The following is a 72,089-nucleotide window of genomic DNA, read 5'->3' as shown; positions in this document are numbered from 1 at the left end:
CACCGGCCTCTGATAGGCAGTACAGGCACTACGCCTGCAGCTTATCAGAGGAACGGGCAAGGAAGACGCCTCTCCCCTGCCCCGCACCGTTCATCTGCATCGCCGTCTTCTGGACGGCGATACAGATGAATATAGGCATGAGCGCTTCCACAATGGAAGCGCTTATCTCTCCCTGCCGCTGCCACCGCCGCCAGGCCCCTGGTCCATTACCGAGTGCCCGAATGGTCAGTCCGCCCCTGTGCACGTAGTCTCAGCAAAGTCCATACAATACAGTATGACGATCGAGAACTCAGTTTTTGATCTAATCAAATCGGGTTTGTCCAAAGCAGGACAAACCCAAATCGCTCACCATTAATATGAATGCTTTCTTCCACACCTGTCCATGATCGTGTGGGGTATTGCAATTCTATGGAAGTGGATACTACTGAGCGTCAATTCCCCACAGCAGGGGTCAGCAACCTCTGGCAATCCAGTTGTTCTGAAATTACAACTCCCAGAATGCACCTTTCACTTTTATGTCAGTTACAAGAACAGCCGTAACTGACATGATGTCCAGTGAGGGGTCTGTGGAGAGGAGACACTCATGCTCCTGGTGCTTTTCCATCCTGACAAAGACTGCCTCTGTGGCAGCCATTTTGAATCATTTAGTCTCTTATCCAATAGAAATGTGCCTAATTTGCATAATTTCCAATAGTTCATTGTTAAATCTCCCAGAGTTAAATGAGCCTTGAAATGAAAATATTAAATTGAGACAACAGCACTTAGAGCATGGCTTTTCATGACCAAGGAGTGAGTGGGTGGAACCTTGCTGGGTACAGGTACCATGAGGGCATGCCTAAGCTTCAGACAGGCTACTGGACAGAAATTTTGAGAGAAAAAAATAAATTAAATGGTGTTGTAGAGTCATTATTTTTTTTCTACTATTTCTCTTTTTCCATATTTGATTGATGGTGCATAGCAAAACTTTGCTTCTACCTTAAAGAAGTAACTGAGACATCTCACATGGCTGAAATTGGCTGTCTATCTTCCTCGGTCTGGGGCTCCATGCAAAATGCCGCCTCGTGGGGTAAGGATGATTCTAAAAAAGGTCAGAAATTGGTCCAGAACTACACAGGAGGACCTGGTCAATGACCTGAAGAGAGCTGGGACCACAGTCTCAAAGATTGCCGTTAATAACACACTATTCCGTCAGGGCTCATGCCAGCACATGTCCAGGCCCATTTGCAGTATAGAACAGTGGCCCGAACTGGCCCAGTATGCTCTATGTCTTCTTTCTTGCCCAGCCTCCAGTGTCATCTCTGAGAGGGTTTTCAGTAATGCAGGTGGCGTGTTGACATCCAAATAGACCAAGTTGTCCTCCATTGGTGTCCAAACATCATTTTGTTCAAAATGAACCAAGCCTGGATTTGGAAGGATTTTCACACTCCTCTGGCTGAGGGCGATAAATGGATCTCATCTTGCTGATGGTGCCCAATCTTGCCACTGTTGCTGTCTGCCTACCATCATGCCACCCAGGGGCGTTACTATGGTTTCAAAAGATCAGGTGCCCAAGCCCCAATGTATATGATCCAAATCTCTAAGTTGCATCCTCCGCTCTAATACTAAAGACATATTTTGCTTGCTGCATGGACACTACCAATCATACAGGAGTATACTGCAGCACATACCTACTACATCCAGTGCCTCACAGGTGAAGTCTTCTCTGATGGAGACATTCTTTTACATCATCTTCTCCATTCGGCCCAGACAACGTCTTTCAGCCACGTCTCGTCTCTCACCACAACAATGTTATCCTGATGTTAGCGCTAGTACTCTGCCCCCCAATACTATACTGCCATAAATTATACTGCCATCGAGATAGTCCCCTATTGTAATATAAACGTCCTACCAATCACAATAATTCTCTCCCAGAGTACCCCCAATAATGATAATACACCCCAAGTGTGACCAGTAGTAGTGCTTCTATATTGTGCCAAATAATAATGCTCACCATAGTGCTCCCAGTAGTAATAAAGAAATTTTATAGCACCATTTGTATTAATGAGGCACCCCTATAGAGCTCCCAGTAGTATTAAGTCCCCTTGATAGTGTCCCATCAGTAGATCTAATGTCCTCTATAGTGCCCCAGTAATTTAAATGCCTCCTATATTGCCCCCGGGAGTTAAAATGTCCCCTTTAGTACTTACAGTCTCCCCCTGTAGTGTCCCAGACCTTACAGTGCCCCCAGACTTCAAAGTGCCCCCTGTAGTGCCCATGTGATTAAACTGACCCTCATACTGCCCCAAGACTTATAGTACCCCCTCCGGTGCTCACAATCCTCATGGTGCTCCATTGTAGTACCGGATCCTTAAACTGTCCTCCTGTAGTTCCCACAGTCCATGTAGTGCCGGATCCTTAAACTGTCCTCCTGTAGTTCCCACAGTCCATGTAGTACCCCCCCCCCCTCAGTCCTTACACTGTCCCCCTGCAGTGCCAACAGTCCTTTTAGTGACCCCTTTAGTGTCAGCAGTCCTTAAACTGCCCCCTATAGTGCTAACTGTCCTTAACTGTCCCCTGTAGTGCCAACAGTCCTTATAGTGCCCCCTGTAGTGCCTCAGTAGTTCTACAGTCTCCCATTCTGCCCCAAGAATTTAAATGCGTCCTATATCGCCCCCAACAGTTAAAATGCCTCCCTTTAGTGCCTCCAGTCCTTACAGTCCCCCCTGTAGTGCCTCAGACCTTACAGTGCCCCGTATTATGCCCCCAGACTTTATTGTGCCCCCTGTAGTGCCTCCAGACCTTATAGTTCCCCAAAACTTATAGTACCTACTGTGGTTCCCTCAGTCTTTGGGGACACTACAGGAGGGTACTATAGTCATTAAACTGCCCCCCGTAGTGCCCCAAGACCTTATAGTAACCCCTCTGGTCCCCACAATCCTTATGGTGCCCCATCCTTAAACTGTCCTCCTGTAGTTCCCACAGTCCTTATAGTGCTCCCCTGTAGTGCCCTTAGTCCTTACACTGTCTCCCTGCAGTACCAACAGTCCTTATAGTGCCCCTCTTTAGTGCTCACAGACCTTTTAGTGCCCCCTGTAGTGACAGTAGGCCTTAAACTGCCCCCTGTAGTGCCCAGAGTCCTTATAGAACCCCCTGTAGATGTCACGGATGAGGATGGGAAAAACCCTCAGCCGTGCGATGACTGAAGATGTTTGGTCGCTGCCAGGCCAGGACAGGAATCAGGGAGCAGGTCACCTCCTATTACGTCCCTAATTCTGACCCTGACTCCTAGCTGTATGAGCCGACCCTGATGGTAGGAGGGCTCATACGCCGGAACCTTGGGTTCCCTACTAGCCCTCAGGGTGGCCCTCTGAACTAGGAGCAGGGTAAGACGACCTGTTCCTCCTAGATACGGAGGAACAGGAGTCTCACTGGCCAAGCTGCAAAAAAAAGGGGAACATCAACAGCTTATGGCAATGGCTGGTAAATGCAACTAGTACAACACCTACCTGCCACAGACACACAGCCTGGAACCCATGTACAAGTGCTGCTGTCCACAACAATACTAACGGACACAGCACACACCACACAGGAACCCAGGAAACCATAGCTGCAAAGAAACAAAGAGACCAAAGAAACATCTTCATCACATCATACATAAACTTATGACCACAAGGGTGGCCCTCACTGGCAGATGGTATATAACCAGGAGGATGACTCCAGCTAACCATGGCTGAAGTACCCCTCAGAGTCTGGCATCCAGCAGGAGCTAAATAGCCCCAAGTGGCCACACCCACACACAGACACACCCAGTGCTCACACACACAATGAAGGCAGTTAACCCTTCCCATACCAGGCAGGGTAGTGAAGCCACTTAAAGGGAAAAGCACATAAACACACTCACCTGTTACCGCTGGCAACGGCATGCGTGGCAACCATGTCCTGGGGAACAGCCAGCAGGCCGAGACACTGCCACCACATGCACAGAACACCACACGTTGCCGCGGACAACCGCAAGTGAAGGGAGGTGTAACTGTGCATATAAACATAACCTCGTGCACAACAAACAGGGAAAGTGCACACATACAAAAAGAGGTTGCCAGGTGAAACCTCATGCACTTGACAGCAGGCTGCCTAGCAACAGCTCAGGCTGCTATGCTGCCAAATACAAACATGTTGCCAGCGGCAACCACACGTGATGCAACATACAAGCAGCCCTCACCATGTGGTTGACAACAAAACCAAAACTGCAGGCAACTGCATGCGGATAAGGAGTCACGACCATAACCGTGGTCGTGACAGTAGTGCCAACAGCCCTTATAGTGCCAATAGTCCTTAAACTGCCCCCTGTAGTGTCAAAAGTCCTTATAGTGCTCCCTGTAGTGCCCCCAAACCTGATAATGCCCTTTTTGTTGCCCAGCACAAGGGAGGGGGGAATCATCATCTGGTAGCTGCAGTGAGAGGCACCTCAGGTTTTATCCCCTTTTCCAGATTCTTTGTGTAGGACACCACAATAATTCAGAAACCGCTAATTAATAGGAGAATATTTAAAGACCCCCCTACCACACACACACACACACTCCGTAAAGTACAGGAATATTTATAGTCATCACCGTATGAGGCTTAGAAGAAGTTGCTGGATGAACAATATGCGGTTCTTCATCCAACTCCTTCTTCTGAGGCCTCAAACTTTTATATGGTGATGACTATAAATATTCCTGTAATTTACAGTATATTCTACAGACATTCTATGTTGGCAGGAAGGCAATTAGTAGCATAAATATGACCTGGGCAGGTGGAAAGGGCAGAATGATTATTGCCTTTTATTGTGGCTGTTGGGCATTTGCCTTCTGCCCTCAGTGATCAAGCCTAGGTTGCCAGCCTCTGCTTCATGTACCCTGGGCTCCATGACATGCCTTTAGAAGGTACAATACTTACATTGTGCTCATGTTGTGCTTCTTATAGGCAACACAGTGCATGATCATAGCCTTGGGGAACTTGGGTAATGTATTTGACTAGGGGCTTAGGAACATCGAGAAACACTGGAATAAACTACATAGACATCTCATCACCTAAAGGGTCTCCTATCATTGTTGCTTCATGTGATCACTCACCACATAGGGGGTGTTTATAATCAGCTGAATGGTGGCTCGGTAGTTAGCACTAGTGCCTTGCAGTACTGTGGTCCTGTGTTTGAATCCAAAGCTAGGTTGTGAAACCTCACTGGGAACAGTGAGGGAAGGTAGGTACTCTTTGTGCTGTGGAAGTAGAACTAATGGATGTCTCCTTAAGGGGTGATCAGCAAATGCTATACGTACAGTACAGACCAAAAGTTTGGACACACCTTCTTATTCAAACAGTTTCAATTTTTTTCATCACTATGAAGGCATCAAAACTATGAATTAACACATGTGGAATTATAGACATAACAAACAAGTGTGAAACAACTGAAAATATGTCATATTCTAGGTTCTTCAAAGTAGCCACCTTTTGCTTTGATTACTGCTTTGCACACTCTTGGCATTCTCTTGATGAGCTTCAAGAGGTAGTCCCCTGAAATGGTCTTCCAACAGTCTTGAAGGAGTTCCCAGAGATGCTTAGCACTTGTTGGCCCTTTTGCCTTCACTCTGCGGTCCAGCTCACCCCAAACCATCTCGATTGGGTCCAGGTCGGGTGACTGTGGAGGCCAGGTCATCTGGCGCAGCACCCCATCACTCTCCTTCATGGTCAAATAGCCCTTACTTTCAAAGTTTTCCCAATTTTTCGGCTGACTGACTGACCTTCATTTCTTAAAGTAATGATGGCCACTCGTTTTTCTTTACTTAGCTGCTTTTTTCTTGCCCTAATACAAATTCTAACAGTCTATTCAGTAGGACTATCAGCTGTGTATCCACCTGACTTCTCCTCAACGCCACTGATGGTCCCAACCCCATTTATAAGGCAAGAAATCCCACTTATTAAACCTGACAGGGCACACCTGTGAAGTGAAAACCATTTCAGGGCACTACCTCTTGAAGCTCATCAAGAGAATGCCAAGAGTGTGCAAAGCAGTAATCAAAGCAAAAGGTGACAACTTTGAAGAACCTAGAATATGACATATCAGTTGTTTCACACTTGTTTGTTATGTATATAATTCCACATGTGTTAATTCATAGTTTTGTTGCCTTCAGTGTGAATCTACAATTTTGATAGTCATGAAAATAAAGAAAACTCTTTGAATGAGAAGGTGTGTCCAAACTTTTGGTCTGTACTGTAACATAAAAAAAAAATACTTTACAACTACCTTTTTGCCATACACCAACATATGATGTACACACAGTAATTAACCCAAGACCACAAAACAATCTCAACGCATACATCACCCTTACCAAGGCTTGAACCAAGGATCCTTTCTCTGCCTGCTGCAGCACTTTCTATCAGCCTGTGAGAAAGTCAGGGCAAGCCCTTCCATCCACTTCCTCTCAGGGTTATGTGAGCACCCTTCTTCCTTTTCCCACCTACATGTGCAGTAAAATGGTGCCACATGCCGTTTCACTGAATTTGTACGAAACAAACCTGAAAAAGGTTCAGATTCGTCTGCTGTCCAAAATGTTGTAAAGTTCGTAATGAATCCAGTTTGTTACAAACTGGTTCACTCATCCTTGTGGAATCATTTTCTTGTCCTCAGGTTTTACCTTTATATTTCCTTATACAAGCATTAGAATAGAGTCTCTGAGTTTCACTAATCCAAAGTTTACTCTGATAGCTAGCAATTCCAGGAGACCTACTTCAGCAGTAACATGTCTGGATGTACCTTGGACACCTCTGGGCAGCAATCCAAACTGACCATTTAATGGGATTTCACCCACCAGTAACTGGCAGGTCTTCTGACCAGAGAAGAATCAAGTGCACACTTTTCCACTTGACGGCACCTCCAACAGCAATTTCTCTGTTGTGTGACAGCTCCATGCTATAGTGGTTGGTTGCTCCTAGCAATAACATTATGGCACCATAGCATGTCCTCTCTAGGACCCTCTAAACAGGACATCCTGAGAAACAGACATCTCTCCATCTCGCATGTCTCTGGTTGGTTGCCCTTGGCAATGGCACATATGCCTTTTCCTCTGGAAGTCCAGACATGACAGTACCTTGGACCTTTGCATAGCATCTAGTTGGCACAGGTGGCTCCAGGGCCACCTGCAGTTCCAACCATACACAGCTTTGCATTAAACTGTGCCCGATTGCTTTGACCCTTCCATTTGGCAGTGTCTTCCTGCAATGTTGTCAGTGTCTTCCTGTTTACCATAGTCCTCTGCAGGACCCATAACACAGTCAAATGAGCCACAACACAATCTATTTTTATCAATAGCGATCTCAACCTTTTTAACCCCTTAAGGACAGGACTAATTAAATTCTGCATTTTTTAGATTTTGTTTCGTGTTTACAATGTTCCCTATGCGATAAAAATTAGATACAAACCTTATTATGTGGGTCAGTATGATAGTATGATTACAGTGATGCCAAATGTATGTAGTTTTATTTTCCTATTTTAAAAAAAAACTTAAAATAATTTTCTTTGTATTAACACATTCTGACAGTCAAAACTTTATTCTTCTATCTACAGAGCTGTATGATGGCTCATCTTTTGTGGGGCAAGCTGTAGTTTTATTGACTTTTTTGTGGGGGAACATCCCCAATTTGTATTTGTTTTCTGTTACAGCATTCACAGCAAATACTTTTATTTTTGTATTGCACTTTTTAGTCATGAGATCTTTTGATTTCTTCTACCATAGACTGCAATAGAATAGTTTATGAATAGAATATTAATGCAGTCTATTGGATTTTCACTGGCTGCCTGTAAAGCTGTGCCTCGGACATGGCTTTGCAGACAGCTCACTATGACAAGTGTAGGAGCCTTCACAAGGCCATAACAAACAAACACACACCTGCAATTGTGGTGCAGGAGCTCCACTCGGCAGGCAGAGGGAGTCAGGGTGTCCCCTCTATTTAAACCCCACAGATCAGACCCCCGTCGCTATTGACAGTGGCATCCGAGGAGTTAAGTAACTGGGCTCGGAGTTATCTCTGACTCCGGTCACTGCATTATACAGCTTGCACCCACTGCATATGGCGTAAGCTCAGTTCAGAAGCCCGCACAACACTTCCTCTTAACTTTCATGACATACCGTTATGTCATGGAGGGTTAGGGGGTTAATTGGGCTTCTGACCCTTTAAATCTTGCAACAGTAAAATTCATGTGCCATTTTATGCCAGCATTCTCCACCATATGTAACAACTTGAGGGTCACTTAGCTCTCTGGGTTTGCCATATTCTGGATAAGATAGCTGGCACGCTTCAAAAAGTGGAAGCATAAATAAAGAGGGGTACACCACCCAGGCGGCGCCAACCTCGTGTGGTCCCAAAGACAGGACTGAAGGTGTATCAATAAAAAGAATTCTGTGACAATTAGATATAATAAAAATGTTGATTAATTGTTAAAATAATAAAAATGTCACAGTATTCTTACAGAGTAAATAAAATTCATCTTGGTCAAATAAGAAAAAGGTGACTTACTTCACTGAGGAGGTCAATGGGATGAAGCTCAAGACACACAATGACCAAAACCTCCCCCACTAGGAGTGTTTGTAGTATTGTAGGCAATAAACGCCGTGTCCAACACTTCTGGTGTTTTTCTTCTTTTTATTTTTTACAAGCAGTATTAAAAGTATAACTTACCATTGGGCTTTATATACCTGTCTTAATAATGCCATGTGCTAGGCGGAAGGTGGGAGTGATGTCACTTCCTGTTGGAGGCAGGAAGTGTGCGTTTGACGCTGGAACACACTTTTACATCATAAAAATATACTTAAAAATATAATATAAAGATGTCCAAAAACTACAAGCTGATCTGGATACTCTGGGGGTTTGGACATTGTAACGGAACTCCTGGCACCCCGACTGGGTACCTCCGTTGATGAATGCTCCTAGTACTTCCTGAGGACTCCAAGCAATCCGCTCGACACCGTAACCACCACAGGAAGAAGGAACAGGAACAGCTCTTACAAGAGCTAGGGGTTATAGCCAGGGGAGTATACAGCGTATTGCAATCCCCACACACGAGACAAAGCTCTATATTGAAGGCAAAACATCAACTCTCTTTATTGACCACACAAGCATTGCCTTTTATACAGATTTTCCAACAAGGTTACCACCTCCGTGGACCTGGTTGGGAACTGAGGACATAACATAGAAGCCAATCATTTACAGTTTTACAGTTTAAACACAAAAACTATACATTCAACAATGACGCAATCAATAACAGAATAGGCATTGTCTGTTACGCAATTAACAACACAATGGACTCTGCCTGTGATATATTTAACAAACACAATGGACTTAATTACTCACAGGCATAAAATACACATTTTTCCCAACCACAGAAAACACCCCAAAACACCACATATATCCATAAAAGTCACATCCCCTGATAGCCTCGATCTGGGTGAACAACCTATCCAAAAATCACCAAGATTGGTTCAGGGGTTCAGGAATTTCCTAGAAGTCTTATTTTTGCCCCACATGCCCCAAATAGTTCCAGTAAAAAGTCCAAGAGGCAGAAACAGAGCCTTTGAAATCCAATATGCCCAAGTTGGAGAGGCAAGCAGGCCTCTCCAACTCCCAGTGATGAAAGAGCTTTCGTCACAGACATCAATTTGGCAAATGAGGTTTAAAGTGGATAAATGTAAAGTTATGCATCTGGGTTGTAATAATCTATGTGCATCATATGTCCTAAGGGATGTAACATTGGGAGAGTCACTTGAAGAGAATGATCTGAGTGTACTTGTAGATCATAAGATAAATAACAGCATACAATGTCAATCAGCTGCTTCTAAGGCCACCAGGATATTCTCATGCATTAAACGAGGCATAAACTCGCGGGGCAGGGATGTAATACTAACACTTTACAAAGCTTTGGCATGGCCTTATCTGTAAAATGTGTTGTGGATACCAGTCCATAGATAGGATATCCTAGAGCTGGAAAAAGTACAAAGGAAAGTGACTAAATTAATTAAATTTATTTAGTCTTGAAAAAAGACGTCTAAAGGGGGACATGATTAACCTATATGAATATATAAATGGACTATACAAAAAATATTGTGAAAAACTGTTCCATGTAAAATCCCCTCAAAAGACAAGGGGTCACTGCCTCCGACTGGAGAAGAAAAATTTCAAGCGTCATAGACTTCCTCAGGACGTGGTCACAGCAGGAACAGTGGACAGTTTAATAAAGGGTTTAGATTAATTCTTAAAAGAAAATGACATTAAGGGTCCATTCACACGTCCGAAAGTGTTTTGCGGATCCGCAAAACACGGACATCGGCAATGTGCATTCCGCAATTTGCGGACCGAACATCGCCGGCACTATAATAGAAAATGCCTAATCTTGTCCGCAATTGCGGACAAGAATAGGACATGTTCTATTTTTTTGCGGAAACGGAAGCACGGATGCAGAAGTGCGGATCCACAAATGCGGATGCGCACAGCACATTCCAGCCCCTTTGAAAATGAATGGGTCTGCACCCGTTCCGCAAAATTGCAGAACGGATGCGGACCCATTTTGTGGACGTGTGAATTGACCCTAATACTTATGAAAACGTGTAAAAGTCTGGGTTTCACATCCCTTTTCTAAAATTCACCCCCCCCCCCCCATCTCTTGGTTGAACTTGATGGACTTGTGTCTTTTTTCAACCATATTAACTATGTAGCTAAGTAACATTAAGTTTAACCTTCATTTTGTTCTCTCCAACAAGGGAACTTTTACTTCTAAGTTCTAAACTTTACATTTTTTATTATTATGCTTTGGAATAACTATGTATAATTACATAGCGATGTACCTCTATTATACCCTATCAGGGATTATCTCAGGTAAGCCCCGGGATCCCTCAGAACAGTTAGCCCTGGTAATTACTATTGCCGGGGCTGATGGGTAGGGGCAGTGGCGTAACTAGAAATGACTGGGCCCCATGTTCTCTCAGACGTGGCCTGGCAGCTTCTCCATCCATTTCCTACAGTGTCTCTTAATACAATCTCATTTTATAATACTGTTGAGGGAGCCCTGACAACAAAATCTTTTAGTCCTCCTCCTGGGTGGGCCCCTTCTGAGTTCAGGCCCCAAAGCAGCCGCTTCCCCTGCTTCTCCTATAGCTACGCCCTTAGGTAGGGGTCAGAGGGAGCTAAATATCTGAGAGCAGCTATTTCTCTTATTTGCAGGTGGTTGTGCAGGGAACGCTTAAACTAGTCTAACATTACCTGAAAACATTTATTGATTGAACTCATTTATTGATTCATGACTTGTTTTTGGATGAAAGTCGCATTTTGCTGTTTTGTGGCTTGTTACAGTTACCGTATTTTTCGCCCTATAAGACGCACCGGCCCATAAGACGCACCTAAGTTTTTGGGGAGGAAAATAAAAAATAAAAAATATTTTTAACCAAAAGGTGTGCTTTTGGTGGGTTTGGAACTAATGGTGGTCTGTGGATGGCACTATTACTGGGGATCTGTGGATGACGGACACTGTTATGGGGGGATCTGTGGATGACGGACACTGTTATGGGGGGATCTGTGGATGACAGACACTGTTATGGGGGGATCCGTGGATGACGGACACTGTTATGGGGGATCTGTGGATGACGGACACTGTTATGGGGGGATCTGTGGATGACGGACACTGTTATGGGGGGATCTGTGGATGACGGACACTGTTATGGGGGGATCTGTGGATGACGGACACTGTTATGGGGGGATCTGTGGATGACGGACACTGTTATGGGGGGATCTGTGGATGACGGACACTGTTATGGGGGGATCTGTGGATGACGGACACTGTTATGGGGGGGATCTGTGGATGACGGACACTGTTATGGGAGGATCTGTGGATGACGGACACTGTTATGGGGGGGATCTGTGGATGACGGACACTGTTATAGGGGGGATCTGTGGCTGGCACTGTTACAGGGGGGATCTGTGGATGACGGACACTGTTATAGGGGGGATCTGTGGATGGCACTGTTATATATGTGCCATCCACAGACCCCCCACCCCATAACAGTGCCATCCATAGACCCCCCAGCCCATAACAGGGCCATCCACAGACCCCCACCCCTTAACTGTGCCATCCACGGATGTTATCCACAGATCCCCCCTCCCCCGCCACCGCCCCAGTATACAAATATAAAATGTCTTATTCAATTAAAAATGATTACACATGCCCCCTCACTCCGAATAGTACCGTACATCCTAATAGTTTCTGTACAATGCCGGCAGGCCGGGCGGCCGGCGTGTCACTCACTGACGTCACTTGCCTGCGCCGCCTGCTTCATTCATAAAGTAGGCGGCGCAGGCACGTGACATCAGGGAGTTACGCTGCCGCCCGCCCGGCCTGCCTGCCAGCATTGTACAGAAACTATTAGGATGTATGGTACTATTAGGAGTTGGGGGGCATGTTTAATAACTTTTAATTGAATAACACATTTTATATTTGTGCAGCACAGGAGCGGCGAGACTATATTACAGTGACAGCATCGCCCTGCCGCAATTGCTGGCCCCCAGCTCCTCCTCCCAGTCCCTCCCCCGCTCGCTCGTACATCGCAAACTGCGATGTTAAACTGTCAGCATTCGCCCCATAAAACGCAGGGGCATTTTCCACCCATTTTTTGGGGGGAAAAAGTGCGTCTTATGGGGCGAAAAATACGGTATTTCTTCAGTCTGCCCTTTTATTTGCCCTCACTAACCTCAGTAAAATGCCATTTCCACTATTTACCTGGGGAAAGTATAAGAAGTTATGTCAATGTATAAGACATGGCCTCCTAGGAATCTAAAATAAGCATAATAATTATTTGAAATTACTATTATTAACTTATTGGCTATTTTAAATGTACCATGTATGTCTTCACTAAGCTATTATCTTTATGAGACTTATAAGTATTACTATATTATATTTATGTAATTGAATTCTTGATGACCACACCTTGGTTGGGCTGGATTCCATAGTGTTTAGATCCACCTATTCTTCCAGTATAAATAGAGTGAGATGGACAGTTGTATCTCAGAGTCTACTGCTGCTTGCTCAAGGTAGGTGACTTCTGACTACTACTAGAAAATTCAGCCTGGTGCTGTTTTTCTGAGAGACATTGCTTATGGGTTTTCTCTTTCTTCGTGTTCCTCTGGACCAATATAGTGACATAGAAAATAACAGATTATAGCAAAATTGAACAACCAGTTATTAAAAAGTGTAATGACAGAAGGTGATGCCAACTACCCACTTTATATGTTGTGACAAGCTAAATAATGAGTGTATTCAGTACTGTCAGATGTCCGGGTAAATAATCCTAGGTTTACTGGACTACTTACTACATAATATCTGTAGTTGTAATGAAGAAAGTATTATATCAACTTCTAACCAAGTTGAACAACCAATATATTACTCTAGGTTAATCAATATGAAACCAATTCCACTAGTAGATTACAGTGAGCCCAGCTGTCTGATCCTCCATAGACTACCCCTTCCCTAACAGTAGAATAGTTAATTTTCTTATATATGGACTATAGTCTATCAGTCATATGGGAGGCCCAATTTGTAATCTTTTGAAAATGTTATCATTCACACACAGAGTCCTAGATCACAGTTTCTTGAGGAAATTATCTGTTTTGGGTTGCCCTTATTGTGGTCGAGTCCAGTTATATGGGGATTACAGGATTCCTACTGGCTTGAAGACAATCTGTCAGGTCCAAAAACACCCCCCAAACTAGAGTAAGCAGTGAATAGTGTAAGTGACGCTGAGTCCAGTTATGTAATTTTTATCTTCATACTCATTTGCATTCTGACGCTGTGCTCCAACAAACCAATAATAATTTTCCCTGCAGCAGAAATGAAGCACCATGCCTGTTGAAATCAATGGGATAGCCATGAAATGCATTGAAAGAACACTAATGAGAGAATCCTTGAGGCGTGCACCGCCTGCACTTCCTACACTTGGCGTAATGCAATATATAAGTTTTGCACACAGTGTTCCTTTAATCTACTTTAATGACTATTTATAAATTTCACTACAGCTTTTATCCTACACATCCTCTTCAGGAGCCTAAAAACCCAAACCACAGCCATGGAAGGAGGTAAGGTCCTTAGATTTATAGATGGCCTCAATTCAAAGCAAAATTAATCATTTGTCACAAATAGTGACCTAAATCAGTATATTTACCTTCTTTTTTTTTTCAATTTTCAGCACCAAACCCCTCCAAGAAGGTAAGAGAAGAATTTGTCTTATAGGAAACAAGCCTGATTTATTACATATTCATGAACTGAAATGTTTGGAATGATTGAGATGAGATAACATTGGTGTTTTATGTGCAGGAAATATTGGAATACGGTCAGGGTAATATATCAAAGGTTTTGATCCTGGGGTTCGAGCATTCAGTCCCCTGTCATTTGATCATAGAAACATAGAATGTGTCGGCAGATGGGAACCATTTGGCCCATCTAGTCTGCCCAATATACTGAATACTATGAATAGCCCCCGGCCTTATCTTATATGAAGGATGGCCTTATGCCTATCCCATGCATGCTTAAACTCCTTCACTGTATTTGCAGCTACCACTTCTGCAGGAAGGCTATTCCATGCATCCACTACTCTCTCAGTAAAGTAATACTTCTTGATATTACTTTTAAAACTATGTCCTCTTGTAGCAGTTTTTCTTCTTTTAAATATTCTCTCCTCTTTTACCTTGTTGATTCCCTTTATGTATTTAGCAGTTTCTATCATATCCCCTCTGTCTCGTCTTTCTTCCAAGCTATACATGTTAAGGTCCTTTAATCTTTCCTGGTAAGTTTTATCCTGCAATCCATGTACTAGTTTAGTAGCTCTTCTCTGAACTCTCTCCAAAGTATCAATATCCTTCTGGAGATATGGTCTATAAGATTAGTTTGACATGATTTCCCTGAAGTAAACCCATGCTGTTTTTCATCTTTCAATCCAGTAGGGATTTTAGATGTTCCACAATCCTCTCCTTAAGTATGGTTTCCATTAATTTCCCCACTATTGATGTCAGGCTTATTGGCCTATAGTTCCCCGATTCCCCCTACTACCTTTCTTGTGAATGGGCACAACATTTGCTAATTTCCAATCTTCTGGGATGACTCCTGTTACCAGTGATTGGTTAAATAAATCTGTTAATGGTTTTGCTAGTTCACCGCTGAGCTCTTTTAATAGCTTTGGGTGTATCCCATCAGGCCTGACTTATTTGTATTAATTTTAGACAGCTGACTTAGAACCTCTTCCTCTGTAAAGATACATGCATCAAAAGATTCATTAGTCTTCCTTTCTAATGGAGGTTCTTTTCCTTAATTTTCCTTTGTAAAAACTGAACAGAAGCATTCATTGAGGCAGTCAGCTAGTTCTTTATCTTCTTCCATATACCTTCCTTCTTTTGTTTTTAATTTGGTAATTCCTTGTTATAGTTTCCTTTTTTTATTTATGTATCTGAAGAATGTCTTATCGCCTTTTTTCACTGACTGAGCTAATTTCTCTTCTGCCTGTGCTTTAGAAGCTCTTATAACTTGTTTGGCCTCTCTCTGCCTAATCTGATAAATTTCCCTGTCATCCTCATTTTAGTTTTTTTTATAATTACTAAATGCTATCTTTTTGTTTTTAATGATTTTGGCCACTTCTGCTGAGTACCACAGTGGTCTCTTCCTTTTTTTGCTTTTACTGACAAGCCTAATGCAATTATCTGTTGCCTTCAATAGTGCCACTTTTAAGTAGTCCCATTTCTCCTGGACTCCATTGAAACTGTTCCAATCTGATAGGGACTCGTATACCACTAATCTAATTTTAGAAAATTTAGTTTTTCTAAAATCTAAAACTTTTGTTTTTGTGTGGTGTGACTCAGTCACTGTACTTATAGTAAACCACACTGACTGGTGATCACTAGATCCCAAGCTTTCCCCTACAGTAATATCAGATACCAAATTCCCATTTGTGAATACTAAATCTAAAATGGCCTCCTTCCGGGTTGGCTCCTCAACTACTTGCTGTAGAGATACTCCCAGTAGGGAATTTAGAATATCTATACTCCTGGCAGAACTAGCTATTTTGGTTTTCCAGTTTACATCAGGAAGATTAAAGTCTCCCATAATGATAACTTCCCCTTTCAATGTCATTTTAGCTATTTCCTCAACTAGTAGATCATCTAATTCTTTGACTTGGCTAGGTGGTCTATATATCACACCTACACGAGTTACCTTATGATTATCAAGCTGCAAGGTAACCCAAACTGACTCTAAATTGGTCTCGCTAACTTGTATTAAATTAGATTTTATGCTATCTTTCACATACAGGGCCACCCCTCCCCCTTTCTTGCCTTATCTGTCTTTCCTATATAGAGAGAACCCTGGTATTGTTATATCCCAGTCATTACTCCCATTGAACCATGTCTCAGTAACAGACACTAAATCTTAATTCTCAGATACCATTATAGACTCAAGTTCATTGATCTTATTCCCTAAACTGCGAGAATTTGTAGACAAGACTCTAAGCTTGTCATTTCTTAACCTATGTGCTACTGGCATCTTCTGGCATTGTTCCAGGGGGCAGTCGGACTGCTAGATTATCACTCTTTTGCCCCCCTTTCCTAGTTTAAATGCTCCTTAGCAAATACTTTGAGCTGTTCATTGAGGACATTCGTTCCCTTGAGAGAAAGATGCAAACCATCTTTCTTGTACAGTTCTTTTCCATTCCAACGAGAGCCAACATGAGACACAAAGACAAACCCTTGGTTCAGACACCATTCACCAAGCCATACATTGAATTCCTTAATGCATATCTTCCTGTCATGCTGAATGTTATGCACAGGCAAAACTGCAGAGAATGAAACAGTTGATGCAACCTCCCGTATATCATTAACCAAGTGTTTGAAAAGCTTCCTTCACATTTGAAACCTCATTGCAAGCCAGATCATTTGTCCCAAGATGGACAATAACATCCATCTCCCTTTCCTGCTTTGCTTGCCTAACAATATTAAGGATACGTCGTCTATCCCTGCTAGCGGTAGCACCAGGGAGACATCTCACAAAACCATTTTCCCCAAACTTCACACCTCTTATGATAGAATCACCTACCAACAGTTGCTTACTAACAGTCCTCACCTTATCCTTTTTTTCTTTGGCTGCAGTCTTACATACTTTAGGTAGTCTCCTGAATATCTAGGATGCACTTAGTAATGTTGCACTTGAGAATGCTGCAAGCTATATCAAAGAAGGCATTAGAAGCACTCATTGAATGTTGTCTTTCCTAACAGCTGAAGATGGAAATTAAGATGGTCTCATAGACTTTCTATTAAGCCCATGTTCACGTCCCTCCCCATCTCAGTGATCGGTGAGGGGGTCTCATCAACGGTTTTAATTGGTGAGGGTCCAAGCAATATGTCACTCTGACATATCCAAAGTTTATGTAAAGTGCAGTTACTCTTCCAGATTATTGCCATGACGCTTTGTGTAAAAAACCTGGCCATGGCAGACAGTCTTGTTGGTGCCCCATCTCCGTATCCAACACCTGAGGTACATGCCCCACAAAACGGAGGATGGGTGTGGTAGAGTCTCTGGTAGCAACAGTGGTTCATTCAAATCACAGTGGCAATCCTCACACCGATGCTTCTGTGCATGGCCTGGACCTCTGATCCTCTTTTTATCTGGAAAACTTTAATGTAGCAAAGGCATTCTTGCTTTGAATGGCAGTGATTCTCTAGGACTCAGACCTAATCTGATGAGTGAGACTAGGGGTGGACTTAAGTCCTAAATTGTTAATCCTGACCTATCCGCACAAAACTATCAAGTGCACAATGCAGTAAATCAGAACATTACATTAGACCAATTATCACAATAACAATATATCTTTTTGCAAGTACTCTTTTCTGGGGTAATTCATATACACAACATGAATGTTGGCTAAACCGCTGGTTTTAGCAGAGCTAGCCAACTATCCCTACAGACATCACTATAAATTATTTCTGCCCTTGGACATATCTGTATTGTCAGAATCTGTACACTCATGATTCCTGTTTAATACTTAGATTTTTACATGTAGGCATGCAATTTGTATATAATATGTAACAATATTTGGCACAATCTCTACACATGTCAAATTGCAGAAATCTCAATTAAAAATAAAAATATAACTCATGTATAATGTCTGACTTTAGAATAAATTAATATAAATAAAGTTACAATCCGACTACCATTATCTGCTTTTATATAGAACTATTCCATCCATCATAGAAGTGCATCTAATAAGAAGACAAATATCCTCATGACATTATGAAATCAATATGTCTGAGATTGGAAACAAAGGTCCAAGTTTCAATACCAGAGGCAGCCCATAGACCAAGCTAGCATCTCGTGATAAAAGCAGACCCTTTTTATAATCAATCACTTTTGAATATGTGCAAAATATACAAATATACAGATACTTAAAATACACAGTTTTTATGTATGGTTATTGTGTGAGTCTGGATTTGGCAGAGATCACATAATATTCAGAGTAATGTATCTATGTTTAACCTCTAATTTGATTTTGATATTATCTTCCCAGCCTTCTGGCAGCCAACAGAGCTCGGTAAGTGGAACTTGTTAAACCGGTATTGCATGTTATAAACTATTAGTATAAACTGAAGCCATGTTCTGTTTGACTTGTAGATCTGTACTTTATTATATTCTTCAACATACAAGAGGAAAAATCATCATGAACAGTTGCCTTTGAGTGTAAAATGTATGTCTGTTTTTTTTATAGACCTCAATTGCAGTAAGCCAAGGAAGCAGCCAAACCCCAAACAGTGGTCAACAGAGCCAGGGAAGTGGACAAGACAGTGGATACCAAGGGCAAACTGGCAGCAGCTCCCAGTATGGCAGCGGACAACAACAAGATCAAAGCAGTGGCCAGCAGGGCAGTGGAAATCAACAAGGACAGGATCAGAGCAGTGGTCAGCAGGGTAGTGGATATCAACAAGGACAGGATCAGAGTGGTGGTCAGCAGGGCAGTGGATATCAACAAGGACAGGGTCAGAGCAGTGGCCAGCAGACTGGGGGAAATCAGGGCAGTGGGCAACAAAGTTCTGGAACCCAGCAAGGAGGACAAAGTCAAGGACGTGGACAGGATTCTTCTTACAACTTTAGACAAGGAAAAGATAAGTAATAGACCTGTGGTTTGCCCTCCAATATCTATATATACCTCATGATAATTACTGTCCCTTCATCCTTACTAAATTATTCTATAGCCAAAGCATATGAATAAAATTCTGTTGTGATTACAGCAATTTAATGTCTCCTCTTGTCATTTAAGTCAACCAATATGAAAAGGGCTCATTACCTACTAAATAACTCACAGGTGTACCCAAAAGACACATTTGGTAGGTCTGGTATCTGCGCCACTAACAGATTTGTGCCCAATGTCTTTTGCTCGATAAAATATGCATATTCAGAAAACAAATGTCTCCAGTGTAAAACACAAGTGGAGAAACTACTATGCAATTATTTCCACCCACCACACCAACACAAAGTGCCTGAAGATGAAACAACATGGATTTCAGCCTAGTATGTCATATTATCACGCACAGATGTTATCCTCTGCTACCCTACATATTGTAAGACACATATATGCTTGTTTTCTAAACTTCAACCCCCAAATTATAATTTTTTTAACTGTGTAGAGATAAAATAACACAGATTTGTGCCTAGTAAGTCACATCATCAATCACAAATGTTATCCTCTGCTACCCTACATAATGTTAGACTCAAAAATTTTTAATATTGTGCAAAAGTCCATTTATTCCAGTAATGCAAATTAAAAGGAATTTCATTAATGCAGCTTAAAAGTAGAATTTTGTGAAAAGGTTCAATATTCTAGGCTCAAAGTGTCACACTCTAGTCAGCTAATTAAAGCATACCCCCTGAGCAAAGGGTACCTGAGATTGTGACTTTGGGGTTTCATAAGCTATAATCATCCAAATTATAACAAATAAAGGCTTGGAATATCTCGCTTTGCATGTAATGAGTCTATCTCATATGTTAGTTTCATCTTTTAAGTTGCATTACTGAAATAAATGAACTTTGCACGATATTCTAATTTTTCGAGTTTCACCTGTATATGCTGACTTTGAAAACTTCAACTCCCCAAAAATTACATTTGAACTGTGCGGAGATGAGATAACATGGATTTTTGCCTGCTATGTCATGTTATCACTCACAAATGTTATCCTCCACTACCCTGCACAGGGCTCCAGATGGCGACCAAAATGGTCGCAAATGCGACCTAGAATTGCTAAATGGCGACAAGACTTTGTAGTCTTGTCGCCATTTGAGCCTAGACCCGCCCCTGCTCTGCCGCTTTCACAAACTGACATGGCACGTGCTGCTCTCAGCGAGTGCCATGTTCTCAACAACACAGGGGAGAAGGAGGCAGTCCCTCCCCCCTGTACTGCTGCTGCAACCAATGGGCTGATAGCAGGGAGGAGGAGGGGAGGGGCTATGGCCACTGCGCCACCAATGAATATTGTTTATGCTTAATACAAACGCAGGCTGCGGGTGCCGGACATATCCCATACCCAGCCTCTATGACTACGTGCTGCGATCCGCCGCTATTAACCCCGCAGGTGCCGCATGTGCAATTTGCCATTTTTTTGTCACCTTGTCCCGACAAAAATTAGGATCGGACTGTTTTATTATGGTCCAGACGTTCCATAAAATGTGGAATGCACGCAGCTTTCTTGGTGTTTTTTTTTTCATGTGGTATTGAGTATCGCAATACTGTATGGTATCGAAATCAAGTTAAAATTTTGGTATCGTGACAACCCTAGGTAAGACATGTGTTTTTTTAATTATTATTATACCGTAATTATATGTATTTTAAATTTGGCGACTAAAAATGTAAATTTGGCTGCTAAATTTTTTTAGGTTAGGAGCCAATGGCTCCTTGATATTTTTTTTAGTCTGGAACCCTACTGCATATTGTAACATAATTATTTGCTGGTTTTCAACACTTAAACAAAAAAAAAAATGTATTAACTATGTGGAGACGCCCTGACATGAAGTTCAGACTAATATTTCAAATGCTTTCACTGAGATTTCAAATGCCCCTAATCTAGGTCTTAAGTCGGCACCGTCAATTAAATCTTGTAAGAAGGAGAGACCAACAGTACAAAAATGGCTGAACATCAAGGGCTTTTACCGTTGAGTCCAATGCAACAACTGTAAAACGACAAATTTCCCCCAAAAAATGGAACGAATAACCTCCACACAAAATGGCCACATACATGAGATTGGTGAATTTCTGACGTGCAGTTCCACCAATGTCATATATGTCATAAATGCCCATGTGGCAAACATACCTTGTCGGACCATTTTAGACGATGCGACAATCAGAATCCACAAGGTCTCACCTTCTCAGCTCTAGAACAAGTAGAGAGACACTGGAGGGGGGGAGACCACATAAAAAGAATGTCAAGACTAGAATCAAGGAGAATCTTTGAATTCAACACATTAGTACCAAGTGGACTCAACGCCCAACTAGAAATATTCGGCTTTCTTTGAGGACCTAGGTTGCCTTCCCCTGATGATCGGATGCCTGGCTTTTTTACCAGCGCTCTGATCTCTCCTTGGGGAAAGGCTCCCACTGAACTAGAGTACACATTATAAGTAGGGTTGAGTGAATCCGAACTGTACTGTACCGAACTTTAGGATTTTTGGACCCCGAACATTTCAGTAAAAATTCGGGTTTGGTGATTTATTGGCGCTTTTTGAAAGGCTGCAGAGCAGCCAATCAACAAGCGTTTAACTCTGTGCCCTTAAAATCCATCACAGCCATGTCTACTAATGGCATGGCTGTGATTGGCCAGTGCAGCATGTGACCCAGACTCTATATAAGCTGGAGTCACATAGCGCTGCACGTCACTGTGCTGTTACTAGTGTAGGGAGAGGATGCTGCTGCTGTGAGGGAGAGAATAGGACAGAATCCTTAAATAGAAGTGCTTGTTAACTCAGCGATCTACCAAGATTTTGTTTTGTGGGTTCAGGACACAATCTTTTTACCCTGCCCTGAGCCCAGTTACCCAGAAAAATAAGTTTTATCCGTCTGTTAGTTAGTTAGTTAGGTGGGCGGCGGCCATTTTATGCAAGTTCTGTGCAACAGCACAGCATATGTGCATTTGTGACATTCAAATCCAAGCTTGAACTACTGCAATTATATTCAGGGTTTAAAAAAATCACCCATTTTTGGCAATATCCTACATCTGTGCCGTTTGCAGCATTAGTCAGTGTGCAATTTAAGTTAGAAATACAGCTATAATTTATCTGGGTTTTAAAAAACAAATTTTTGGAATTGAAAAAGTTGGGTTTAGGGACGGGTGATGATGGAGTGGGCACCTTGTCAGAAACTTTTCACTTTGTGCCTGAGTACATCCTGCCCAGATGCCCAGACGCAGAAAGCAGGATCTTTGGTATCCTAAGTGCACGTGAGGCGAGCCGAGCACCCGCTCATAAAATCCTAAATGCATTTAATCGCCATTTGCACTCTACTTAAATGCCGGGTCGCAAGCAGCAGGAAACCATCAGGAGATTTTAAGAGATTCCGTGACTGCCATTTAACGTTGGCATTGCCAGAGCGTCCTGCAAATCTTATCCTGTGGAGCCCCCTACATGCCAGCAGCGGAGAGCTGACCTCGAAGGACAGGAGCACATTGACTTGATGTCACACATGTGGCATATACCCTGGCATTGTCCATGTGTGGCAGTCAGTGACATGTCACTGGCCCTATTTGCCCAGAAAACTGGGTGACATCCACTCTGGCAGAAGCACCACCTGTCTATGGCTGTCTGCAGCTAGACCTGTCTCTGGGAAAGCTGAGTGACAACCAATATGGCCGCCATTAGATCTCCAGTCAGGGGTATCTTTGTCTATCGTTGTTTTTTTTACTTTTCTTAGCCTCCTGCTCAGTAGGTTGCGCAGTTTAAGTGCTAAATTGTCCTTTTATTTTTTATTTTTTTATTTTTTTGTGTAAAATACAAGAAATTGCTCATTTTCTCTATCACTGGAAGAGTCCTGTGACATCAGCGAGCTCCAGCCCCACTCCGCATGCTTATCAACTGTGGCGCGTTTATTTTAGGATGCCTCTGCACATAAAAATAGCCAAATTTACAGAATAAAAGAAGCCGACAGCTGCAGAGCAAAAAAAAATATTTTTCCACAGTCATCAAACGAGGCAAGAATTCATTACAATTCTGTATCTTGTCCGAGCCGAGACGCTGTTCTGAGGCAGCAGCGAGAGGGGCGCCGTTTTTATTTTGGTTCATCGGAGGACACGACTCATGCTTTATGTACAGGAGCGGAACTAACCGGAGGGGCCCAGACACAAAATACCCCCCCCCCCAGAGCTGAGGGGTTACAGGATCACGGGTGTGCGCTTGCATGGCTCTGCTTAATTGGCCTTGGTTACCTCACATAAGGAACAGATATAAAGCAGTTACCGACGCACGGCAGAGTCGGCCATTTTGTCAACTTCCAGGAGATTTGATGTTCCAAAATGGCCGCTTTTGTTATGAACCAGAGGAGTAAGGGTCTTCAATAAAATGGTCTTCATCCGGTCCCTGTTATTAACCCATAACAAACGTGTCCTAATCTTGTGTGTTGCTTTTTTTCCGTGGCAGCTGAAGCTCCTAATCGGTTCCCCCTCCCCCTCAAAGTTCAACCTCTTAACCGTAGCTCAGAAACAGCCGCCATCTTGAGGATAAAATAGCGCCCTGCAATTTAATGGGATTTCCCTTCTACTCATAACGCATGAATTCTTTCCAGTTGCTGTGGGGTGTGATGATGATGATGATGATGACGACGCAGAGTGTGTGCCCACTTATTGTATGATTGCCCATGGCGTGCTAACCCTCTTGTTGGTTGCTATAGGTTACGACACCACTCTCCAGCGTCAGTAATGCTGCCATTTATTGGTTGTCAGAGCTCTAATCTGGTTTTGTATCTTCAGTCTGCAGTTCCTGCACCGAACTTCGCTATGCCCGTTACTGTACCGGTGACCAATCAGAACGCACTGCAGTTCAGCAACCCCGGGGGGTCATTGGTCACACAGTCTATTGCACAAAGATATAAGCAAACACTGAAAAAATAACTGCTTGGTGGCACATACTTACTGCAAATGCAGCTAGAAACTCTTTGCGAATATAATTGATCAAAAATATTTTGGGCCCATCTACTGGTCGTCAAGGTCGCTTCTAATCAGATGGGTCCTACTCTAACATGCCTCTCCTGGGCTTACAGCCTACAATCTGGGCAAAGTAGTACCAAGCTGCATCCTACGCATGCCTCTCCCAGGCTGTGAGCCTGCAGTATGGGCTGGGTCGAATGCAGCCCATTTACCATGTGCTTTTAAATCAGATAGCTTGTACAGCTGCATTCTACCCAGCCCATACTGCAGGCTCACAGCCTGGGAGAGGCATGCGTAGGATGCAGCTTGGTACTACTTTGCCCAGATTGTAGGCTGTAAGCCCAGGAGAGGCATGTTAGAGTAGGACCCATCTGATTAGAAGCGACCTTGACGACCGGTAGATGGGCCCGAAATATTTTTGATCAATTATATTCGCAAAGAGCTTCTAGCTGCATTTGCAGTAAGTATGGCCACTAAGCAGTTATTTTTTCAGTGTTTGCTTATATCTTTGTGCAATTGACTAGCGGAGTGCTGTTACCTGTAGTTCTACTAATCCAAGTGTGTTTTAGCCAAGGTAGCGTGCACCTGCGTTCTCATATTCACTTATTGTGGAGGTGCTGGTTCGTTTATTTTTTCCCCATGGTCACACAGTCTCTGATGACGGCCTCGCTCACGGACCCCCGGCTCCTGTCACCGCAGCCACCGACCCTGCAGAGAAACACAGTGTCTCCGGGGCTACCTCAGAGGCCAGCCAGCGCAGGTAAGTGAGTATCGGGACGTAGTAGGCACGTCTATGGCGTGGACTTCGCGTTACTCACCTGCTCTCTTTGTATCTATAGGAGCGATGCTCAGGGGAGACCTTAACAATTCTAATGGAACCTGTCCAAGCCCTGTAGGTGAGTGTGGCGCCACTGATCCCTCACTGCTCTGCATGGCGGGTAGGATTACTGACCTGTTTGACCCCAGGGTAGCCCAGTGACAGGACGGTGTTGTCTTGGGATCCTTCTTAGGTGGTCCTGACCCTGACTCCGCCCACTACGCGCAGGGTAGACACGTTAAAGGAGAAAATCAAAAAGACCCTTTCATGAATATTAAGAATGCAAAAGCCGTTTTTTAATATCTTATTCCTAGGCCGAGATATGATCACTTGACGTTAGAGGCCCAAAGCCTGAGGGATTTTCAGAACAACACGTCTCTTGATTTCTCTCAGGTGCAGCCCCGGGCCTGTGAATTCAAAGGATCGTATCTCCACCTAGGAATCGGATATTAAAAAACAACAGTTTTTTTACATTTTCCAAGCGCGGCAAAGTATTTGGAAGGATTCCAGCAGCACAGTGTTTTAGTGGATGGTGCTCTCCTTTGAGACCTGTGCCTGTGGTTTTAGGAAGACAGGACTATATGTGGCTGGGGGGCAACTTGATGTAAGGAGAGAAATGGGTCAGAGACGGATGGAGGTGGAACATGCACCCCCCACGGCCCGTTAACGAGGAGGCAGACAACACCACCTCTGTCAGAATTGTGTACATTGGGTATCCTCTAGTCTAGGGGGTCTCCCTGTGACAGTGCAGTCCTATAAGGAGTAATTTAATATGGAGGTCCTTCTCCTTCCCCATCTGTACTGGCATTCGTTGCGTCTTGTCTACCTCTCCCCCTGGGAGCAGTGCTTCGTTATCCGGCCGGTGGGCGTGTATTAGCTGGGGTAATTAGCAGCTCATCTACAGAGCCCTGTAATTAGTGTAGTCGAGTGCAGCAGGCTGCTGGTGCAGGACTGGAGGTGTGTCAGGCCCAGGTATAGACACCGTCTATGTACATTTCACGTTATGTAGTGCAGTATTATTATTACTTTTGCTAGAAAATGGCGCACAAAACAAAATGGCGTCTGTGCAAGAGGAAAGCTGAGGAGATCACTGCTGGAGAGCAAGTGCTTGTTCTTATGACTGTTCAAGAATCCATGGTAAAGTTATCTATCTGGCAGGGAATCTGTATTTATAACTGCCAGATGGGGGAGGAGACTGACTAGATACCTTCCGGAGGACTATATTGAAGAGGACTGACTGGGTACCTTACTGGAGACTATGTTTACAGTTGCCAGAGGGGAAAGAAGGCTGGCTTAGTGATGATTTGGGCACTATATTTACAGAATCCAGAGGGAAAAGGAGACAGACTATTACAGCTGTCAGATGGAGAATGAGACTGACTAGTGAACTTGCGATGATATAATTGATGAGAGGAGTGGAGGAGACTGACTAGGGAACTTACTGGGAACCATGTTTACAGCAGCGAGATGAGGGATGGAGACTGACTTAGGCTACTTTCACACTAGCGTTTCTATTTTCCGGTATTGATATCCGTCATAGGGTCTCAATACCGGGGAAAAGAACGCTTCCGTTTTGCATTCCGTTCCGTTTGGTTGCGTTCCCATATTGGAGAGCAAATCGCAGCAAGCTGGGATGTGGAGCAAGACAGATCTGTCATGAGCCACAATGCAAGTCAATGGGGACAGATCCGTTTTCTCTGACACAATAGAAAACGGATCCGTCCTCCATTGAGGTTTCCCCTTTAAACAAAGCAGTCCTCCTATTCCTGGCCAATCTGAAAAGTCTGTGCCCCCCTGTGGGCTGTGGGATCCCCATCAGCTGTTGCACATTCTGGCGGGGCCGGTTCTATGAATGTCACCATTGACGTCACCCAGCATTCCTTACATTCTTCCTGCCCGCTGCAGGAAACTGGAGTATGGCTGGAGGACCCCGAGGGAACGGCCTCTCGGCAGACACCTCATCCCTGCTTCACGCTTACCAGACTGGTGCAGAGTTAAAGCCTGCTGACCCTCGTGTACATTGTGTCAATAAAGTTAATTGAAAAAGCACCTAGCGACAAGGCATGTTCTTGTATAGACAGAGGCAGCCATTTTGACAGGACAGTGATATCCATCACATTGCAAGAGCACTGTGAGAAATTAAACTCTAATTGGTTGCTATGGACAACAAGTTTATTTTTTATTTTATTTTTTTTATTTTTTTTTACAAAATGGCTGCCGCCACATCACACAGTTTGTTATAAAGGAACTTCTCTTTTCCCCTCTTCCTTCCCAATTCTGTAGGCAATGGCTACATCAGTGCGCGAGCCTCTACGGGCCTCATAACGGTATCGAACAGGAACACCCTGGGTAAAGTCATCCCAGCCAAATCCCCTCCGCCTCCATCCCAGAACAATCAGCTCGGAGCCAACAGCCGCAAACCAGACCTGCGCGTTATCACCTCACAAGGCGGCAAGGGGTTAATGCATCACTTGGTGAGTAGGGGGAGTCCTAACAGAATGGCTATGAATGTGTCGGGGCTGCAGGGATCTGATAATAGGGGGGGGGGGGGTGTATAGCAGCCAATCACAGTACAGCTTGTATTCATTTTAGTTCTTCTTCAAAAGTCAAAGTTGTGCTGTGATTGGTTGGCACTGGCAACAGAGACAGTGACATCAGGCAGTATAGTACAAAGCTGTCCTTAACACTATGCAGAAGAAATCTGGCTTTGCTGCCCATACCCGGCAATCACAGCACAACTTTTGCTTCTTCTAGTGCTCGAAAGTTGTGATTGGTTGCCATGGGTAACAAAGAGAGGTTTTCTAAATCTTCTCGTGTGACCACCATGTCACAGAATGACTAATATTACCAACAGTAGTAGATGGGGTAAAACTTTGATGCCCTCTCCTGCGCCTCAGAATCTCTCTACTACACCCTTTACACCAAATTAGTGTTGGGAAAGCAGGAGAAATGGGAAAAATGGAAAAAAAAATAGACTTTTTAGTGATATAGATCTCCCCTTTAATTTAAAGGACAAGTGCATAAAGACATATGATATCATTGGTATGACTTCTAGAAAAGCGGGAAGACTGGGGATAAAAATATTCAGACTGTGGGAAACTCCTATTTGCGGGAGTTCCACTTTAGGTTTGTGTCTAGTAGTTGTGTAGCTTGTACCGTGTTCATTCTGGCCAGCTTCTTTTGTGTTCAGTTTCTCCGTCTAACAGGCCACATTTCTCTCTCTTTTTCAATACTCTGCTTTTTGCATCCAGGCGGAGGATCTGGAAATGGTGAGTGTCTCTGCTTGCTTTGCTCTCATGGCCGAGTGTGAATCCTGTGTCTGCTGTTACCTCTGTGTAGTCTTAGTGAAGTTCTCGCTGGCGGAACATTGTCCCCTAGTGGCCAGTTCCTTAATTTAAAACCTAACCTGTATGATGATGAGGTTTCTCATGTCTCTTGCCTCCATGATGTTAATACTGTACATATACCCATAAGATTCCTATGGGTCAGTTTTTCCATTACTGTTAGTCACATGAGCAGGGGAAGGAGGGTGGGGGCGTTCTTTTTGTCATGTCTGGAGGAAGTATGCCTTCTTATTCACACCATGGATGTGTGAGGATCCAGGGGCATGAAAGGCTCATTGTCTGATCTCCTGGGGGGGGGGGGGGAATTCGCAGCCTCGGCTGCCTCCACCAAGGAACTGCTGAGGGTGTGTGGGAGGTCAAGGATCTCCACCAGAGAAGTGTAATAAAGTATATCTCAGCGGCCATTGTGTCTAGATATGCATGAGGTTAATAGTTATATCATTGTGGGTTGGAAGGCCCTCTCCTGCATGGTGTGGTGGATAATGGGAGTCCTCTTCCCGAGTCAACCATTGTCTATCCTTTTCTCCCCTCTCAGCAGAACACACACCATGCTCACTCCTTGACCACGCCGGTCGTATCGGTGGCGACACCCAGTTTACTGTCACATCATGGACTGCCGTTCTCTGCCATGTCCACAGCCTACAACACAGGTATGTCATTTGGATGGTGGGGGACTGTACAAGAAGCGTAGCGGTCAGTCTAATGTCCTAATCTCACCTATAGGGGGGGGGGGGCTGTGGTCGGAATCCTCATCTGGAGCGTCTCTCGCCCTGAAGGACCTAATTTGAGCGAGCACTGTGTAATACCATGTATTCACTGTGGTGGCGCTACAGAGAAACCGAACACTTCCTGCAGGATTAGATTACAGTCGATCACTAGGGATCAGCTTATCGTCAAGTGCCTATGGCTGTCTCTGTGCCCTCTAATTGTCACAATTTGGAGTGGGGTCGTTGGGGTCTCTCTTACACCCGAGCTGGACCTACTAGATCCTGTGTGAGATGTCATCGTCACATGGCGAGGGATGGAGGGTGCAGTCTAAAGAAAGTCACGCATGATGGCCACGTAGATCAGCCTAGTAAACGGCCAGAGCATAACATCTCATAGGATTGCCTACAGCACTCTCTGCTGGTCAGCTCCTGTATTAGGAAGCAGGATGACCCGTGCGACCTTCCTGTAGCACATGTGTCTTTCCGTCACGGATGAGAAGGCCTACACGTGTTTGTGTCATTTAGGAGGCCTCTGGCTTTCACCCCCCATTTCTCTGCCCGCTTTTATTTCTTTATCGCTTGTGGATTACATGAGAGTGCTGAGATAAACCGTAGGGTCACCAGATCTATGCCACGGGAGGCCCCCCATAGGAAGCAGTGGAACATTCCTGCAGTGGGCCCCATACATTCTGATAAATAAAAAAATTGGGGGGCATTTTATGTGTGTTTTCACTCCTTGCCGTTTTCAAGATCTCTTTGTCATGTCGGTGAATAGAGACATACTTACATTTGGCAACTGAAAACTGCCCTGGCCTAGCTGAGGTAAACTCCTCGACTCCAGGCTGTGCTTATATTGCATTTACTGACAGCAAGCAGAGATTTTGAAAATGGCGAGGAACTGAAACACAAGGTGCAGAGCTACGCGTTACCCACTGATTAGGCTTCATATACCCAGATCTGGGGAACCCCTCTAAGGTGATATTAAGAAAATACTGTCTGTCTTCTGCCCTTCAGGATGGCAGCATCTGCCCATGTTTTGTGGAGACCTCTTCCTGACCTGCTCTTACTGATTGTCTTCTTGCAGACTACCAGCTGACCAGTGCAGACTTGGCATCGCTCTCCACGTTCAGCTCTCCAGGAACCTTGTCATTAGGCAACATGTCCACCTGGCATCAACAACAGCACCACCAAGCGCATCAGATGGTTCCCGTGTCACTAAGTAACCTGATGTACGTATCCGCTCTCTACTGCCCCCTACCGCTGGGTTAGGGCACTTGTAATTCCAAGGACAGAGAGCTAGAGTGAGATGGATGGATAGAGAGAGCAAGTAAGATGGATGGGTAGAGACCCAATGCAAGATGGAGAGAGTGAGTGAGTGAATAATTGATGGACAGATAGAGAGGAGCATGAGCAAGTTTGGTAGATGGATGGATAGAGAGCAAGAGTAAGAGATGGATGGATAGAGAGAAGGAGCGAGACATGGATCAATAGAGAGCAAGAGTGAGAGATGGATGGATAGAGAGAAGGAGCGAGACATGGATGAATAGAGAGAAGGAGCGAGAGATGGATAGAGAGAAGGAGCGAGACATGGATGAATAGAGAGCAAGAGTGAGAGATGGATGGATAGAGAGAAGGAGCGAGACATGGATGAATAGAGAGCAAGAGTGAGAGATGGATGGATAGAGAGAAGGAGCGAGACATGGATGAATAGAGAGCGAGAGATGGATGGATAGAGAGAAGGAGCGAGACATGGATGAATAGAGAGCAAGAGTGAGACATGGATGGATAGAGAGAAGGAGCGAGACATGGATGAATAGAGAGAAGGAGCGAGAGATGGATGGATAGAGAGCAAGAATAAGATGGAGAGAAGGAGCGAGCAAGATTGGTGATGGCAAGAACGAGAGATGGATGGATAGAGAGAGCAAGTAAGATGGATGGGTAGAGACCCAATGCAAGATGGATAGAGAGAGTGAGTGAGCATTTTATGGACAGATAGAGAGCATGAGCAAGTTTGGTAGATGGATGGATAGAGAGAAGGAGCGAGACATGGATGAATAGAGAGCAAGAGTGAGAGATGGATGGATAGAGAGAAGGAGCGAGACATGGATGGATAGAGAGAAGGAGCGAGACATGGATGGACAGAGAGAAGGAGCGAGAGATGGATGGACAGAGAGAAGGAGCGAGACATGGATGGATAGAGAGAAGGAGCGAGACATGGATGGATAGAGAGAAGGAGCGAGACATGGATGGATAGAGAGAAGGAGCGAGACATGGATGAATAGAGAGAAGGAGCGAGAGATGGATGGATAGAGAGAAGGAGCGAGACATGGATGAATAGAGAGAAGGAGCGAGAGATGGATGGATAGAGAGAAGGAGCGAGACATGGATGGATAGAGAGAAGGAGCGAGACATGGATGAATAGAGAGAAGCAGCGAGAGATGGATGGATAGAGAGAAGGAGCGAGACATGGATGAATAGAGAGAAGCAGCGAGAGATGGATGGATAGAGAGCAAGAATAAGATGGAGAGAAGGAGCGAGCAAGATTGGTGATGGCAAGAACGAGAGATGGATGGATAGAGAGAGCAAGTAAGATGGATGGGTAGAGACCCAATGCAAGATGGATAGAGAGAGTGAGTGAGCATTTTATGGACAGATAGAGAGCATGAGCAAGTTTGGTAGATGGATGGATAGAGAGAAGGAGCGAGACATGGATGAATAGAGAGCAAGAGTGAGAGATGGATGGATAGAGAGAAGGAGCGAGACATGGATGGATAGAGAGAAGGAGCGAGACATGGATGGACAGAGAGAAGGAGCGAGAGATGGATGGACAGAGAGAAGGAGCGAGACATGGATGGATAGAGAGAAGGAGCGAGACATGGATGGATAGAGAGAAGGAGCGAGACATGGATGAATAGAGAGAAGGAGCGAGAGATGGATGGATAGAGAGAAGGAGCGAGACATGGATGAATAGAGAGAAGGAGCGAGAGATGGATGGATAGAGAGAAGGAGCGAGACATGGATGGATAGAGAGAAGGAGCGAGACATGGATGGATAGAGAGAAGGAGCGAGACATGGATGAATAGAGAGAAGCAGCGAGAGATGGATAGATAGAGAGAAGGAGCGAGACATGGATGAATAGAGAGAAGCAGCGAGAGATGGATGGATAGAGAGCAAGAATAAGATGGAGAGAAGGAGCAAGCAAGATTGGTGATGGCAAGAACGAGAGATGGATGGATAGAGAGAGCAAGTAAGATGGATGGGTAGAGACCCAATGCAAGATGGATAGAGAGAGAGAGTGAGTGAGCAATTGATGGACAGATAGAGAGCATGAGCAAGTTGGGTAGATGGATGAAGAGAGAGCAGGAGCGAGAGATGGATGGATAGAGAGCAAGAACAAGTGAAGGGTAGAGACAGTGAGCAAATGATGGATAGATAGAGTGAAAGATGGACAGAGAATTGGAGTAAGTCACGTGGATTGATAGGGAACAGGAATGAGATGGATGGATAGAGAGGAAGATAGATGATGGATAGCGAGTGTGAGATGGATATCTATATACAGTGGGATGCGAAAGTTTGGGCAACCTTGTTAATCGTCATGATTTTCCTGTATAAATCGTTGGCTGTTACGATAAAAAATGTCAGTTAAGTATATCATATAGGAGACACACACAGTGATATTTGAGAAGTGAAATGAAGTTTATTGGATTTACAGAAAGTGTGCTATAATTGTTTAAACAAAATTAGGCAGGTGCATAAATTTGGGCACTGTTGTAATTTTATTGATTCCAAAACCTTTAGAACTAATTATTGGAACTTAAATTGGCTTGGTAGGCTCAGTGACCCCTGACCTACATACACAGGTGAATCCAAATATGAGAGAGTATTTAAGGGGGTCAATTGTAAGTTTCCATCCTCTTTTAATTTTCTCTGAAGAGTAGCAACATGGGGGTCTCAAAACAACTCTCAAATGACCTGAAGACAAAGATTGTTCACCATCATGGTTTAGGGGAAGGATACAGAAAGCTGTCTCAGAGATTCCAGCTTCTGTTTCCACACTTAGGAACATATTGAGGAAATGGAAGACCACAGGCTCAGTTCAAGTTAAGGCTCGAAGTGGCAGACCAATAAAAATCTCGGATAGACAGAAGCGACGAATGGTGAGAACAGTCAGAGTCAACCCACAGACCAGCACCAAAGACCTACAACATCATCTTGCTGCAGATGGAGTCACTGTGCATCATTCAACCATTCGGCGCACTTTACACAAGGAGATGCTGTATGCGAGAGTGATGCAGAGGAAGCCTTTTCTCCGCCCACAGCACAAAAAGTGCCGCTTGAGGTGGGCTAAAGCACATTTGGACAAGCCAGCTTCATTTTGGAATAAGGTGCTGTGGACTGATGAAACTAAAATTGAGTTATTTGGCCATAACAAGGGGCGTTATGCATGGAGGAAAAAGAACACAGCATTCCAAGAAAAACACCTGCTACCTACAGTAAAATATGGTGGTGGTTCCATCATGCTGTGGGGCTGTGTGGCCAGTGCAGGGACTGGGAATCTTGTCAAAGTTGAGGGACGCATGGATTCCACTCAGTATCAGCAGATTCTGGAGACCAATGTCCAGGAATCAGTGACAAAGCTGAAGCTGCGCCGGGGCTGGATCTTTCAACAAGACAACGACCCTAAACACTGCTCAAAATCCACTAAGGCATTTATGCAGAGGAACAAGTACAACGTTCTGGAATGGCCCTCTCAGTCCCCAGACCTGAATATAATTGAAAATCTGTGGTATGACTTAAAGAGAGCTGTCCATGCTCGGAAGCCATCAAACCTGAATGAACTAAAGATGTTTTGTAAAGAGGAATGGTCCAAAATACCTTCAACCAGAATCCAGACTCTCATTGGAACCTACAAGAAGCGTTTAGAGGCTGTAATTTCTGCAAAAGGAGGATCTACAGAATATTGATTTCATTTCTTTTTTGTGGTGCCCTAATTTATGCACCTGCCTAATTGTGTTTAACCGCCTCACGTCCGCCCATAGGATATAAACGTCCTATGGGTGGACGTCTATTTCTGACAGCACGTTTTAGAACGTCCTGTCAGAAATAGCAGCTGCACGCTAATCGTGCAGCTGCTGATCGGGTTGCCCGCTGTCAGTGACAGCAGGGCAACCCAGAGAGGAGGCAGGGACAGTGCCCAGGTGTCCCTGCCTTCACGATCGCTGCAGACACAGCGCTCACCGAGCGCTGTGTCTGCAGAGAAGGAAGCGCACAGCGCTTCCTGTTCCGGCCCGGCGGTCAAGTGACCGCCGTGACCGGAGTGTGCAGGAGCTGTGTGAGGTCTCTCAGAGACCTCGATCAGCCCTGCTGTGAGGCTGTACAGCGCAGGATTGCTGCTGTACAGCCTCTATAGGGGTGCATTTGTCCTGTAACTGGGGCTACTATGTCAGCCCCAGTTACAGGAGAAATCAACTGTGAAAAAAAAAAGAAAAAGTGAAGCAAATGTCCCCAGAGGTCTTGTATGACCTTATGGGGGACGAAAAGTGTAAAAAAAAATAAAAAAAAATAAAGGGTTGAAAAAATAAAATAAAATAAAGTTTCACATGTAAAAAAAAAAGTTCCCAAGTAAGGAATAAAAAAAAAAAATTAAAAATAGAAAAAATAAAATAGACCTATTAGGTATCGCCGCGTCCGTAAAAACCAGCTCTATAAAAGTATCACATGACCTAACCCCTCGGGTGAACACCGTAAAAAAAAAAAAAAACTGTCAAAACAAGCAATTTTTGTCACCTTGCATCACAAAAGGTGCAACACCAAGTGATCAAAAACGCGTATGTCCCACAAAATAGTACCAATAAAACCGTCACCTCATCCCGCAAAAAATGAGCCCCCTACATAAGAAAATCTCTCAAAAAATAAAAAAACTATAGCTCTCAGAACATGGACACATTAAAACATAATTTTTTTGTTTCAAAAATGCTATTATTGTGTAAAACTTTAATAAATGAGAAAAAGTATACATATTAGGTATCGCCACGTCCGTAACAATCTGCTCTATAAAAATGTCACTTGACTGAACCCCTCAGGTGAACGCTGTAAAAATAAATAAATAGAAACTGTGCTAAAACAACCAATTTTTTGGTCACCTTGCCCCATAAAGTGTTATAATGAATGATCAAAAAATCATATGTACCCAAAAATAGTACTAATAAAACTGGCACCTTATCCCCTAGTTTCCAAAATGGGGTCACTTCTTGGGAGTTTCTACTGTAAGGGTGCATCAGGGGGCTTCAAATGGGACATGGCATCTAAAAACCATGTGGAGTTCCTTTTCTTCTGCGCCCTGCCGTGTGCCCATACAGCAGTTTATGACCACATGTGGGGTGTTTCTGTAAACCGCAGAATCTGGGTAATAAATATTGAGTTTTTTTCAATTTTAGAAAAAAATTGATTAAAATGGAAAATCTGCCAAAAAAGTGAAATTTTAAAATTTGATCTCCATTTTCCTTTAATTCTTGTGGAACGCCTAAAGGGTTAACAAAGTTTGTAAAATCGGTTTTGAATACCTTGAGGGGTGTAGTTTCTACAATGGGGTCATTTATGGGGGTATCCACTATGTAGGCCCCACAAATTGACTTCAGACCTGAACTGGTCCTTATAAAGTGGATTTTGGCAATTTTCTTAAAAATTTGAAGAATTCCTTCTAAACTTCTAAGCCTTCTAACGTCCTAAAAAAATAAAATGACATTTCCAAAATGATGCCAACATAAAGTAGACATATGGGGAATGTTAAATAATAAATATTTTATGAGGTATCACTTTCTGTTTTAAAAGCAGAGAAATTGAAATTTAGAAAATTGCGAATTTTTCAAATTTTTGGGTAAATTTGGGATTTTTTCATAAATAAAGGTGAAATATTTTGACTCAAATTTATGACTATCATGAAGTACAATGTGTCACGAGAAAACAATCTCTGAATGACTTGGATAAATAAAGGCGTTCCAAAGTTATTACCACATAAAGTGAGATATGTCAGTTTTGCAAAATTTGGCCTGGTCAGGAAGGGGGCAAAGGGCCCAGATGGGAAGTGGTTAAACAATTATAGCACACTTTCTGTAAATCCAATAAACTTAATTTCACTTCTCAACTATCACTGTGTGTGTCTCCTATATGATATATTTAACTGACATTTTTTATCGTAACAACCAACGATTTATACAGGAAAATCATGATGATTAACAAGGTTGCCCAAACTTTCGCATCCCACTGTATGTAGAGAGCACCTTAGAAATAGACTGGGAGCAAGATGGATGGATGGATAGAGAGAGCAAGAGATGGACGGCTGGAGTTGGATGGATAGAAAGTGGGTGCAAGATGGATAGAGAGAGAGGAAGTGGGATGGAGACAGAGCGAGAGATGAATGGACAGAGAGCATGAGTGAGAGATGGATTGATAGAGACTGGGTGCAAAATAAATAGAAATCAAGAGATGGATGGATAGAGAGCTGGAGCGAGATGGAGAGAGAGTGAAAGAGAACATGAGGGATAGATGGACAGGGAGCAGGGGAGATTGATATAGAGTGTGAGATGGAGGGGTAGGAGCTGGTGCCAGACAGAGTGAGAGGAAGTGAGATGGACAAGAGCTGGATGGACAGATGTAGCAGGATGGTCTTCTGCAGAGTTAGTACCTCTGATGGCTGCACTCATGGAGCCTCCTGGCTCTCGGGTTCTGTGGATGAGGGAGGTTGTCGGCTGCTCACAGACCAGGAGGTGCCTTTAATTACCTTTTATTAAATATCACCTCCTGCCCTTTGGGAGCTCTCGTGTCTCATATGTACAGGGCTGGTTCTCCATCACAGGGAGGGAACTGGGTGAATCGGGAGGGGCACACCTGACTCTACACTTCTTTACTGGTTCTGCCAGTTTTATGAATTCACAAAGAGGTGGAATCCTCACGTGGATCACTCTAATTGTGAACCCACTTGTGCATTGAGACGGATCATGAGTCCCTTCTGCCCACACAACTCATACTTTCTGGGTATTTTTCATTTGCTGGACAGCCGCCATTTTGCTTTCCTGCAGTTAAAGGGATCGTTCATTCCTAGCAGCAGTGAATAAGTGTTTGATTGGCGGGGGTCTGGCCATTGAGGCCCCCACCGATCACAAGAACAGGGGCCGTCTTCCCCTTTCAGAATGGAGAGGCGATCACGCATGCTTGTCTACCGATCCGTCCAAACAGGGAGTACAGATCATGTTCTCATGATCGGCGGGGGCCCCAGCGGTGGGACGCCTGCCGATCAGACACTTATCCACTGCCCTGGTGAGGAGGGATAAATTGTCTTCATGGAACAACCCCTCAGAACTGAGGTGAGGTTTGTGCTGGTGCCGCAGGTGAATATCTGAATTGAACTTAGTGTGCCGAATAATCCGGACATGGCCCCATTGAAGTCTGTGGATCAGCAAAAAAACGGATCCGCATTATCACTAAAATGTTCACTTACTGATAAGTGGTGGACGTTTACTTTAAGACGTGGTAGTTGTAGGCTCCTTATGGGCTACATGTAGACCTCTAACCATCTTCATTCTGTAGGGACTTCTTGATGTGGATTAATATTTTCTACCCCCGTCTGCTCTTTCCTCACGCCTCCTCACACAGATCCAGTGGACAGCTTCCACACACCGCCACGCTGACAGTCAACACCAACCCAAACATAAGCATCAAAAAAGAACCTCTATCTCCCAACCGGGAACGGAGCACCGGCACCCCATTGACGTCCTACCCCCACCAGGCGAGGCACGAAGCCACCGGCCGCTCTCCCGTCGACAGCCTGAGCAGCAACGCAAGTTCTTTCGAAGGCAACGACCGAGAGGATGCAAGGGTCGACTACACCTCTTCGCTTGGGCTGCTGCGACCTTCGAGCGACGTGGAAGGCGAGAGCCCGTCTGTAAAACGCATGCGGCTCGACGCATGGGTAACATAACTGCTCCAGAAACCAAACCCACCCGCCCACCTCGTCCTCACGCTTGCGAGCCACAGGATGAGGTGCCGATTGGGATGGGGTGGGCAGACAGGAGCAGGTCACCAGTGAGGTTTAATGCTGTAAGGTGGAAACCTATCATTAACTGCCTGAGATATAGCTTTAGTATTTGGTAGGTATTCTTCCTAGTCCAGTGCGTCAGGCAATGTCTGCAGAGGACATGGGACTCCATGGCTGCACTAAGAACCTAAGCCGAGTACGACTCCAGCCCTCCAAAGCCAACTGCTTACCTTGTCGTCTTGTTGACCACAGCTGCTACAGTCAATCTCGCCACTGCCCTCCATCCTCACCGATATACCCTGCTCACCGCCTCACCCTGCTCTGCTTATCTGAAGACATCCATCGTTGGGCTGCTCGCTACCGGGCCAGCTTTCATTATCTATTACCGGGTTGCTTGAAAGGGAAGCTGCAGACTCTGTTTTTTTTTTTTTTCCGCCATTCATGAAACGGTTAAGTCCAAAGTGGCCTCCCTGGCCGAGCAGCGCTCATTGACAAACTGGAAATTGAATTCCTAGCTGCTTGACGGACCTTAGTTGGGTTTTTTGCTTGTTTCAAGTTAACGAACCGGCATCTTATCGGGTTGCACACCATGGAGAGCCACCTTCCCCTCCCATCCTCCACCCGTCATGGAAGCTCCTTCCAGTCTCCGGCTCACTCAGCGCAGACGGGACCGTCCAGAGATCAAGCTACGTAGACATATCTAAAACTCGAACCCCCGCAAGCCATGGAGCTCTATCATAATGCAGACAATGCCTTTTTAAAAGAGAAAAAAATATATATAAAAAATTAACAAAAACAAGAAATATATATAATATATACATATATATTTTTATTCTTTTAGATGCGGTTTTCTTATTTTGGAGGAAAGCGCTCAGCCTATGATTTCACTTCTCGAGGACAGGGATTTCCCATCACAGGGTTTTATATGTATTAAAGGCAGTATGACTGCGAGATATAAAAAATAGCCCCCCCCCCCCCCCGTTAGAAATTCGGAAAGTGAAATCATATTGGAACTTTAAATTCGAGGCCGTTTTCCGGAGAGCAGAATCCCCTCTGGAAAGGGAAGGCTTGGAATTAAAGGATAATGTGCAAGGGGTCCAGGTGCATCCATAGCAGCATGCTCATTGCCCAGGTCAGTAACACTGCCACACAAGATTTTTGCTGCTATTTTCACACGATATTGGTGAAAAGGGGGGTGATCAGCTAAAAATATATACAGTACAGACCAAAAGTTTGGACACACCTTCTCATTCAAAGAGTTTTCTTTATTTTCAGGACTATGAAGGCATCAAAACTATGAATTAACACATGTGGAATTATATACATAACAAACAAGTGTGAAACAACTGAAAATATGTTCTTCAAAGTAGAGTGAAGAAAATAAAAAAATGTAAATTAAAAAAGGAGCTTATTTATTCTCAAAAGGCTAAAAAAGGTGTAAAATGCATGAAGTAATATTTACAAAAAACACAAAAAAATAAAAAATAAATAACAAAAAGATAACAAAAAAATAGCTAATATATTGTGTTTGGCTGGTTTGCTTTCCTTTTTGTTTTTATTGTTTTTTTGTTTTTTTTCATTAGTTTTTTTTGACAATGAAATATAATTGTGTATATTTTCATATAAGAAGTATGCACTGATCTGTTTAAAAATGATATCTTGCTTTTTAAAAGTGTGGTTACTTACCAAAGTCTCCGTCTGTGCTTTTCCCTTCAGTATCCTAACCATTGGGTCTTTGATATCAACCACTGAGGGGGGCGTTGGGAGAGGGAGGCTGTTGGAGAGTTGCACCCCTCCATGCACTTTCATTCTTCAGTCAGTCATTCATCTCGCTGCCATCGAAAGGCATAAAATTCTATAAAAATACATGACAACAAAGTGATATATTACTATGTATATGAAGAAGTCTAGTTGAGGAGCATTAGCCAAGAAAGGTCTTGTATGTTAGGCATCATGTAGGGAGCCGGTGCGGTGGTTCGTGGTATCTCGATAGCTCCCCTAGAAGCAATGCTAGGTGAGAACACCTCTGTAATATGGCATCCAGTGGCACATACCAACTTTTATCTGTTGGATTCTGAAGAAATCCGACAGAACGATCTTCCACATGAAATCACAGGTAGGTTAAGGCCCCATTGCTATCTGCAGGTTTCTTATTATGGGCCACAGAGCTATTAGACAACCTTTGCATGACCTTAAATGAAGGTCTGCCATGGACCACCTACCAACTGTTTAGCCACACCTTCAAAAACAGGATATTGAATCACTCGTCTGATTATCATGACTTATAAATAGTGTCCCCCTGTCAAAAATCATGCCTGGGCATTCTTCATTTACTCTTAAGGACAAACGATCCAACATGGTCAACCCAATTTATATTTATTTTACCAGATTCTTTAGGTCTTTGGTGGTGTAACGGTTTAGGCAAGTCAGCCATAATCCTACTCTGTACTGACGAGGGGCAAGCACCCTGAAACAGCCGTCTACGGATGGGTATCTGGCTTAGCTATATTCCCTTGTCAAATTCCAAGGCTTGTTGAAAAGTTAGATCTTAACTTCTAGAGAGCCACTCCCAATAGGTGGCGCTGGCGAGATGGTTCTCTTTCTTGGGAGTGACATCTTTGCATAGTGGCGTAAAGGTAAACTAGACCTTGCTTGAGAGGATTTTTTTGTAGTTGTGGCCATAGTGGAGTCAGTATGGCTGTCCTGGAAATATGAACGGTCTTACACCAAAAACATTTCCAGTATGAATGCCTGGGATTACCAAAAAGGGATATATAAACAAAATGTATCTCACAAGACCCTTTAAGAGGTTATCCACTGTGGCGAAACCAACCTCGCCACTGGGTTTTGGAGAGGCCTGTTTATCAGCCTCTTGCCTCAGGATTATGGCCCATACTAACTTTTAAACCCCTGAACCTATTCAAGTGAATTTTGGATAGGTTTGTCCCCAAGTTATACTGTTTAAATTGATGTAAGTTATATGTAGGGCCAATGTAAACTCACAAAGTTGTAACAATTTATAATAAGTGTAACTTGTCAGCTTGGGAGGAATATGCTGGGTGTGTTTCTATTGTGCCATTGTCCCATTGTGTGTTTAAATGGTGATGTCTGTCCTGTTATATCCACATGTGTATTGGTGATTTCTCTTTGTCTTGAGAGATAATTGGATTACGCCTCTGGTGTCTCCAGGGCAGAGAGGAGGAAACCATGATGCATTGTGGGGATGTATTGTCTCTGTGTATCCTACAGTGCTGCATATCTGTCCTATGTCACAGTCTTCATTCTGGTCCCCTAGGGGCGTGTACACCAGATGGGCTTGGTTGTTTTATACCTCCCTGTGGGCGGACCTGTATTTGCAAACAACTGTAATAAAATCCAGGCTGGGTGTGCCAGCACCTCAGACCACTGCTTGACCCTCAACACGGAGCCTTGTCTCGTTATTGGGGGGATCCGCTGTATGCTCTTAGAGACTGATTGCCAGGAGGGTAAGCTGATTCCTGTTCGTCTGCTAGCAGCTATTCGTGAGGTTCCAGTTTGGAGTGCTACTTTGTATCCAGTTCGGGAGGTTGGTGTCCTGCAGTAGCTGTGCCTGTCTCTCAGAAAGGGGCATATCGCCTAAACAGATTTTAACCCCTTGTCTGCTGAAACGGTTCGTTACATTGGTGGCAAGCAGCGGGATCGTTCCTACAGCCAGAAGGACAGCTACAGGAGACACCATTTCTTTGGATTTTACAACTTAAGGGCAACGCATGTCTCAGTACAGCGACCCTAAAAGCACCAGGATGGAACCAGCAGTTGAGTACAGATACTCTGTGGAGGAATTTGACCGTATGATGTGGTTGCGGCTGAACTTCTTCGGACCCAATCCAGCTGAGAAATACGTGAAGTTCGTGAGGAGTCTAGTGTTCAAGACCCTACTATACCGGGCAGAAGGTGACGGTCAGCTGCCACGTTGGGTGGACCTCCACCGGAAGTTACAGTTGCGGGACAGAGAGAGCTCAGTCTCCCCTCCCCAGCGGCAGAGTGTCCAGCAGGGAATCGGGAGCCCAGTCTCCATTCCCAAGCGGCAGTGTGAATTGCAGGGAATTGGGAGCCCAGTCTCCATTCCCCAGTGGCAGTGTGAAGTGCAGGGAGAGGAGAGCAGCGTCCTCCCTCCCCAGCGGCAGGCTGAGTTACAGGGGGCAGAGGTAGTTGTTCCTGCCCCCCAGCAGCAGAGTGATATGCCGGGAAGGCAGTGTGAAATGCAGGGAGAGGAGAGCAGCGTCCTCCCTCCCCAGCGGCAGGCTGAGTTACAGGGGGCAGAGGTAGTTGTCCCTGCCCCCCAGCAGCAGTGTGATTTTTTGGGAATTGGGAGCCCAGTCTCCATTCCCCAGCGGCAGAGTGTCCAGCAGGGAATAGAGAGCCCAGTCTCCTTTCCCAAACAGCAGGACACTGTATTGGGAGCGGAGACGGTCGGTCGCCCTCCCCAGTGGCTGGAAGTATGTATGGGAGAGGAGCTCGTTACCCCCTCTCCCCAGCGGCAGCTTAACGCACCAGGGGGAGACAGTAAGCCCCACAACAGTGCAGATGGGACCGTGGTCTCTGCACTTACAGCACAGGGGGGTAGAGACAGTCGGTCTCCCCCTCCAACAACCAGACTCTAAGCCAGGGAGCAACACAGAGACCGGGAGTACCAGCTTCCAACATAACCTTGGTGGACTCACTGGACAGAGACAGGCTACCAAATGCAACAGGTCCAGTATTGGGTTGTGGGTGGGCTGCCAGACTAACTCAGGTACCGACCGGCGTGAGGTCAGGTATCTGGTTAGTCTTCCCTGGAGGGGGGAGATGTGTGGCGAAACCAACCTCGCCACTGGGTTTTGGAGAGGCCTGTTTATCAGCCTCTTGCCTCAGGATTATGGCCCATACTAACTTTTAAACCCCTGAACCTTTTCAAGTGAATTTTGGATAGGTTTGTCCCCAAGTTATACTGTTTAAATTGATGTAAGTTATATGTATGGCCAATGTAAACTCACAAAGTTGTAACAATTTATAATAAGTGTAACTTGTCAGCTTGGGAGGAATATGCTGGGTGTGTTTCTATTGTGCCATTGTCCCATTGTGTGTTTAAATGGTGATGTCTGTCCTGTTATATCCACATGTGTATTGGTGATTTCTCTTTGTCTTGAGAGATAATTGGATTACGCCTCGGGTGTCTCCAGGGCAGAGAGGAGGAAACCATGATGCATTGTGGGGATGTATTGTCTCTGTGTATCCTACAGTGCTGCATATCTGTCCTATGTCACAGTCTTCATTCTGGTCCCCTAGGGGCGTGTACACCAGATGGGCTTGGTTGTTTTATACCTCCCTGTGGGCGGAACTGTATTTGCAAACAACTGTAATAAAAACCAGGCTGGGTGTGCCAGCACCTCAGACCACTGCTTTACCCTCAACACGGAGCCTTGTCTCGTTATTGGGGGGATCCGCTGTATGCTGTTAGAGACTGATTGCCAGGAGGGTAAGCTGATTCCTGTTCGTCTGCTAGCAGCTATTCGTGAGGTTCCAGTTTGGAGTGCTACTTTGTATCCAGTTCGGGAGGTTGGTGTCCTGCAGTAGCTGTGCCTGTCTCTCAGAAAGGGGCATATCGCCTAATCGGATTTTAACCCCTTGTCTGCTGAAACGGTCCGTTACATCCACCTTTTTTAATTTTGTCTTGGTGCATGCTTCTACAGCAGCGGTCACATGGTGACATTTGGTCGACTACAGGGAGGTTGTGTTGCGGTAATCCAGTAACGTTTCGATTACCAAATGTTGCTGTGTAACCACAGCCTTAGCACAGTTTGTATTTCTCATAATGGAGGCAGCCATTTTGTGCACCTGGTAGTCGAGAGAATTAAACATTTGTTATGGTGCAGTATACCAACTGCATATTGTACAAAATGGCTCGGAGGTGCTTTTTGATCGGTTACACAGTAAATTTGGAGTTCTCAATATTACCTGCAGCAGAACACGCTCTAAACATGTATGTTTTGTAGAACATACCAGCATGTCCCTCATCAATGAGGGTCAGTCAAATGTTACATGGTACTGGTTCCATGTATTTAAACTTGAATTGGGGCTATTGAAAAGAGCTGGTAGAGAAACGTGTCCACAAATTATTTTAATAGGAGAATATTATTTCCCTCATACATTCTGGTTCCTCAGAGATATTTACACCCCCAGACAGATACAGCCTTGTATTTAGTATTGAAACGTTTAACAAACTTTTTGAAAAGGTAAACTATACATATGTATATACCAGGGTCCCAAAACATGGACAGGGCCCTCTGGAAGATATCCATGATCCCAACCTACTACAAGATACTTGGTATGGAAAGCTTTGCCGACCCCTTCATCAGCGTCTTTGAGGTTAGATGTTTTACAGAATGAGAAAAACATGTTGAGGTCTTTTCTCAAAACAAATCACTATCTAAATATGGCTCAATCAAAGATGAATGGGAGTGGTAAGGTGTAGGAGGTTAAGGGTTAAGTGCCTTCTAAAAGTGTCCTGGCATCTAAATGAAAGAAAAAGGGTGCAGAGAAGTTGGCGGAGAAGCCTGCATTGCCAGCTTCTGAGAGAACAGGGCAGCCATCACAACCATTGGCCATATGGGACTCCATTTTGAAAAGTCACCTCAGATTCACTCTTCTTGTTTACTTCATGACATCTTGAAGACATCATTTCCACCACCTCGTGGTCAAACAAATAAAGGGTTGCAAGACCTGACACTCTGTGGAAGATCCTCTCAAGAACCAATGGTCAGGGGAAAGATTTCTGGTTTGTGGATGAACCATAAAAACCAAACTGGTTACGGGTCACAAGAAAGATGGTTCCCCTATAATGGTGTGCATCCTCACGATCTTACCAGATATTGCATGTTAACCTGCACATATACATTTATGTTTGGATTTCCATCTTAAACGCATCAAAAAATGTAATTGTTCACACCACATTGATGTCCACGTAGAGTAGAATCACAGAGGCGGCCATTTTGTAGATTGAATTCAAATTAACCTTGAAATGGCTAAGAATTGGAAAATGGTTCAGATTACAAAATGGCCTTGTCTGTTTTCTGCATCATACCTTAGTAATGTAAATGAAGAGCATTTATGCACTAGATTTCCATCAGTTTTACAAAATGGCAGCCTCCATCACAAAAGTCCACTTTTGATTGTTCATGGAATTTGCAATGCAGCTCCAACATGAAAGCCTTTTTGAGAAAATGGAAGTAAGTTTTATTAGGAGTGTTGGGCTGAGGCTGCACGAGTATTTTGAGTGGATAACCAAACCCTTCCTTAAAGGGGTGTTCCATGTAGCCATATTATGATATGCAATACAGACAAGATGGAGAATAGCATCCATCGTTGACCCAAAATTGCAAAATCAGGAATCGCAGAGCTCTAAGAGTGCTGGGCTAGGCCATATAGTAGAGCACCAGCATCTGTGAAGAACGTCAGAATCTCTAAAGCTCTCGTGAGAGAAAGTGGTGTGTAAATGTAAGTACGATGATGTCTGCGCTTCTTAGAGAGGTTGCAGCTTTGTGAATGGTTCTGCTTATTGAGAGCCTGTGCATGGAGTCATACTGGCAAGGTTCCAGAAGATAAAATATGCAAATTAGGTTCTTTCCAGAAGGAATTTAATTGTCATGCTAGTGCCACCTATTGAAGGTGGGGTAGCCTCCCACCAATCTGAACCTTCTGGTGGATAGTACAGATGTGCCCATCCTTTCGTAACTCTTGGCTTTAGGTACGCCAACATGGGACAACCAATTTGGGGGGGAAAAAAATCTGCGTTACCCACTTGGGCGTTGTGTCTGCATAAGAATGTATTTGTAGCATGAGAATTTTTCACTCCACTCTCTCAATATTGATGAACTATCCATAGGCTATAGGCCATCAAGATCAGAGCGGTGGGGGGTCTGACACCCGGCCTCCCCACCAATCAGCTGAAAAATTATCCTGAGGATAGACCATCAACATTGAGAGACCTTATGCAGAAGGTAAGGGTGGACACATCTGTACACGACAGAAGAACCATGAAGAACTTCTCCAATGTAATTAACTCTTAAAAGAAGGTCTTTCATGCTGGAGCCAGACAGGGTACATCACATACAACTTATTATAACCACCTCTTCACACTAAATTATGGACACTTTTTGCCCTTTGGTCCACCTCATCTCCAACAGGGTCATGTCACCCTCTCTCTACCCACACATGTGAGCAGGACCTGACCAACTGTATATAGCTAGTACTGATGTTAGCAAATGGTTACAGTACAGGGAGATGTTTTTTGTCGTATTGATATGAGATGAAATTCTATTTTTGTCAGAGTATATTGTAATAATAACTGAATATAAACCTGATGGTAACTGTACAGCTTCTTATCGTTATTTTTGTTGTTGATTTTCCCTCAACCCTTCCTTCCTCCCTTCCCCCTTCTCCGATTTTTCCCCAAATTTTGCAGGGGGGGGCAGGGGTTCTGGGTGGGGCTTAGGGGGTGGGCGGGGCTGACTGATTCACGCGCATAACAAAACAAAAGGTACATATTAAAATATTTAACACTATATAATGACTATATAAACTGACTATGGTCTCTGCTGCACTGTACCGTATTTTTCACCCTATAAGATGCACCTAGTTTTAGAGGAGAACAATAAGAAAAAAATATTTTTCAGCACACCTCAGGTCAGACCAGCAATCAGACCCCCAATGTTAATCAGACCTCATATCAGACCCCCAATGTTAATCAGACCTCAGATCAGACCCCAATGTTAATCAGACCTCAGATCAGACCCCCAATGGCTCAGATCAACCCCCAAACCTTTAGCCATCTATCAGCCCCCAATGTCAGCCATAAGACCCCCTAATGTCAGCCATAAGCCCCCCTATGTCAGCCCCTCATGCCTGCCCCTCATGTCAGCCATATGTCTGCCCCTCATGTCAGCCATCAGCCCCTAGTGCAAATAAAAAAAACAAAAAAACTTACCTCTCCTGCTCCTGGTCACCATCGCGATCCTCTTCATTCTGCTGTCGGCTGTGTATAGCGGCGCACGGTGTGAGGTCACAGAGCGACCTCACGCTGTGCGCAGCCTTGCACAGCCGATAGCCGAGCCGTGGACCAGGAAGTGGTGAGTACAGATCCTTCACCGCTTCCTGGTCCTTCTGTACTAATGAAGTGCTTCCATAATGGAAGCGCTTCATTAGTACAGAGTTAAAGACTGCCCTGATCGCCGCGGCCCGGCAAACCATCTTCCAGGGCCCGGTCCTTGGCCGCGGCCCGGCGGTTGGGGACCGCTGGCCTATGGGATAGCGCCATCTAGTGCAGATATAGGGTCAGCTCAACCTACGTCCCTGCTACTCATACAACACCAAGGTTTTCCCTCTCGTGTAGCCCATGGGATCCACAGGTGGTGGATTTGCTGTAGCTACACCACTGAGTGTCGGCAACATGGCTGCTCCTCAGAGACCATTTTGGTACATGGGATCCCTGTGCTGTGGTAGTTCTCTCAAATCCTTGGCAATCAGCTGTCCTATTTGGACGAGGCCATGTGTTGCTATACCTAAGATGTAGGGTCACTGGCTGACCATTCATATTGGCCAAGGATTACCCCTTTATTTTGGGTCATAAAGGTGGGTCTTAAATGGTGCTCCTCTCTAAGACATCCATTTACCCTATCAAGACGTGGACAGTTTATGCTGTGCACGTCGGGCCGCACACGGGGTTATTGTCCTGCACTCATATGATCTTATGAGTGCAGGACAATAGTCCCGCGGACGGCCCGACATGCACAGCATCATTGTAATCTATGATGCTGTGCACTCCTGCGCGCACGATGTATGCCGCTTCTGGACATATGGCTCACTCACGGACTGCATGTCTCGGAGGGCATACGGTCGTGTGCATGAGCCCTAAATTGGATCTTTTTGAGGCTGTTTGGGACACTACCAGGATCACTGGGCCTTAATAAGACTATTAGGGCTCATTCAGATGGCCATAGTGTTGCGGTTCGCAAATTGCACGGATGGCGGAGGATAGGTCATCGGTATTAAAATGTACTTTGCTCCGATCAGCTTGTGGATAGTCTTTGGTTTTCAGAAGTGAAGCTTGAGTCCCTTACAAATTTGAGAAGATTCCACTTTTCCCAAACCAGCATTCTCTAGAGAGGCAGGAGGAAGAAACGGGTCTCTTATACAGAGAGTCTGAAAAAGGGGATAAAAGCCGAGGTTCCTCTTGGTGCAGCTACCAGAAGATAAATGACTTATACGAGGGTGGAGAATAATAAAACCTTTCATGAAGATGCTGCACATTATCAGACCATCCAGGTCCTATTCGTTCCCAGTCACAGAAAATACCGACTAGATGGCCCAAAAGAACCCCAAGAAAATGCACATCCACTAAGTATAAAAGCAATGCAAAAGTTTTATTAGGATACAAAAGACACAACAAACATAATAAAGAAAAAATGTGTACAATATAATTTTTTACTTATGTTTGTTGTGTCTTTTGTAGCCTAATAAATCTTTTGTATTGCTTTTATACTTAGTGCAGGCGTGCTCAACCTGCGGCCCTCCAGCTATTCCAAAACTACAACTCCCAGCATGCCATGTGGCCAGTGTTTGTTACTAGAGTTGTTTAAACCACCATTGCACTCCGCCTTCATTGTAGTGTGCCCCCCACTCTCTTCAGAAGATACCGGCTACTCATGGCCGCCAATAAGACTTGTCACCCTGCTTTCCACACAACCTGAAGAGCATGTAAAGTGACATTGTGCTGGAGAGGTCCCCTTCTCTCTCACTTCTACTACTCCCATCTGTCCACTTCACCTGAATGCCCAGTTTGGTCATTGGGGTCTAGGGGAATAAGTGTGCTGTGCTTATAATAGACAGGGCAGAGCATGATCATAGCCTTGGGCTACTTGTATTTTACTAGGGGGTACTAGGCTTAGGAACATTGAGGAACACAGGAACTACATAGACATATCATCTAAAGCGGGAATCAGCAACCTTCGGCACTCTAGCTGCTGTGAAACTACAGCTCCCAGCATGCACACTTGCTTTGCTGTTCTTGTAACCACCATTGAAGTGAAAGGAGGATTCTGGGAGTTGTAGTTTCAGAACAGCTGGTGGTTGTTGATCTCTGACATATAGGCTCTCCTCCCGTTGCTGGTACATGTCATCATTCACCTCCTCAGACTTACTAGTACTGAGCTGAGTGGTGGCTCAGTGGTCAGCACAGGTGTCTTTCAGTTGTGAGGTTCCCGGTTCAAATCCACCCAATGCTGTTATCTGATGGAGGTTCTGTGTTCTCCTGAAAGATGCAGATTGGTGGTAAGAGATGAAGGGAAGTATTCTTTGTGCGATACAAATATAATTAATGGTGGTCTCCCTGGGTGGAGACCAATATATAATTTTTTAAAAACTAAGTCCAAAAGTTGCTTTTTTTAAAAATCTTACCTCACTTATTTCTTTTCCTCTCACCTGCAAACATATTCACTGTCTCCATCCATTTCCTCACACAGCTGACCTCCAAACATATTCACTTTCTCCATCTCCTCACAAAGCTGACCTCCAAACATATTCACTTTCTCCATCTCCTCACACAGCTGACCTCCAAACATATTCACTTTCTCCATCTCACTACACACCATTTCACCACCACTCACAACCAATTACCAGACAGCTCACACCCTTGGTCAGATTTGAACCAAGGACCTCACTGCTCTAAGACACCAGCACCAACCACTGGAGCCACCACACTGCCCAACACAAGAGACCACTCGGAGGTGAGCAATGACATGAACCAGCAATGGGAGGAGGCCCTCAGTTTGCCATGATATTTGCAAAGTATTTGCAAAAAATGTTGTGTGAGTTGGTGGCTCAGTGGATAGCACTGTGGAATAGCAGTGCTGGGGGTCCTTTGTTCAAATCCTATGTGTTTTTACTCGTCCATATAACAGCTACATAGACATCTCATCACTAGAAAACTCTCCTCCCGTTGCTGGTTCATGTCATCATTCACCTCCTCGGACTTACTAGTACTGAGCTGAGTGGTGGCTCAGTGGTCAGCACAGGTGTCTTTCAGTTGTGAGGCTCCCGGTTCAAATCCACCCAATGCTGTTATCTGATGGGGGTTCTGTGTTCTCCTGAAAGATGCAGCTTGGTGGTAAGAGATGAAGGAAAGTATTCTTTGTGCTATGAAAATACAATTAAATGGTGGTCTCCAATATATAATTTTTTAAAAACTAAGTCCAAAAGTTACTTTTTTAATCCTACTTCACATCCAAACATATTTATTTTCCTCTTACAACCAACCTTCAAACATATTCCCTTTCTCCATCTCACTACACACATTACCACCACTTCTCCATCTCACACTAAATTACCACCATATCACCACACACACCACACACCAAATTCTCACTACACACATTACCACCTCTTCTCCATCTCACACCAAATTGCTACCACTCACAACCTATTACCAGACAGCACACAATCTCCATGCAGATCTCACCCTTGGTCAGATTTGAACCAAGGACCTCATTGTTCTAAGACACCAGCACCAACCACTGGAGCCACCACAAGAGACCACTTGGAGGTGAGCAATGGCATGATCCAGCAATGGGAGGAGGCCCTCAGTTTGCCATGATATTTGCAAAGTATTTGCAAAAAATGTTGTGTGAGTTGGTGGCTCAGTGGATAGCACTGTGGCATAGCAGTGCTGGGGTCCTTTGTTCAAATCCTATGTGTTTTTACTCGTCCATATAACAGCACACACATCCATAGTCCAAAGTAATACTTGTCAGATTCTTCCACAACATCATTAGTCCCAGCCCTGAAAGAGGCCAGCGCTAACTGCTGAACCACCATGTTGTTTGGTCCGAGCAAACCCTATGAGCCAAGTGGTGACATGGACTAGGGTTGTCCAAGTACAATCTCCATAAATGTGGAGGTGCCGTGTAAGGAGAAGCTCCTTGTGCTGCTCAGTGTATTGTGTGTCAGTCATATGTATCTTGTCATCTACTTATTGCAGGACAACCATAACATTGGTATTGTGGAGACATAGGAGGGCTCATGTGATATAAGTATAATATAGATCAGGGATCAGCAACCTTCGGCACTCCAGCTGTTGTGAAACTACAATTCCCAGCATGCTCCATTCATTTCGATGTGAGTTCTTAGAAGAGCAGAACAAGTATGCATGCTGGGAGTTGTAGTTTCTCAACAGCTGGAGTGCCGGAGGTTGCCTACCCCTGATATAGATAGACCTTCAACCATTTTGAGAGATTCCCATGGCTGTGGTTGTGCTTCCACACTATTGGTCCCAGCCACCAGAGAAGGTGACTCTTTTTCCTATAGTGTGCAAGCACAACCACCATTAATGGATTGCAGGGTGGTCATAAGCATAGAAACGAGCAGTGTGTAATGTGATGGAAAAATGAGTCCAGCCAGCAAGAGAAGCAACATGGACAATCACAATATATTAGGCAGTGTCTTGTATTAACTTCCTCTACATAATAAAGGCCATTTCCCGAAGCGAGACACCCCCTCTAATTAGTACTAGTGGGCAGGGCTCATCACCTACAGAGATGTCGATTTACAACCATTTGAATATTAGACAACTTCAACAAGAAAATGGAAAATCAAAATGTGAAATGAAAATTTAATCTGCAGCAGGTGACACTGATCATTTTAATTTTAGCACTGAAAATTGAATCTTAAAAGGTTTGTCTCGCCTCGAACATTGGTGTCAGATAGGTGAAGCTCTGAAAGAGAAGGAGAGTGCATGGCGCATGGGCACCCTCTCTCCATTCATTTCTATGGGAGTAGTGTTCTGGCAGTTCCATAGAAGGAGCGGTGGTCGTGCTTCCATGGTGGGCTCTCCACTCATTTCTAATGGACTTCTGAAAATAAACGAACACGCCACATACAGGGGCACAGAACATGACGCACTACATACATCTATCCATCTCTTATATTTACTTCTAATATCTATCTAGCTCATATCTATCTATCTATCTATCTATCCATCCACACACCTCCATCACTTATCTTTGCTTGCTCCACTTGAATGTGACTAAGCTGTAGTACCACGCACACCCACAACTCTATGCATGGCACTGCGCCTTGGTAAACAATGAGAGGCCATGTGCGCTCAGTGGGACGCTGAGGCCCCTGAATAGCGGGGGTTTCAGAAGTCAGATCCTAACAGATCATATTTTACTGGCCTTTGTTAAGGATAGGCCATGAGTAGAAAAATCCCAGAAAATGGACATGTTGTGGGCGCTGTGGTTGGCACTTTTATGAGGTGCGGTTATGACCTTGTGATGGGGGCACGGACTGGGAATATGGGGATGAACTCCTGCCCATGTACTACACATTATGGGGGAGATTGAGGAACAGAGCTGAAGGTCAGTGATAAGTCTGCCTTACGTCATGGCCGCCGACGCTCAGGCCAGTACTGTACACAAAACTGGCGTCCATTAGTTAATAAATTTGGTGCATTGCACAATTCCTGTTAGCACAGTAATCTCATTTCCATAAGTGTCACACCAAATACACACCTTTTTGGCACAATTTGCTTGGTAAATCTCTCCTTATTGGACGAGGCTTCAACCTGGTCATTGACATTAGTAGTGGAGAAATTATGGCATGTCCATGGTGCCTTCACGTGTTCAGGTTAGTAGTGGGTTACATATATATTTTTATACAGGTTCTCCGCATTTTTCCTGTCAGACTCCATTTTGTTCAGCCCTTCCTCATGTACCACAGGAGAGAAGGATGTGCAGGCCGTGCCTGTGGTGATGCTGCCATCTGCTGGTCATACACAACCAGTGCAATCAGCTGCTGGTCCTCCCAGCCTCCAGGACCACTGCTGAATGATGGGTTGGGGGAAGGCAGACCATGGGGTCTCCTCAAAAACACATCTCTTCATTCTGGTTTATACATTTCCAACTGAACTCAATGTTAAGTGCATCTATCGGTAGATAGCAGCTCCCTATACAGTCGACAACTACACTTGACTTTCAGTCCTTAAAGGGTCATTTATGGCATACATACAGATGCAGGAGGTCCACCTGCCGACCCTCCATTCATGATCCACCAGATGTATGAGGTGGGATCATGACAAATCCCTCTTGAAAGGTAAAGACTGGAGCACACAGTTTAGGACACCTCTCTAATAGGCTAGATGGGGGCAGACGAACCAGGGCATATGCCAGGGGTGTGCCAACAAGCCACTAGGGCTAAGGTATTTAGATACAGAACGAGGGCAGTGAACTTAAAGGGGTTGTGTCACTTCAGAAAATAGCATTTATCATGTAGAGAAAGTTAATTCAAGGCACTTACTAATGTATTGTGACGTTCTCTACATGATGAATGCCCTTTGCTGAAGTCACACAACCTCTTTAACATTTGCTTCAAGGGAAAGAAAGCCTCGCTACAAATCTGCCCTCTTTAAAGTCAAGAAGCCCTAAAAGAAGGAGAGCTCTACATGGACACCCACTGAGCCACAGGGCCTCGTTATTGTTCAAGATTTACCTTAGTAAAAACCTTTGCCCATCATGAAAATTAAATCATATTATTTAACTTTATTTTGAATGATTTTCAAGTTCAAAGTTTTCTTGTCAGACATCTGTCATGTGGGACACAGTCTAAGAGAACCACAGCACTGCATTCCTCGTCATGAAGGCAATATTCTCAATTATACATCTTGAAAGATGAAGATGTTTGTTTCACTGTGAATCTTCTTCCTTAGTGATAGAAAATTGCTTTTGTCACACTTCCATTTCATACACAGGTGCTGCAGTGAGAAGGAAAATGACACATATTATACAAAAGTCTATACATTATAAATTATATGGATCACAAGAATATAACTCCTATAATACTGCCTCATATGTACAAGAATATAACTACTATAATACTGCTCCTATGTACAAGACTATAACTACTATAATACTGCCTCCTATGTACAAGACTATAACTACTATAATACTGCCTCCTATGTACAAGAATATAACTACTATAATACTGCCTCCTATGTACAAGAATATAACTACTATAATACTGCCTCCTATGTACAAGACTATAACTACTATAATACTGCCTCCTATGTACAAGAATATAACTACTATAATACTGCCTCATATGTACAAGAATATAACTACTATAATACTGCCTCCTATGTACAAGAATATAACTACTATAATACTGCCTCCTATGTACAAGACTATAACTACTATAATACTGCCTCCTATGTACAAGAATATAACTACTATAATACTGCCTCCTATGTACAAGAATATAACTACTATAATACTGCCTCCTATGTACAAGACTATAACTGCTATAATACTGCTCCTATGTACAAGAATATAACTACTATAATACTGCCTCATATGTACAAGAATATAACTACTATAATACTGCCTCCTATGTACAAGAATATAACTACTATAATACTGCCTCATATGTACAAGAATATAACTACTATAATACTGCCTCATATGTACAAGAATATAAATACTATAATACTGCTCCTATGTACAAGAATATAACTACTATAATACTGCTCCTCTGTACAAGAATATCACTACTATTATACTGCCTCATATGTACAAGAATATAAATACTATAATACTGCCTCCTATGTACAAGAATATAACTACTATAATACTGCTCCTATGTACAAGAATATAAATACTATAATACTGCTCTATGTACAAGAATATAACTACTATAATACTGCCCCCTATGTACAAGAATATAACTACTATAATACTGCTCCTATGTACAAGACTATAACTACAATAATACTGCTCCTATGTACAAGACTATAACTACTATAATACTGCCTCCTATGTACAAGAATATAACTACTATAATACTGCCCCCTATGTACAAGAATATAACTACTATAATACTGCCTCCTATGTACAAGAATATAACTACTATAATACTGCTCCTATGTACAAGAATATAACTACTATAATACTGCTCCTATGTACAAGAATATAACTACTATAATACTGCCTCCTATGTACAAGAATATAACTACTATAATACTGCTCCTATGTACAAGAATATTACTATAATACTGCTCCTATGTACAAGAATATAACTACTATAATACTGCTCCTGTGTACAAGAATATAACTACTATAATACTGCTCCTATGTACAAGAATATAACTACTATAATACTGCTCCTATATACAAGAATATAACTACTATAATACTGCTCCTATGTACAAGAATATAACTACTATAATACTGCCTCCTATGTACAAGAATATAACTACTATAATACTGCTACTATGTACAAGAATATAACTACTATAATACTGCTCCTATGTACAAGAATATAACTACTATAATACTGCCTCCTATGTACAAGAATATAACTACTATAATACTGCTACTATGTACAAGAATATAACTACTATAATACTGCTCCTATGTACAAGAATATAACTACTATAATACTGCCTCCTATGTACAAGAGTATAACTACTATAATACTGCTCCTATGTACAAGAATATAACTACTATAATACTGCTCCTATGTACAAGAGTATAACTACTATAATACTGCCTCCTATGTACAAGAGTATAACTACTATAATACTGCTCCTATGTACAAGAATATAACTACTATAATACTGCTCCTATGTACAAGAATATAACTACTATAATACTGCTCCTATGTACAAGAATATAACTACTATAATACTGCTCCTATGTACTATGCGTGAAAATTGCACTGCATCCGCACTTGCTTGCGATTTTCACGCAGCCCCATTCACTTCTATGAGGCCTGCGTTGCGTGAAAAACGCACAATATAGAGCATGCTGCGATTTTCACGCAACGCACAAGTGATAAATGAAAATCACCGCTCATGTGCACAACCCCATAGAAATGAATGGGTCCGGATTCAGTGCGGGTGCAATGCGTTCACCTCACGCATTGCACCCTTGCGGAAATCTCGCCCGTGTGAACCCGGCCTAACGCTGCAGGGGTACAATGTAAGTCAATGGGGACGGATCAGGTTTCTCCGATGCAATAGAAAACGGATCCGTCCCCCACTGACTTTCAATGGTGTTCAAGACGGATCCGTCGTGGCTATAGAAGACAATACAACCGGATCCGTTCATGACCGATGCATACTGTTGTATTATTGTAACAGAAGCGTTTTTGCAGATCCATGACGGATCCGCAAAAAACGCTAATGTGAAAGTAGCCTTACACTTGGAGGAAAGGCGATTTAACCTCCTCAGGACCGCCGTACGCAGGATTGCGTCCTGGCGGCGGCACTGCTATTCTGGGTGGACGCATATACGCGTCCTCTCGCGAGAGGCGAGATTTCCTGTGAATGCGCGCGCGTTCACAGGATCGGAAGGTAAGCGAGTGGATCTCCAGCCTGCTAGCGGCGATCGTTCGCTGGCAGGCTGGAGATGCTATTTTTTAACCCCTAACAGGTATATTAGACGCTGTTTTGATAACAGCGTCTAATATACCTGCTACCTGGTCCTCTGGTGGTCCCTTTTGCTTGGATCGACCACCGGAGGACACAGGCAGCTCAGTAATAAGTAGCACCAAACACCATTACACTACACCCCCCCCTGTCACTTATTAACCCCTTATTCACCCCTGATCACCCCATATAGACTCCCTGATCACCCCCCTGTCATTGATCACCCCCCTGTAAGGCTCCATTCAGACGTCCGTATGTTTTTTTACAGATCCACGGATACATGGATCGGATCCGCAAAACACATACAGACGTCTGAATGGAGCCTTACAGGGGGATGATCACCCCATATAAACTCCCTGATCACCCCCCTGTCATTGATCACCCCCCCTGTAAGGCTCCATTCAGACGTCCGTATGTTTTTTACAGATCCACGGATACATGGATCGGATCCGCAAAACACATACGGACGTCTGAATGGAGCCTTACAGGGGGGTGATCAATGACAGGGGGGTGATCACCCCATATAGACTCCCTGATCACCCCCCTGTCATTGATCACCCCCCTGTAAGGCTCCATTCAGACATTTTTTTGGCCCAAGTTAGCGGAAATTGTTTTTTTTTTCTTACAAAGTCTCATATTCCACTATGAACTCACCATACCCCTCACGGAATCCAAATGCGTAAAATTTTTTAGACATTTATATTCCAGACGCTTTAGGGCCCCTAAAATGCCAGGGCAGTATAAATACCCCACATGTGACCCCATTTCGGAAAGAAGACACCCCAAGGTATTCCGTGAGGGGCATATTGAGTCCATGAAAGATTGAAATTTTTGTCCCAAGTTAGCGGAAAGGGAGACTTTGCGAGAAAAAACAAAAAAATATATATTTCAGCTAACTTGTGCCAAAAAAATTTCTATGAACTCGCCATGCCCCTCATTGAATACCTTGGGGTGTCTTTTTTCCAAAATGGGGTCACATGTGGGTATTTATACTGCCCTGGCATTTTAGGGGCCCTAAAGCGTGAGAAGAAGTCTGGGATCCAAATGTCTAAAAATGCCCTCATAAAAGGAATTTGGGCCCCTTTGCGCATCTAGGCTGCAAAAAAGTGTTACACATGTGGTATCGCCGTACTCAGGAGAAGTTGGGCAATGTGTTTTGGGGTGTCATTTTACATATACCCATGCTGGGTGAGATAAATATCTTGGTCAAATGCGAACTTTGTATAAAAAAATGGGAAAAGTTGTCTTTTGCCGAGATATTTATCTCACCCAGCATGGGTATATGTAAAATGACACCCCAAAACACATTGCTTAACTTCTCCTGAGTACGGCAATACCACATGTGTGACACTTTTTTGCAGACTAGGTGGGCAAAGGGGCCCACATTCCAAAGAGCACCTTTAGGATTTCACAGGTCATTTTTTACACATTTTGATTTCAAAATACTTCCCACACATTAGGGCCCCTAAATTGCCAGGGCAGTATAACTACCCCACAAGTGACCCCATTTTGGAAAGAAGACACCCCAAGGTATTCCGTGAGGGGCATGGGGAGTTCCTAGAATTTTTTATTTTTTGTCACAAGTTAGCGGAAAATGATGATTTTTTTTCTTACAAAGTCTCATATTCCACTAACTTGTGACAAAAAATAAAAACTTCCATGAACTCACTATGCCCATCACGAAATACCTTGGGGTGTCTTCTTTCCAAAATGGGGTCACTTGTGGGGTAGTTATACTGCCCTGGCATTCTAGGGGCCGTAATGTGTGGTAAGTAGTTTGAAATCAAAATGTGTAAAAAATGACCTGTGAAATCCTAAAGGTGCTCTTTGGAATGTGGGCCCCTTTGCCCACCTAGGCTGCAAAAAAGTGTCACACATGTGGTATCACCGTACTCAGGAGAAGTTGGGCAATGTGTTTTGGGGTGTCATTTTACATATACCCATGCTGGGTGAGAGAAATATCTCGGCAAAAGACAACTTTGTATAAAAAAATGGGAAAAGTTGTCTTTTGCCGAGATATTTATCTCACCCAGCATGGGTATATGTAAAATGACACCCCAAAACACATTGCCCAACTTCTCCTGAGTACGACAATACCACATGTGTGACACTTTTTTGCAGCCTAGGTGGGCAAAGGGGCCCACATTCCAAAGAGCACCTTTCGGATTTCACAGGTCATTTTTTACACATTTTGATTTCAAACTACTTACCACACATTAGGGCCCCTAGAATGCCAGGGCAGTATAACTACCCCACAAGTGACCCCATTTTGGAAAGAAAACACCCCAAGGTATTTCGTGATGGGCATAGTGAGTTCATGGAAGTTTTTATTTTTTGTCACAAGTTAGTGGAATATGAGACTTTGTAAGAAAATAAAAAAATAAAAATCATCATTTTCCGCTAACTTGTGACAAAAAATAAAAAGTTCTATGAACTCACTATGCCCATCAGCGAATACCTTAGGGTGTCTACTTTCCGAAATGGGGTCATTTGTGGGGTGTTTGTACTGTCTGGCCATTGTAGAACCTCAGGAAACATGACAGGTGCTCAGAAAGTCAGAGCTGCTTGAAAAAGCGGAAATTCACATTTTTGTACCATAGTTTGTAAACGCTATAACTTTTACCCAAACATTTTTTTTTTATCAAAGACATGTAGAACAATAAATTTAGAGAAAAATTTATATATGGATGTCGTTTTTTTTGAAAAATTTTACAACTGAAAGTGAAAAATGTCATTTTTTTGCAAAAATTTTGTTAAATTTCGATTAATAACAAAAAAAGTAAAAATGTCAGCAGCAATAAAATACCACCAAATGAAAGCTCTATTAGTGAGAAGAAAAGGAGGTAAAATTCATTTGGGTGGTAAGTTGCATGACCGAGCAATAAACGGTGAAAGTAGTGTAGTGCAGAAGTGTAAAAAGTGGCCTGGTCATTAAGGGTGTTTAAGCTAGGGGGGCTGAAGTGGTTAAACATCAATACAGGAAAGGATTCTTTACAGAGTAGTCAAACTATGGAATGCCCTATGCCAAGAGAGTAATAGCAGACACTGTGTCAAGATTTAAAAAAGGGCTAGATGCTTATCTAATGGCAAATGGCATTGATGGTTATATTTAAAGGGGTTGTGCGTTGTAATGATAGAGATCTCCTATCCTCAGGATAGGTCATCAGTATCAGATCACTGGGGGTCTGACCCCCAACAACCCCGCTGATCAGTTGTTTAAAGGTGTCACAGCCCTCATGTGAGCGCTACGTCCTCTTTACACCTACACACCTTCTTCATTATAAGGGTGGTGAGGTGTAATTATGGCTTCCTCTACCATTCAAGTGAATGGAACAAGCAGTTTTAATTACACTGCGCCACCGCTACAAGCTAAACAATGCGCAGGTAAACTATGAAGATGATGCAACGAAAAATGCAACCCCTTCAAGCAGCTGATTGGCGGGGGTGGTGCTGAGAGTCAGACCCTGATCATCTGATATCGATAACCTATCCTGAGGATAGGTCATCAATATCATCACAAGTCCTTCAAATACAATTGATCTGGGAAAGGCTGGACGTGATGGACATGTGTCTTTTATTAACCTATGTAACTATATAATGATTAGGAATAGTGATGAGCGAACTTCTGTTTTAAGTTCGGCGTCTAAAGTTCGGCTTCCGGTTAGCGGAGAATCCCGATATGGATTCCGAATTCCGTTGTGGTCCGTGGTAGCGGAATCAATAATGGACGATTATTGATTCCGCTACCACGGACCACAACGGAATTCGGAATCCATATCGGGATTCTCCGCTAACCGGAAGCCGAACTTTAGACGCCGAACTTAAAACAGAAGTTCGCTCAACACTAATTAGGAACAAATACTTTCTGATAATTGCCTATGAATATGCCCATGTAAACATGCAAATATAGATAGAGTTGCGCAAATCAAGGAAGTAGCGGGTGTCCCTAAGATCAGATTTTTTACTTTTTTAGCCACATGAACCCTCAAAAATCGGACCACGTTATGTGAAATGAGCCACTTATCGCCACTTGCCACAAACTGAGAGGGACAGAACGCTTGAACTGAGAGATCTTGGTTTATCACTCCGGGCAGATCAATGGGCACCTAGACCGAGATGTCAGCAATGTTCAACGTTGCATTTCCTGGTGATTGGGATAAAAACAATGAACTGGAATGACAGCAAGAGGTGCACAGAGGAGAACTTCTGCACGGATGGATTGTCTGATTAGAAAAATAGCGAGTAAAGATCGGTTTTGTACTGCAAGTGAAGCTGGGCATCCTATTCCAAGCCTAGGGCGGCAAACTGTCTACACGAAACATCAAGAGGTGTTTTCATGACATTGGACTATAAGCCAGACATCCAGCTACAGGTGTTCCATTGACCTCATACAACTGCTCTCAAAGGCCACCATGGTGCACAGCGAGGCAACAATGGATGCTGGAATAGAGGTGATGATGGGGGGGGGGGGGGAATAATGTATGGTACTCGTACCCCTCTAATCTAGGTACCCTAACTAAATGTTACATTGTTTTGGTTGCAAACCAGTAGAACGGACATTACTTTAAAGTGCCCGAGGATCCGTTTTTTAACAGGATAACACCAGACCATAGAAACATAGAATGTGTCGGCAGATAAGAACCATTTGGCCCATCTAGTCTGCCCAATATACTGAGTACTATGGATAGCCGCTGGCCCTTATCTTATATGAAGGATGGCCTTATGCCTATCCCATGCATGCTTAAACCCCTTCACTGTATTTGCAGCTCCCACTTCTGCAGGAAGGCTATTCCATGCATCCACTACTCTCTCAGTAAAGTAATACTTCCTTATATTACTTTTAAACCTTTGCCCCTCTAATTTAAAACTGTGTCCTCTTGTGGTAGTTTTTCTTCTTTTAAATATTCTCTCCTCCTTTACCGAGTTGATTCCCTTTATGTATTTAAAAGTTTCTATCATATCCCCTCTGTCTCGTCTTTCTTCCAAGCTATACATGTTAAGGTCCTTTAACCTTTCCTGGTAAGTTTTATCCTGCAATCCATGTACTAGTTTAGTAGCTCTTCTCTGAACTCTCTCTAGAGTATCTATATCCTTCTGGAGATATGGCCTCCAGTACTGCGCACAATACTCCAAGTGAGGTCTCACCAGTGTTCTGTACAGCGGCATAAGCACTTCACTCTTTCTACTGCTTATACCTCTCCCTATACATCCAAGCATTCTGCTGGCATTTCGTGCTGCTCTATTACATTGTCTTCCCACCTTTAAAGCGAACCTTTCACCTCATTCTTCCCACCTTTAAAGCGAACCTTTCACCTCATTTTTACTTTATAAACTAGCAACAGTACCTTATAGATTATCTTGAGTGTGTTGTTATCCATGTTAGTGCCGCTTTCCTGGGCTCTTTATACTTCAAAAAATCGTCTTATAAACTTCACATTCGGTGCTCCAACAGTCATGCAACCAGTCAAGGGGGTAGCCCTTCCCTCTCCTCTGGCCGTACCGCCCCTGCCCTAACCCCTCCTCTATGCTCCTTAACTGACAGCCGGCTCAGTCGCCGGGACGGCGCTTCTGAAACCTGCGCATGCGCCGTCCTCCTGATTCGCCGCGCGATCCCGTCTTTCTTGCTGACAATAGTGGAGCGCGCGCACGGGAGGGAGAGCAGACAGGAGAGCAGACAGGCCGGCATTGCGTAAGGCGCATGCGCGATTCTCTTACATGATCGCGCTTTTGTCAGCAAGAAAGACGGGATCGCGCGGCGAATCAGGAGGACGGCGCATGCGCAGGTTTCAGAAGCGCCGTCCCGGCAACTGAGCCGGCTGTCAGTTAAGGAGCATAGAGGAGGGGTTAGGGCAGGGGCGGTACGGCCAGAGGAGATGGAAGGGCTACCCCCTTGACTGGTTGCATGACTGTTGGAGCACCGAATGTGAAGTTTATAAGACGATTTTTTGAAGTATAAAGAGCCCAGGAAAGCGGCACTAACATGGATAACAACACACTCAAGATAATCTATAAGGTACTGTTGCTAGTTTATAAAGTGAAAATGAGGTGAAAGGTTCGCTTTAAGTCTTCTGAAATAATTACTCCTAAATCCCTTTCCTCAGATACTGAGGTCAGGACTGTGTCAAATATTCTATATTCTGCCCTTGGGTTTTTACGCCCCAGGTGCATTATCTTGCACTTATCCACATTAAATTTCAGTTGCCAGAGTTCTGACCATTCTTCTAGTTTTCCTAAATCCTTTTCCATTTGGCGTTTCCCTCCAGGAACATCAACCCTGTTACATATCTTTGTGTCATCAGCAAAAAGACAAACCTTACCAGCGAGGCCTTTTTCAATATCACTTATGAAGATATTAAACAAAATCGGTCCCAGTACAGATCCCTGTGGAACCCCACTGGTAACATGACCTTGTTTTGAATGTTCTCCATTGACTACAACCCTCTGTTGTCTGTCACTCAGCCACTGCCTAATCCACTCAACAATATGGGAGTCCATGCTCAATGACTGCAGTTTATTGATAAGTCTTCTATGTGGGACAGTGTCAAAAGCCACATGTTGCATGTACGACTGTGAACAGCCTACATGGCCAAAACATGCCACCATGGTCTGCAGCATCTCCAGACATATCTACGATCGAATACATCTGGGATGTCAATGGTTAGCAAAAGCAAAGAGCTTCCAACAGTAGATCTTGATGATTTGTGTGTCCAAGTGTATTCAGCATGGCACAACGTTCCTCAGATGACCATTATTAACCTCACTGAAAGCATGCCAAGGCGTGTAAGTGCATGTATTTCTGTGCATGGCAGGCAATCAGACTAAGTTCCTAGATAAACGACCCTTCTCCAGAAATCTAGCTATAAGGCTGCACTAGGCTTGAGCAAATCGAGCCATACAGGCTCCTCTGGAATTCTGGGAAGAAAGAGATGAAAATGAGCTCCTAATAAGCTCTGCCTCTGATGCCACCAGATGTAAGGCAGCTATCCTATAATTCAATGTTCAACCCTTTAAGGCTATTTTCACACTAGTGTGATCCGGCAGGCAGTTCCGTCGTCGGAGCTGCCTGCCGGATCCGCCGATCAGTGTGACAAGTGACAGCATTTGAAGACGGACCCGGGTGCGGATCCGTCTAGAAATGCATTGCAAGAACGGATCCGTCTCTCCGCTTGTCATGCGGATGGACGGATCCGTCTTGCAGTCTTTTTCACAGTTTTCCCGGTCTGCACATGCGCAGACCGGAAGGACGGATCCGTCCTTCAGTTGTTTTGCAATGCCGGATCCGGCATTCCGGCGACTGATCGGGCATTTTGGACGGACATAATACCTCAGCATGCCGCGGTATTATGTCCGGCCAAAACGCCTCTGACAGTGACTGAGCGGAAGGCATACTGATGCAAACGGAACGGATTTCTATCCATTCAGAATGCTTTGGGATATGCCTGATCAGTTCTTTTCCGGCATAGATCCCTTTTGATGGAACTCTATGCCGGAAAAGAATAACGCTAGTGTGAAAGTAGTCTTACTAGGCCTTGAGACATGATTGATCTTAAATAAGCCAGCACCTCATCTGCACACAGCTGTTTCAGGGTGATGTACTGATAACATCTATTTTCCTTCCCATGTGCATAACCTTACATTTGTCAGGGTTACCCAGTGTTTTACCATTTAGTATGTACGGGTGACTTGCATTATTCCTTCCCATGTGCATAACCTTACATTAGTCAGTTTTAAATATCATCTACCACTTTTCTGCCCAAGCCTCCAATCTATCCAGATCCCTCTGTAGTAGTATACTGTCCTCTTCAGTGTTAATTACTTTACACAGTTCAGTCATCTTCAAAAATTGATATTTTACTGTGCAAGCCTTCTACAAGATCATTAATAAATATGTATATCATGTGGGGATTTGCTCCGGTAGACAGGCTTGTGGACGCAGTACAGAGGCAATGACAACGTCTTTAACTTAAACAGTGCAGTGTTTAATTCACACATAAGTAAAGTGACAACAAAAAGGCAGTTTCAAGGAAAAACAGTCACATTGAGTCTGGTGTTTGTTCACACCTGGCTGCAGCACATAAGTCCTTGGGTGAAGCAGAAGTCCATGTTCTTTTTCCCCAAAAATATAGCAGGCCTTAGTCCCGGCCCAAACTCTCAAACTCCAACACCCAGACTGACAAAGCTCCAGTATCAGATGGAGGATAATCCACACAGCTGAGACTGCTGGCTGGGTTTATATCCCAAACCAAAACCCGGCCTGGAACGTGGGGAACCGCCACCCGCACTGCACTTTGGCTGCTCCCAGTAAGAGCCGGCCTGGATCGGCTTTACAGCCATACTAAATAACAAATCGTGTCAGTCAGCACTAGCTGCCGCTAACACTTAAAATTACTGGCTCTTACCTCACCGAGGCCAGGAACCTCTGTGACACCTATCTTCCGTCAATGACGGACCCTTGCGCTTCCCTACAATCATTAACATGCCCATCAATCCTGTGATTAACATAACTCCACAACTTTTGATGTTGCAATTTGAATGTTGAGTATAGATGAGAGAGAGACACAGACAGAGAGAGAGAGAGAGAGAGAGAGAGACACACACAAAGACAGAGAGAGAGAGGAACACACACACACAGACAAACAGAGAGATAGAGAGAGAGAGACACACACAAAGACAGAGAGAGAGGAACACACACACACAGAGAGACAAACAGAGAGAGAGAGACAGAGAGATAGAGACACAAACACACAAAGACAGAGAGAGAGGAACACACACACACACACACACAGACAAACAGAGAGAGACAGAGAGAGATAAAGACACAGAGAGAGTGACAGAGAGAAAGAGACAGAGAGTGACAGAGAGAAAGAGACAGAGAGGGAGACAGAGACACACAGAGAGAGACACAGACATACACACAGAGAGAGACACAGAGAGAGAGACAGAGACACACAGAGAGAGATACACAGACAGAGAGAGACACACAGACAGAGACACACACAGACAGAGAGAGAGACACACAGAGAGACACAGACAGAGACACACAGAGAGAGATACACAGACAGAGAGAGAGACACAGACAGAGACACACACAGACAGAGAGAGACACAGACAGAGAGAGAGAGACAGAGAGAGAGACACAGACAGACAGAGAGAGACACAGACAGAGAGAGAGATACAGACAGAGACACACAGAGAGAGACACAGACAGAGAGAGAGACACAGACAGAGAGAGAGACACAGAGAGATACATAGAGAGAGACACACAGACAGAGAGAGAGAGATACAGAGAGACACAGACAGACACACAGAGACAGAGAGAGAGAGAGGCAGAGAGAGAGAGATACACAGAGAGAGACACACACAGAGACAGAGAGAGAGACACAGACAGACACACAGAGACAGAGAGAGATACACAGAGAGAGAGAGACAGAGAGAGACAGAGAGAGAGAGAGAGAGACACAGAGAGAGAGAGAGAGAGACACAGAGAGAGAGAGAGAGAGAGACACAGAGAGAGTGACAGAGAGTGAGAGAGAGATAAAGACACATAGAGAGTGACAGAGAGAAAGAGACAGAGAGTGACAGAGAGAAAGAGACAGAGAGGGAGACAGAGACACACAGAGAGAGACACAGACATACACACAGAGAGAGACACAGAGAGAGAGACAGAGACACACAGAGAGAGATACACAGACAGAGAGAGACACACAGACAGAGACACACACAGACAGAGAGAGACACAGACAGAGAGAGAGATACAGACAGAGACACACAGAGAGACACAGACAGAGACACACAGAGAGAGATACACAGACAGAGAGAGAGACACAGACAGAGACACACACAGACAGAGAGAGACACAGACAGAGAGAGAGAGACAGAGAGAGAGACACAGACAGACAGAGAGAGACACAGACAGAGAGAGAGACACAGACAGAGAGAGAGACACAGACAGAGACACACAGAGAGAGACACAGACAGAGAGAGAAACACAGAGAGAGAGAGACAGAGACACAGAGAGATACATAGAGAGAGACACACAGACAGAGAGAGAGAGATACAGAGAGACACAGACAGACACACAGAGACAGAGAGAGAGAGAGGCAGAGAGAGAGAGATACACAGAGAGAGACACACACAGAGACAGAGAGAGAGACACAGACAGACACACAGAGACAGAGAGAGATACACAGAGAGAGAGAGACAGAGAGAGACACAAAGACAGAGAGATACACACAGAGAGAGACACACACACACACACACACACACACACACACACACACAGATACAGAAAGAGACCAAGAGATAGATACAGAAGTAGATAGATATAGATGGATGGACAGATAAGACATGGTATGGATAGTTTGTATCTCAATAAATAGATGAGAAGATAACTAGATAGGCATTCATGACAGAACAGGCAGATAACCAGAGATCATATAAGGTACAGAAGATTAGATTATATATTTGGGGGACTTTTCTGTTACATTATAAAACTTGTTTTAATAAATCCCGGTTCACCGTTTGCAGAGAGTGTAGAGAAGGAGAGAAGGTGCTCCCTGCATTACCCTGTGACAGAGGCTGCAGTCATGGACCAGTGATATGGGTAGGGTGACCTTGTGCATCACCAGCCTCTGCCTGTTTGATAGGCTGCAGCTCTGTCTCCGAGCTTAGCAATAGGGCTGCTCGTCTCCTCTTCCTCCTCCCTCCTCCCTGTTTATCAGATCCTACAACGCATGCACACCATGTCTGCCAGGATGTGCAGCACAGGAGTCACACACAACGTGCTGGGCAGCGCTCAGGAGGCCAAGTAGCCTTTCAGCACCACGGATGGTGGACAGCACCAGGCAGGATCACCCCAGGAGGGGGGCACTTAGCACCATGCTGGAGGGCTGCTGCTGACACAGCTGGATATATGAACACTGCAATCTGACAGCCTCAACAGTCTTGGATTTGAACACTATGGACAGACGCCATTGCCAGGAAGAACATGCTGGTGGCAGCAGTGACAGTCAAAGGGAGGAACCCAGGTAGCAAGAGCAATTTCTACCACATTGTGCATGAGTCATCGTCTGCATGGTGTCATCCCTGTCATATATCACCAGCCATTCCTGCTTCCTTCTCATAGTCTCTCCATTCTGGACTGTCACTCATCAGTGCTCCTCTAATAAAAGCTCTCTGTCATCAATATCACTTTCTACAAGTTCTCATAGCCATCGCGTTCTTCCTTTTACTCAAACTGTGTGTGCTCTATTACCCATTAATGTCACCCTTTCTGTTCACCTCCTGTATATGAAATTCAGTATTCGCACTTTCCTCTTTCCATTTCCGACTTCTGCCATCATGCCTACATAACGTCAAGTAATGTATGATGGTATAGTATGTTGTCCTCAATGGAAGGCACTGATCGGGTAGTAGCACGTACAGTATTCATATGATATTAATAAGAAAATAAAGCATTTACCACTAATTATGCATAACGATATATATCCAAGGGTCAATGCTGGGCGAGCGCTGATTTTAGACGCTACATAAAAGACGCAATCCCTGACAAATAAGCATTTGCTCATTTGTCAGGTGATCGGCGGCCCCTTTGCATGAGTCCGTTATCACGCACAAGTGTTTATATGAATGTTCATTTTTGATACTTTGCTGGTATAAAAGGGCTCCTTGTTTCTCAGATCTACGTAATACATATAAATATCAGGATAGGTCATCAATATCAGATTGGCGGGGGTCCGACTCCAGGCACCACTACCAATGAGCTGTTTGAAGAGGCCATGGTACTCACCAGAGTCCTGCAGCCTCTTCCTAGGCCAGAAATGTCATGTTCATTGGTCCCGTGGCCTAGACACAGCTTAGTCCCATTCAAGTAAATGAGGTTGAGCTGCAATACCAAGCACAGCCAATATGGAATGGGTGGCACTGTGCCAAGTAAGCTGTGAGGAGACAGCGGCACTCACTGGTGTGCTGGGGCCTCCTCAAACTGCTGATTGGTGGGGGTCCCGGGTGTCTGACCTTGTTGATCTGATAAGGATGACCTATCTTGAGGTATGAGAATCTCTGAAAACCCTTTTAATTTTGTTTTCCTAAGCTGAGTTTTATATGCTGCACCACATTTAATAATGCTGTTTAGTATTGAGACACTGTAAACTGGCAGTTTGATGATGCGCCAAATTTATCACAGTGGCACATGTTTTGCCCCATCTTTTCAGTTACGCCAGGAATAAATTTAGCGCATTTTATGACTCTAGAAATCCGCACCCTCTTTTCTAGCCACTCTTGAAAAGTGTCCCCGGAGGCACAAACATCTGTTTTGTTTGACGCAAATCAATAAGAAGTTTGTGTAAACTTTATGGAGTTCCGGTGACTAACCGGGCTCTCCTTCGGGCTGCCAGGCGGAGGCTTCCACCCAGCAGTGAGCCTGGTGACATCACCGGCACTGATGGGAGGGCTTTAGCGCTGCCCTAGCCTGTAAAACAGCTAGGGCAGCGCTAAAGCCTGCCCATCAGAGCCGGTAATGTCACCGAAAACATTGCTGGGCAGAAGCCTGTGCCCGGCAGTGTGTTATAGTAAATAAAAGAGCCCTTGCCTTGCACGATCCTGCACAGGGCAAGGGAGCACATCGGAGCATGAACTGCTCCGATGCTCAGGTCAGGAAGGGCTGCCTGGGTGAAATTATGGGTATATCTGGGTTCAGCTCTGAACCCGGACAACTCCTTTAATTTGACCTAATACAAGAATCTTACTTACTTGGTTCCTGCTGCTCCAATCACGCATTCTAGCTGTTTTTGGTGATCATTCGGTCCTTGATTTGTTTACTTCTCGCAAGGCTATGGACGGGTCACGTGCACTGCTGCAGCCAATGACTGGTCTCAGTGGTAATGTGTTTCTAAGTGGCAAGTCGTTACCCAGCAGACTGTAGAATTTGTAATAGGTAAAATTCTATCCATCCCGCTCTGGCACCTACTGTGGTAATCATCAGCTTTAATGATAGCTGTAGCATTAGGTGATAGGTCCACTATGGTGTGTGTAGAGGTTAGACGCCTGGTTATTTACTGTAAGAACTGTAAGATGTAATTAGTCAGTGTGGAAATATAGCATGTATGTCATAGCATAGACGTCACCAGTTTATAGATGTTACATAGCTATATGACTGTTTACTTAGTCTGGTCATATTCAGAACAGTAAACTATTGATCGTTTCCGCCCGGGCTCTTATCAGACCCTTTCCCTTCACTCTTCCTATGTACTCTCTGGATGCTGTTATGAAGAGTGTAAAGGTTGCAAGTGAGATCTCCACATTTGTCAGTCTTGGTTCATAGAGCCAGCGCTTTGGTGTGATCAGTGGAGACCTCAGTGGTCAAACCTGGACCCACCACACACTGGGGAAGAATGATCAGAACTGGTGCTAGAGAAAACTGGCTTAATTGCCCACAGCAACCAGATTCCACCTTTGCTTTTTCGGATCTGCTTTGGTAAAATCCAAAAGTGTCAGTCTAATTGGTTACTTTTGGCACCAGTTTTGATAAATCCCCAATTGTATTCACATTTCTGAAGGCGATGCCATCAATCTTTATAAATACAGGACCCTTTTAATATAGCTCGTTAACATTTTAATATATAAATATAATTTATGTATGTATTAATTAGAAGGTAGCATATTGTGTGGACTGGGGGACATTTATCATCCCTTCTGGGACCACCTCTGGTCCACCAGAGGACACTATGTGTGGTGTGCACCCTCAGTCCAGACAGTCCATGCCCATTTCCACCTGCAGTAATACAGAAAAGGAAAAGACAAAGGAGGAGTTAGAAGGGGAGGCCCCCAACAACTCAAGGAGGGCACCAATGGGTGGTACCAAAATAACCACCAATTGAAGAATATAAAAAACTGGTACAAAAAGTAAATGCACAACGAAGTAGATTGAACTTCACTTCAACGTAGCAGTAGATATAAGCGTGTACCCACACAAGGGCATGGACAGCAGCACTGTTCTGAAGTGCTTGCCAGCACCATGCTAGGGCCACAAGACAAAATGGGGGTATAATCACGCCACTCGAGGGGAGGGGAAGGTATACAATATGAGCTACATAGCATGTTATTAAGAAGGTCAGAATGGTTAATTATGAATCAACCCATAAGAAATAGACCCTGTGGCAAAGTCAGCTGCAAATTGGGTTGTCTTCTGCTGGACCTTTAGGTCCCATTATTGTGAGTATGGGACCCCCAGAAAGAATAATCACTTATGGATTCACTTTGAGAAAAAGGACATCTACATAAAGTGGATATGTTTTTGAGTCAAATAGTACTAAGCCCCTAATAGTATACGTATATTTAAAAAAGACTATAAAATGGTGTCTCTGGGCTATAGACATTGATGATCTAAGACAGGTCATCAATTTTGGATCAACACCTGGCACCATCACCGATCAGCTGCTTCAGGCTGCCACAGCACCAAGAGCTGACAGTTTACAGAGTGGAAGCAGAAGGCTTCGTACACTATGTTGTTTCCAGCGGCAGCATACTGAAGCTCAGTTACCATTCACTGGACTGGACGCTGAGCTGCAGTACCCCCGGCACGGCCACTACACTGTTTAGAGAGCTGTCTGCCTCTAGCTCCGTACACCCCCTGCGATCTGATACCTAATCAATATCTGTAGCCCAGAGAACCTCTTTAAGCTGACTGTACAGACAAAAAAAATCATTAATGGCCAATTTCAACAGGAGCCGCTGACAAATCAATGTGTATGTACTCATACTTAGCAGCCTGTCCTTTCACCATCCGAAGGGGGTCAACGCTGTGCTCGTGAATACAGCCGGACTCCAACTGTGAGGTGTATTGTTTCCAGGCTGCTGGTAGCACGGCACAGCAGATCCACTTTAAAACAGGAGGTCAGATCAATCACTTTTTCCGACATATTTGGATATGTTGAAAAAAGTCTCAGGGGCTTCGTATGGTGTTTCTGTTGAACTCAAAATGTTCCCCATAGGTCAATTAAAATAGACCACAACCTCCATAAATGACACATGTTTAAGGGTTGAGTCAATTCCACACAAAATTTGTATGCATTTAAAAAGCCAACATTCACCAAAAGGTTAAGTATCTAAATAAGGTTGAAACATCTTCCCCCAAATGTGAGATATTTTTATCTGTGCAGAGAGGAAGAAAGCCGAATCTTAATTACAGTTTTCAGGCAGATCTCAGTAAATGAGCCAAGCCTGGCAGATGCTTCCAAGCACTTTAAATGTGGTTGCAAAGTTTCATATCCAGAATGTTACAATAATCTGGGCTGAATACAAAGCTGGTGAAAAACAACTTCTGCCATTACTACAGGGCTCTTCTGTATGGCTGTGCTGCTTGATCAGGGTCAAAAGTGTGTCAAAACCTTATGCAACATTTAAATGACTGCATCCTACAAAAACTGAAGGCAGTTGACACATGGACCAACCACAAATGACTTCATTTAGTACCGAACTCTGAAATACC

General features: G+C 44.0%; 2 protein-coding genes across 2 annotated transcripts; both read left to right on the top strand.

Moving 5' to 3' along the window:
- Positions 1-12,998: 12,998 nt before the first annotated feature.
- LOC120981835 (protein argonaute-2-like) lies at positions 12,999-19,386 on the top strand. The gene is made up of 5 exons (XM_040411591.1): positions 12,999-13,086; positions 14,068-14,127; positions 14,238-14,257; positions 18,597-18,620; positions 18,795-19,386. Exons 2-5 carry the CDS (start codon positions 14,118-14,120, stop codon positions 19,194-19,196), a joined length of 456 nt encoding a protein of 151 aa, XP_040267525.1. The 5' UTR covers positions 12,999-13,086; positions 14,068-14,117; the 3' UTR covers positions 19,197-19,386.
- A 4,086-nt stretch (positions 19,387-23,472) lies between these two features.
- Positions 23,473-38,881, top strand: LOC120981471 (myocyte-specific enhancer factor 2D homolog). Its single transcript, XM_040411011.1, has 8 exons — positions 23,473-24,123; positions 24,850-24,967; positions 25,047-25,103; positions 27,308-27,498; positions 28,276-28,293; positions 28,904-29,018; positions 30,160-30,304; positions 37,728-38,881. Exons 1-8 carry the CDS (start codon positions 23,980-23,982, stop codon positions 38,050-38,052), a joined length of 1,113 nt encoding a protein of 370 aa, XP_040266945.1. The 5' UTR covers positions 23,473-23,979; the 3' UTR covers positions 38,053-38,881.
- Positions 38,882-72,089: the final 33,208 nt, after the last annotated feature.

Source organism: Bufo bufo, chromosome 11, assembly GCF_905171765.1.
Source record: "Bufo bufo chromosome 11, aBufBuf1.1, whole genome shotgun sequence".
Taxonomy (NCBI): domain Eukaryota; kingdom Metazoa; phylum Chordata; class Amphibia; order Anura; family Bufonidae; genus Bufo; species Bufo bufo.
The sequence above is the reverse complement of the archived record's forward strand: the minus strand, read 5'-3'. Positions and strand labels throughout refer to the sequence as shown.

Coding starts and splice junctions, on each gene's coding strand:
- LOC120981835 (XM_040411591.1), top strand. Junction 14,258..18,596: donor CACCAAACCCCTCCAAGAAG/GTAAGAGAAGAA, acceptor TTATCTTCCCAG/CCTTCTGGCAGCCAACAGAG. Junction 18,621..18,794: donor CTGGCAGCCAACAGAGCTCG/GTAAGTGGAACT, acceptor TTTTTTTTATAG/ACCTCAATTGCAGTAAGCCA.
- LOC120981471 (XM_040411011.1), top strand. CDS start 23,980: ATGCTGCCATTTATTGGTTGTCAGAGCTCTAATCTGGTTTTGTATCTT. Junction 24,124..24,849: donor GCAACCCCGGGGGGTCATTG/GTCACACAGTCT, acceptor TTTTTCCCCATG/GTCACACAGTCTCTGATGAC. Junction 29,019..30,159: donor GTCCACAGCCTACAACACAG/GTATGTCATTTG, acceptor GTCTTCTTGCAG/ACTACCAGCTGACCAGTGCA.